Source organism: Rhinolophus hipposideros (genome assembly GCF_964194185.1).
Source record: "Rhinolophus hipposideros genome assembly, chromosome: 23".
NCBI lineage: Eukaryota > Metazoa > Chordata > Mammalia > Chiroptera > Rhinolophidae > Rhinolophus > Rhinolophus hipposideros.
Genome location: NC_138069.1, coordinates 6,225,993 through 6,296,131, shown reverse-complemented (window position 1 = coordinate 6,296,131; position 70,139 = coordinate 6,225,993). Strand labels below are relative to the sequence as shown.

General features: G+C 49.5%; 2 protein-coding genes across 7 annotated transcripts; both read left to right on the top strand.

The window, feature by feature from the left end:
• The first annotated feature begins 9,411 nt into the window (after positions 1–9,411).
• On the top strand, positions 9,412–37,884 carry ZNF346 (zinc finger protein 346). Of its 5 annotated transcripts, XM_081035874.1 has the most exons (8): positions 10,171–10,285; positions 18,632–18,659; positions 19,712–19,815; positions 20,375–20,467; positions 22,170–22,314; positions 26,108–26,341; positions 32,141–32,234; positions 34,699–37,884. In XM_081035874.1, exons 3-8 carry the CDS (start codon positions 19,720–19,722, stop codon positions 34,784–34,786), a joined length of 750 nt encoding a protein of 249 aa, XP_080892000.1. In that variant the 5' UTR covers positions 10,171–10,285; positions 18,632–18,659; positions 19,712–19,719; the 3' UTR covers positions 34,787–37,884. The 5 variants fall into 5 exon arrangements, with proteins under 5 accessions (XP_080891999.1, XP_080891996.1, XP_080891997.1 ...); XM_081035870.1 differs by lacking the exons at positions 10,171–10,285; positions 18,632–18,659 and adding an exon at positions 9,421–9,639; XM_081035871.1 differs by lacking the exons at positions 10,171–10,285; positions 18,632–18,659 and adding an exon at positions 9,439–9,639 and having other exon boundaries at positions 26,156–26,341; positions 34,699–36,055.
• Positions 37,885–49,584: 11,700 nt separating this feature from the next.
• Positions 49,585–59,844, top strand: FGFR4 (fibroblast growth factor receptor 4). 2 transcript variants are annotated; one of them, XM_081035242.1, is made up of 18 exons: positions 49,585–49,775; positions 52,126–52,268; positions 52,918–53,181; positions 53,274–53,354; positions 53,465–53,631; positions 54,134–54,257; positions 54,775–54,965; positions 55,096–55,234; positions 55,577–55,770; positions 55,852–55,997; positions 56,080–56,201; positions 57,401–57,511; positions 57,595–57,785; positions 58,149–58,271; positions 58,348–58,418; positions 58,652–58,789; positions 59,034–59,139; positions 59,239–59,844. In XM_081035242.1, the coding sequence occupies exons 2-18, from the start codon at positions 52,178–52,180 to the stop codon at positions 59,383–59,385; spliced, it is 2,406 nt and encodes an 801-aa protein (XP_080891368.1). In that variant the 5' UTR covers positions 49,585–49,775; positions 52,126–52,177; the 3' UTR covers positions 59,386–59,844. The 2 variants fall into 2 exon arrangements, with proteins under 2 accessions (XP_080891368.1, XP_080891367.1); XM_081035241.1 differs by lacking the exon at positions 49,585–49,775 and adding an exon at positions 49,911–50,172.
• Positions 59,845–70,139: the final 10,295 nt, after the last annotated feature.

Genomic DNA, 70,139 nt, shown 5'->3' with positions numbered 1-70,139 from the left:
CAGCTCTTGCTGGCTACTCACTCCAGCACATGGTAGCCCACAACAGCTCACGATAGCTGCCAGCCACTCACGCTGGCCACGGGTGGCTCATGGCAGCACACGGTAGCCCAGGGCAGCACACAGCAGCTCACGCCAACCTCCAGCTACTCACTGCAGCACAGCTAAGCACAGCACTCCAACCAGCTGAGACACCAGGCCAGCCCACACTGGATTTTTAAAATCTAATTATAGTATATGCTATTTACAAGAGACACACTTATATTTATAAGGTTATTGAGATGAAAGGAACACAAAAGGGAAAAATGGAAAAATACATACCATGAAAATACGAACAAAAGAGAGATGGCATAGCTAAATATCAGAGAAAATAGACTTTAGGATAGTATTACTAGGGATAGAAGGGACATTTCACACTAATAGAAGTGTCTGTCCCCGGGCCCAGTGGCTCAGGTGGTTGGAGCGCTGTGCTCCTAATGCTGAGGTCGCCAGTTCGATTCCCACACTGGCCCACATGGGCCAGTGAGCTGCTCCCTCTACAGTTAAGACTGTGAACAACAGCTCTCCCTGGAGCTGGGCTGCTGTGAGCAGGTGGAGGTGGACGTGAGCTGTGGGGGGGACTACCATGTGCTGCTGTGAGTGGCCCACTGCCAACTTAAGTGGCGCCAGCCGGTGAGAGCTGCCCTGAGGTGCCGTGAGCTGTTGTGAGCGGCTGACAAGGAAATCCAGAGGTTGACAAGCATCTGAGGAGATCCTGAAACTTAAGCATAATGCAAGAGATGCTCTCACTTTGCACTTATCAGACAGACGAATGTTAGAAAGCCAGAGCCTCACTGCCAGGAGTCGCAGGGTTTTGGGAGGCCTTTCTGGAAGGTGGCACAGCCATCTCAGAGCCATCTGGGAGCTTTCAGCTAATTATATAAACACAAGCCCTATGAACTAGTAATTTTGCCCTGAAATACATACCCTCCCCTCAAAAAAAAAATATGACAGGAGGTAAAGGGGTGGGGAGAGATTGGAGGCAATCGGAGTCCTTCACTGGGAGGAGGATGGGTAACGTGTGCCGGGGATGCAGAGCCACGTGGAGGGAGCTCTGACTCAGTGGAAAGGTAAGAAACACAATGAGCTCTAAAGGAAAAAGCCATTTGCACGGAAGAAATGATGACACAGAAAACACAGAGCGGGGCCGGCCCGGTGGCTCAGGCGGTTGGAGCACTGTGCTCCTAACACTGCGGAGGTTGCCAGTTCGATTCCCACATGGGCCAGTGAGCAGCGCCCTCTACAGCTAAGATTGTGAACAACAGCTCTCCCAGGAGCTGGGCTGCCGTGAGCAGCTGGAGGTTGGCCTGAGCTGCTGTGTGCTGCCTGGTGTGTGCTGGGCTGCTGTATGCTGCTGTGGGCTATTGTGTGCCACCATGAGTGGCCGGCAGCCGGCAAGAGCTGCCATGAGCCGCTGTGAGCGGCCCACCAATGACCGGCGACCGGCTGCCTCAGCCAGGGGGAGTGCAAGGCTCATAATACCAGCATGGGCCAGGGAGCTGTGTCCTACACAACTAGACTGAGAAACAAGGGCTTGAACTGGAGGGGGGGAGGTGAAAGAAAAAGGGGGGAAGTGTCTGTCTATCTGAAAATCTGACTTTCTTACTATATATTTAGAAATGAGATACATGAAGCAAAAAATAACAGAACCAAAAAGAGAAGTAGACAAATCCAAAACCATAGTTGGAGATTTGAACAATACACACACACACACACACACACACACACACACACACAGTAATTGATAGAACTAGACAAAAATCAGTAAGGATATAAAAGATCTGAATACACAATTAACCACATTGACATAATTGAATATTTATACAACACTATACCCAACAAACTGCAAAATACACATTCTTTTCAAGTATAAATGGAACACTCACCAAATAGACCAAGAGATTTCAAAAGACTGAAGTCTTATGGAGTTATGGTCTCAATCAGAATGAATTAAATTAGAAATTAACAACAATAAGAAATTTGGAAAAGCCCCACATATTTGGAAATTAAGCAACTCACTTATACAAAGTTCAAACAGATACAAACACAAAACTAATCTATAAAGATAGAGTTCAGGATAATGATTTCTTTTTGGTGAAAAGAGGCACAAGTGAGCATTCTGGGATTCCAGAAATGTTCTATATCTTAATATAGGTGGTGGTTATACAGGTGTTACTTATATATAAAAGTCATTCAAGATTTCTATTTATACACTTAATACCTCAATAAAAAAGTAAATTAGAAAAAAAAGCCATTATATTCCCTAGTACCCTAATATATGGTGATGGAAAGAGAACTGACTCTGGGTGGTGAACATACAATGTAAGATATAGATAATGTATTACAGAATTGTACACCCGAAATCTATGTAACTTTAATAAGAATTGTCACCCCAATAAACTTTAATTTTAAAAAAATTCCCTAGAACCTAACAAAATATCTAGTTCATGGAAGATGTTTAATAAATGTTTGATGAATTATAAAAAGTGAAAGATAAAGGATGGAACGAAAAGGTCTAACGTACTCATACATCTAATACCATTTATACCCTCTAGATTGGCAAAAAATTAAGTCTGACAGTACCAAGTGCAGGAGAGAATGAAAATCAATGGGAACTCTTATATTAATACTTTGCTGTTGAGTATATAAATTATACAATCAACCACTTTGGAAAACAATTTGGGATTAGCTTGTAAAGTATAACATCAATATACCCTACCCGACAATTCAATTCCTAGGTGTATACCCTAGAGAAACTCCTGCCCAAGTGTACCAGGAGATAAGTACAAGAATGTTAATAGTGCCCTGTTTTTATTTAATTTTTTTGGCTTATAAATAACAGAAATTTATTTCTCACAGTCTGGAGGCTAAAAGTTGAGATCAGGGTGCCAGCACGGTGGTGAGGGACCTCTTCCAAGTTGCAAACTTCTCGTCGTATCCTCACATGGCAGGAGCTTTAGTAGTAGCCCTGTTTTTAATAGAAAAAAACTGGAAATATTCCAAATGTCCATCAACAGTAGAACAAGTAACAAATTATGGTATAGTCACACAATAGAATATTATCCCACAATGGAAATGAATGAACTATAGTGACTTGCAACAACATAGATATTAGAAACATAATGTTGAGGGAAAAGGGATGTCACACAAAAAATACAAATAATATGATACCATGTTTATGAAGCTCAAATGCAAGCAAAATTAAACAGTATGTTATTTAAGTAAATATATATATTTTTGTTTGTTTGTTTGTTTGTTTGTTTAACTTGGAACAGTGTGTTTCTCCAGGGCCCGTTTTCAATCTTTTGTTGCCCACCACCATCCCGTGGGGGAATTGAACCGGCAACCTTGTGTTGAGAGCTCACACTCTAACCGAGTCATCAGGCCACCCCCCTGGAAGCTCAGCAGCAGCTCATTGTCTTCAATCTAGTTGTGGGGGGTGCAGTTCACTGGCCCATGTGGGAATCAAACCAGCAACCCCGTATTCAGAGCTCAAGCTCTAATCAACTGAGCCATCCAGCCGTCCCATATATAATTTTTAAAGCAGGGAAATTATAAGCACAAAATTCAGAATTATGGTTAAGAAGGGGTGGAGTGACAAGTAACGTTCTAGTTCAGATTGGATGATGAGTTCACGGGTGTTCATTAATTATTATTCTTAATAATTTATATGTAATGTTTTGTATGTATTAAATATGATCATTTAAAGTATTTTTTAAATAAGGAGAAAAGCAGTAGAAATAAGGAGAATTTCATCTACTAGGTGTGTCAGGCATCCCTAAGGCCACCCCCAGTTTTAGTGATTCACTAGAAAGAGTCACATGACTTGCATACAGTTGCATTCACAACTACGACAGATGACAGCCAAAGGATACAAAGCAAAATCACTCAAAGGAAAGGGTACATGGGACAAAGGCCAAAGGAAACCAGGCACAAGCTTTCAAGAGTCCCTTCCCAGAGGAGTCACACAGAACACTTAATTCCTCCAGCACAGAACTGTGACAACACTTATCAAGTGTTGTCGACCAGGGAAGCTTGCCTGAGCCTCGGAATCCAGGGTTTATGTCAGGGGCCAGACACACAGGCACTTGCCCAGCATGTACTAAAATTTCAACACGCAGAAGGAAACCATATTGTCTGTACCAACAGTTTTGGCTCAGTGAACCACTCTTATATATTAGGGAATTTAGGAACCCTCCTGAAACCCAAGTTCCCAGATGCCAGCCAAAGCCAACCTTGAAAACAGCCCTTTCAAAGCAGGCCTTTCAGAGAATAGCTGCTATGTTAACTGTCCTCTGCGTAGTAAGTAATACTATGGCTGAAACTTGGGGTGAAACTTGAAGAAGTATGCCAAATGGAAAAGACAAGACGGTGGAACGGCATCAAAGGCATTGGGGACTGTATGTGCCAAGACAAAGAGGGTTGAAAGGATGCCCCATCGGGGAACAAACCACAGTGCTGAAGTCCACTCAGTCTGGCTGGAGCACAGATGCTTGGGAGAGTATCAGAAGACCATGGAGAGGGAAGGAGTCAGACTATAAACAGCCACTTATACCACAGCAGGACATTTTAACTTTGTCCTGAAAGTAATGGGGAACCACTGTACTGTAGTACCTACAGGAGTACTGTAGGTTCCGGAGAGTACAGTACAGAACCTAGCTGCAATAGACTGAACGTTTATGTCCTCCCCAAATTTGTATATTGAAATCCTAATCCCCAGTACGATAGTATTAGGGGATCTATGGTATTTTGTTATAGCAGCCTGAACGGTCTGACACTGGCACATAATGTATAAGGCTTTAAATAAAGCCTACTTATTAGATGTGACTCAAACTACTATGCCAATTCAAGATCTATGCCAATCTTGGCCATCCTTCAGTAGAGATGACAGAGCTGTGTTGGATCATCTTAGGCCATTGTACATTTCCTTGGGTACATTAAACTAGACTAAATGCACAGACTATTAATTGAAACTGGTCCTAGAAAATATGGAGAAAAGTATGGTTTAGCTGATACAGCCTTCATCAAGATGAGACTGGAACCTAACATTAATGTGTTATATTTTCAGAAAAAATATAGCTTTCAGAATAAACTGGCATGTGCCAGGCAATGTGTTATGTAGTTTACAGGAATTATTTTCATTAATCATCACAATCACCATTTAAAGTGGGTACCATTTTCTCATTTTACAGATGAAGAAGCAAACTTACAAATGTTAAATAATTTACATAAAATCATAGATCATGAGTGCAGAACAGAGCAGCTGATGTCAAGGTGAGTGCCTCCCAGATTCAACTGATGGCCTGTTTGTGTTCAGAGATTATCAGAGTTACTCCCCATCCTGCTCTCCTCAGATATCATCAGGGTCCAATACATCATAGCCACCCATTGCACCTCACGTAGCTCTAAACATCCACCCCTCCAGCCCCAAGGGTGTCCCGACACAGCCTGGAGTCATAGTCCCTGCACCACCACTGGGGTGATGAGAAGCAGCAGCCTTATCTGTTTATTCTAATTTTCCACACAGATGTGCTTATTTCCTAAGTGGGCTGTGCCATCGAAAAAATTGAGAAGCTCTACATCAATCTTATCTAATCCTCCTCTTTCCCCTCCTTCTCAGAATCCTCTGGAAATCCCAATCTGTGCTCAACAAACTCCCCTATACCCTCAGTTGTCCTTGGAATTAAAACCTGGCGTCCCCTGAGGATGTTGTTTCCTGCAGGCCAGAAGGCTTTACAAAATAATCCAGCCCAGGAAAGACTGCAGCAAAGATGTATCCCCAGAGTGTGGCTTTTCCACAGTCTTCCTCAGGAGCACCCCAGCTATTTGAGGTCAGTCTCAGGTTCTAAACCGAACAATACTTATTCATATCCTGTTAGTAAAATCTAATCTGCTGAGAAGTAGAAAGCCTCATATGGGGTAACCCAGATACTATCATGATCCCCACAACTGTGGCTTTCTTGTCCCACTCCATCCATACTAACCTTGGTTGTTGTATTAACCATGTTTTATTTTCTGTATCTTACGATACTTTAATATATTGGGGCTTTGTGGACCAAGATAGAACTGCCACTCTCAGGGTTAGCCAATTCCTAACAAAAGCAAATAATCTGCCTTCAAGCACACCTTTTATTTGTAAACCAACCAATCCTAAGTCCACACCCCCAACAACCTCTTTAACTCTCACACACCAAGTCAGTATTCCCCCTGCGCTAAATCACCCCAGACAACTAGGGACCCACTCCTATAGCCCAGAGCCTGCTGAAATTACTCAAACTAGCCAATCCTAAACTGCTTACCTTGCCTCACCCATTCCTTCCTGCAGAAACCACAATAAAAGCTCTGGGCCTTGCTCTCCCTTTTCTCCTTCTGCCTCCAGAACAACCCTAGTACTTCCTCATATAGTCCTGCATGGTGTGGTGTGCCCCCCTTCTATTTTGAACCACAATAAAACTTTCAATGGCATTGAACTCCTGTGTCATCACTCAGTCACCTCTATAAATTAAATCCTGGGTGCAATCAAAACAGTTATCACTTTAATTATAGCTGTTAAAACATACTCTCTGGTATTAAGTATACAGTAGATACTTTCTTGTCTAGAGTTTAATCTTCCTGAGAGCAGGAACTATATTTTACTAAATTCTGTAGTGTGGGCTACATGCACATGTGCACGCATGCACACACAGTGAGTGTTTACCCAACTGAAATATCTGTTGAACTGTGGCCAATTCCTGTCTCTTGGCAAAGCCATTTTCTTGGGATTGTTCTTCTCCCATAGCAACAACACATAGAACATGTTGAGAAATGGTTCTTGTTTTCCACAAAGAAGAAATAAAAAAATAGCCCCATAAACATAAGGCGTCATCACCTGCACTGCTTGCTCGGTCCCCTCAAGGAGTCCAGACCTAGGCATTATTGGAAGGACTTACACAAATGCACAGCAGAAAACTGGTGATAGTGAGGGCTGTTCAGACACTCAGAGCTGTAGCTCGGGACTCTGCTCAGTGGCACAGGGGACATACTGTGACAGCATTCATTGGAAGATAAACAGAAATTATTTTTAGCATTTAATTGGATTGGGAATAGGGGGAGGGAGACTGTTTTACAATATACACAGCATCTTAAGTACTCCACTCCCAGGATGTGCTCCATTGTGTTCAAAAATATCCTTGTGAGTTCTGGGACTTTAACAAAAATGCCCTGAATCCTTTGTGATTTCTAGCTGAATAACTCATGCTATGCAAATATAAGTAGAAATCTTTTTTAAGATAAGTAAGTAATGTATAATCATTGACAGTTAGGCTGGTCATCCGGTATTGGCAAAAGGACATGGATTTACAGTCTGAAGACCAGTGTTCAAACATGAACTCTGTCACTAACCAGATATGTGATCCTGATAAAACTTTCACTTCTTTTTCTTTATTGTTAAATATGTAGGTATCTCTCCTTGGAGAACCACCTTGAGGATTTAATGTTATAATGTCTGTTAAAGGTGCTTCATAACATATAAAGCACTGCACAAACATTAGTCATCTACGGCACTGGAAGTCCCAGAGCTGGGCATGAGGTCTGACACAGAGTTTGTGCTCAATATTTGTAGTATAAATGAGTAAATCCCAGTAATGAGCTGTGTGATCTCAGGCAAGAAATAGTTCTGTCTCTATCTCTCTTTGGCCTCCTCTGATACCACTTTCCCCCTTGTTCACTGAGCTCCAGCCATACTATCCTTTTTCCTGTTCTTCCAACACAGTAAGTTCATTCCTGCCAAAGGGCTTTTGCACCTGCTGTTTCCTCTGCCTGGAATGCTCTTCCCAAGCTCTTTGGCCATCCCACATTCATCAATCAGGTCTTAAGTCAAATGTCATTTCTTCAGAGCTTTTCTCTGACTACCCTAATATTCCTTCCACATTATTCACCCAAGATGTTTTACTGTTTTAATTTCTCCTTATCATTTTTTACTATCTGTTGACTTATTACACTCTCCTCAATCAGAATAAAATATGTTCTATTAGAGCTTCCCTATCTGTCTAGCTCACCACTGTATTCCAGTGCCCAAAATAACATCTAGCTAATAGTACACCCTAAATAAACATTTGAATAAATGAGGTTGAAATAAGGTAATTATACCAAAAGTTTCATTCATTCAACAAATATTTTGTATGTACCCATGAGGGTCCAGACTCTGTTTCAAGGTGCTGGGGATTCAGCTGAGAACGAAGCAGAAAAAAATCCCTGCTTTTCTAGGGCTTGCCTTTTTTTTTTTAATTGGGAATTATTGGGGAACAGTGTGTTTTTCCAGGACTCATCAGCTCCATGTCAAGTCGTTGTTTTCAATCTAGTTGTGGAGGTCGCAGAACTGGCAACCTTGGTGTTATGAGCACTACACTGACCAACTGAGTCAACCAAGAACTTGCCTTTTCAGTGGGGAGACAAACAAACAAGACAAAAAGTAAAATATGAACTATGATCTGATAATGGTGTTAAGGAGGAATAAAAATAAAGCAGGAATGGACATGAAGTGTATGTGGAGGGGTAAAACTTAGGTAAGTTAGCCAGAGAAGGAAATCAGAGACAACCATGAAGACACACGGGGGAAATTATACCCTGCAGGCCGGGGTAACTGGGACGGGAATGAAGGGGCTGAAGGCTAACACAATGGGAACTGAGGGAAGTCAATTGTGGAGGGTCCTGTTAGCTAAACTAAGGACTTTGGCTTTTCTGAAAAGTGAAATAAGGTGTTGGAGAATTTGAGCACTGGAGGGTCATGACACGGCTTGTTCCAAAATGATCGCTGGGTCTGCTGTGCTGGGCACCCTTGAAGAGCAAGGGAAGGAACCCGTGAGGACTCCACTACGACAACCTTGGCAAGAGATGGTGGCTCCGAGAGACTGCGAGAGGGGCAGTGTGGGGGTGGAGGGCAGAGTTTCAGGCGTGGCAGCTCTGTTGGAGAGGGGTTTAGGGGGAGTTCTGGTCTGGGGGTTAACACTTGGAACTCGGTATCTATTATAATCATGGAGATGGAGTCCCGGCTCTACCACGTGCTAGTAACGAACTCTTGAGTAAACCATTTCTAGCTTTTGGGTCTCAGTTTCCTTGCCAGGGAAATGGGGACAATATTCCCACATAACAGGGCCTCCACGAGAACGACATGAGACGTGAGCACGGTGAGAACCCTGAGCCAAGGACTCATCGACACCGTCCCGAAGGGCGGGGGCTGCTGTGGAACCGGCGACCAACTTCCGACTCCAGCACAGACGCTTCGACGTCCCAACAGCAACGAGGTGAAAGAAGCCGGGCCGGCTCCGCATCGCGGTCCGCGGCGCCCAGCCTCGCGAGATTTGTTGGCCCGGCAGAGTCACCCTCCCAGCCACATCTCGCGAGACTACGGTTCGGGAGCAGCTCTCGGCCGGTTGGGGGTTGCGGGGAAGATGGAGTATCCCGCGTTGGGCACGGTGGAGGCCGCGGACAGCGGAGGGGCCCGGCCGTACAACATCTCGGAGGAGCGGGAGGGCCGGGAACCAGACCGGCTGCGCTTCGACCGCGAGAGGGCGCGCCGCCTGTGGGAAGCAGTGTCCGGGGCCCAACCAGTGGGGAGGGAGGAAGGTGAGTCCGAGGGTCTCAGAGGCAGGGAGCCCCTGGCCCGCCTGCCCGTGTCGCGGGGAGTGGCGGAAGCCCGGGGCGAGAACGCGGACCAGCCCCCGGGTCTACGGTCACACCCCCTACCTCCCGGCCCGCCCACTTGCGTGACGCGCCGGAGGACTCCATCGGGCCGGGCGCCGCGGGCCAGCTCCCCTGGAAATCGAGTCCGCGGCACCCGGGAACCAGGGCCCCGCGTGCAGATGGTCAGGGGCCTTCTCCAGTTCAGGCCTCCAGCGCCTCCTGCCCTGCACTCTTTACCCACCAGGGCGCAGTTCTTTACAAGCTCGTGGACCGGAATCCCCCTCCCCGCCTTCTGGGAGACCCACAGACTCGTAGCCCCTCTCCGTTTCTCCCTGACTCTCCAGGCTCCCTCACCCCTCCTGCCTCTTGCCTCCCCACTCTCACGCCCCACACTTCCAAGGGCTCTAAAAGCCTTCTTACCCCCGTGTTCCTCCTGGTCTCGGTGACTGAGCCCTGGTTTACCCCTGTTTTTAGGTGTCTGGTCTCTGCCAACTGGGTCCCTTTTCTGACTCGGGGGCCAGGAGCCTGAGAAACAGGGACACTTCTCCGCTGAAGGTTGCCAGCTGGCTCTGCATTTTACCTGGCAGTGGTAAGATGGAGAGGGAAAGAGCTGGCCTGCCCTGGTTGTGTGACTCTTCACACTCCTTAGCAGAGGTGGCTGCACGAGATCGGGGCTTCTGCGCTAAGCCTATCATGTCATCTTCAGGGCAGTCCGATTTCCGTAACGGTTTGTTTGCTTGCTGAGCAGACTCATCTCGTACAGTTTACTATGTTGCCTGTGGGCTGATTGCCCTGTGATAAAATGGAATGTTGGACCACATCCAAGGACTATATGTGTTTCCATTTGGGAGGGTGTACAGACCTATACCCTAGTATATTTCTCCAGTTTAAAAACTAGTCTAGTCTGACCCCTAAATTGTTATGTGCCCCCTGTCTCCCTCATACAGTCCAACTTGTGTGGTATAAAGTTGCACCCCCCCCCCCCACCTAGCAGTTTTCCTTTCATTAATTTGACAAACAGTCACTGATGCCTGCTCTGCTCCCAAGACTGGCTGAGCATCAGAACTACAGAGATGAGGAAAAGACTGCCCTTACCCTGGAGGGCCCTGTAGTCTAGTGCAGGAAGCAGACACCAAAACAGTTTCGGTCTAATGTATGGTAGGACCAGTGGAGAGGAATGCCTAAGGGGGGGGGGGGGTGCACAAAAACTGGAAGTGACCTTTGTCCTCAACCCAGCAGCTGGAAAGGGAACTGTCGGTGTGTATGCATGTACGGTGTCGCTTACAACCCACCTCATTGCCCTACTCTCCTCGCTTTTGCAATATTTATATGACGTTTAGGTAGATACCTGTAACCCCAAGTTCTACTCGCTTGGTGTGTTTTTTTTCTCTTAGCACGTTCATTGAGTTAGAATTTACATACCATAAAATTCACCTATTGTAACCGTACAATTCAATGATTTTCAGTAAAAGGATAGTTATGTAGCCTTAATCTAGTTTTAGAATATTTCCCTCACTCCAGGTCTTTTGTGCTTCTTTATTTTAAATCCCCACTCCTACCTCCTGCCCTAGGCAACCCCTGAACTGTTTTCTGTCTCTATAAACTTGCCTTTTCTGGACATTTCATATAAATGGAAACATACAAACGTAGTAGTTTCCATTTGGCTTCTCTCAGCATGTTTTTGAGGTTCAGCCAAATTGTAGTGTGTATTAATACTTCATTCCCTTTCATTGAAAGTAGAATTCCATTATATGGGTTTTGTTTTTCTTATCTTCTGACAATCTGTACCTTTTGGGTGAGCTGTTTAGACTATTCACATTTAATTTAATTATTGTTATGGCTAGATTTACATTTTCCATTTTGCTATTTATCTTTTTGTTTTGTTCTTTTCCTCTTTTACTGGCTTTTGTGTTAAGTATTTTGTAGTGTACCATTTTAGTTCCCCTATTGATTTTCCTTTTTTTAAGTTATTTTCCTAGTAGTGTTTTAGGGACTACAGGATGCATCTTGACTCATCACAGTCTACTTCAAATCAATGCTAACTTAATTCTGGTAAAATATAAAAGCATTCCTATAATGTAACTCCTTTCCTCCCCCCTCCTTTGTGCTATTGTGGTCATATATGTCTATATATGTTATAAACCTAATTAAACATTGTCATAATTATTGCTTTTACAATGTTTTTTAAAGAAGAAACTAAATTATAAAAAATATATAAAAGTATTTTATATTAACCTACATATTTACCTTTTTTTTTTTTAATTAAGATTTTATTGGGGAACAGTGTGTACTTCCAGGACTTTTTTCCAAATCAAGTTGTTGTCCTTTCAATCTTAGTTGTGGAGGGTGCCGTTCAGCTTCAAGTTGTCCTTTCAGTCTTAGTTGTGGAGGGCGCAGCTCAGCTCCAGGTCCAGTTGCCATTGCTAGTTGCAGGGGGCGCTGCCCACCATCCCTTGCGGGAGAGGAATCGAACTGGTAACCCTGTGGTTGAGAGGACAAGTGCTCCAACCAACTGAGCCATTCAGGAGGCAGCTCAGCTCAAGGTGCCGTGTTCAATCTTAGTTGCAGAGGGCACAGCCCACCGTCCCTTGTGGGACTTGAGGAATTGAACTGGCAACCGGTTGCGAGCCCACTGGCCCATGTGGGAATCGAACCGGCAGCCTTCGGAGTTAGGAGCGTGCAGCTCTAACTGCCTGAGCCACTGGGCCGGCCCCATATTTACCATTTTTGATGTTCTTTATTTTTTTCCTCTGAATTCAAGTTATGGTGTATGACTTTCAGCCTGAAGGGCTATTTTTAGTATGTCTTGCAAGGCAGACCTGCTAGCAATGAATTGTCGCAGTCTTTATCTGGGAATGTTTTTATTTTGTCTTCATTCATAAAGGATAGTTGTTATGTGTTTCTAATAAAAGCTTTATTGACACCTACTTCATATATCATAAAATTCATCCTTTTAAAATGTACATTTAGTATATTCACAGAGTTGTGCAGCCATCACCACTGTCTAATTTCAGAACATTTTCATCACCCCAGAAATATATCCTGTACCCATTAGCAGTCACCACTGGCAAGTACTTACCTTTATTCTGTTCATATGGATTTGCCTATTCTGGACACTTCATATAAATGGAATTATATAATATGTGTTCTTTTGCAACTGGCTTCTGTCACTTAGCATAAGATTTGAAGGATAGTTTTGCTGGACATAGAGTTCTTGGTTGATAGTTTTGTTCTTTTTCACTGTTTTCCCCATTTTTATTTTTTTATATAAGTTTCAGGTGTACTGCATAGTGATTAGTTCACTACTCTGAATATGTCTTCTGGCATTCATTGTTTCAAGACGAGAAGTCATTAATCAAATTATTCCACTGTAGATGATGAGTCACTTTTCTCTTGCTGCTTTCAAGATTTTCTGTCTATATTTCAATCGTTTGACTGTGATGTGTCTAGGGGTCAATCTCTTGGTATTTATTTTATTTTGAGTGTCTGAGATATTTGGATATATGGATTAATGTCTTTCTTTGGTCAAATGTGGGGAGTTTTCAAGCCTTATTTCTTCAAATATTTTTTTTCTGCTGCTTTCTCTTCTCTCCTTCTGAGATTCCCTTATACATATGCTGGTATGCTTGATGTGTCCCACAGGTCTCTGAGGCTCTGCTTGTTATTCTTCAGTTTTCTTTTTTTTTTCTTTTTAATTGGGGAATGTTGGGGAACGGTATGTTTTTCCAGGACCCACCAGCTCCAAGTCAAGTCGCTGTTTTCAGTCTAGTTGTGGAGGGTGCAGCTCACTGGCCCATGTGGGAATATAACCAGCAACCTTGGTGTTATGAGCACTACACTAACCAACTAAGCCAACCGGCCACCCTTCAGTTTTCTTTTTCTCTCCTTCATATCAAATATTTCTATTAATTTATCTTCACTAATTTTTTCTTTTGGCCAGTTTGAATTTCCTGTTGAGTTCCTCTAGTGAATTTTTCATTTCATTTATTGAGTATTTCATTTCAGCTCCACTCTGTTTATACATATTCTAAATAGAAAACTTTTTAGGGGTGGCTGGATGGCTCAGTTGGTTAGAGCGCGAGCTCTGAAAGACAGGGTTGCCAGTCCGATTCCCACATGGTCCAGTGAGCTGCGCCCTCCACAACTAGACTGAAGGCAACAGGCTACCGCTGAGCTGCCGGAGGGGCTGCCGGATGACTCTTTGGTTAGAGCTGGAGCTCTCAACAACAAGGTTGTCAATTCAATTCCCACATGGGATGGTGGGCTGCACCCCCTGCAACTAAGATTGAAATCGGCAACTGGACTTGGAGCTGAGCTGCGCCCTCCACAGCCAGATTGAAGGACAATGACTTGGAGCTGATGGGCCCTGGAGAAACACACTGTTCCCTAATATTTCCCAATAAAAAGTAAAAAAAATAAAACTTTTTAGCACCACATCATCAGTGCCTTTACATTTGCTTTCTTCTTGCCCTTTTGTATGATGAAAACTTGAGCTTCTTGAGACCATCAACAATATGGATTCACAAAGTAGATGGAAGTAGTACGGCTACGTGACCTTATGGAGCTAACTGTCCAGTTCATTCTCGTAGATCACCCTGTTAGACCATACTGCCTAACCAGTCAGACCCATGGGTAGATTATATCCAGCTTCCTTTTCCTAGGATCTTTTGTTGTTTGCTGTTTTCTAACTATAGCTGTACCTAGACACCCACTAATAACACCTTCTAATAAGACTCCTTCTAATAAGCTGCAAGAAACGGGCTAGTAAATAGGTTTCATCTCCCCCTAAGGACCTCTTCCAGGCAATTGATGAATTTCTGTAGAGCTGAGTTGAAGATTCTAAGGCCACATCTAGGCCCAAGGATTCGCAAGTCATTATAGATTAGCAATGTTCACCTAATAGTTGGAATATAGGAGTTTAGTCATGCAGTAACCAGCCATCCTGGCCCTAAGTCTTCGTAGGGCAACTGAAGACACCTTAATTCACCCAAAGACAATTGCAACTCAGATTAAAGTGTCTATCATTTTGTTTCCCAGATACTACTTCCCCTAAATTTCGTAAGTTTATGAATTACCTTGCTTTCCCTCACTGACTTTCTCTGTCCCTACTTCATTGACCCTGTAAAAATCAGCCCTGAACTTCATACTCTAGATTTCTCTCAGCCTCTGCCCCATACATCTTCTCATTGGCTACGATACAGATAGCAGTTAAATCCTGCCAATCAGATGGCTTCTCATAAGATTTGGAAGGCAGAAATGCAACGAAGACCATATTCCTATGGCCGTTGGCTATTATTGCTATGAAGAAATGTCATGGAACTGTGAGCTATTCTGCATTAGTGTTCCAGCATCCATTCTGCAGCTTCAGAAGCTGAGAAGCAGGTTCGATAACAGTGAAGTTTCCTATTTCCACCAAGACTGTAATGGAGGCCTCAGAGGCTGTAGCTTGCCTATTGGAACAATTATACGTGGTTCTTAGAGATGTTTCTGGAGGCCCAACCTAGTTCCTTCAGCCTTTGCAATGCTTTTCTAAGCACCTCATTTCCTAGATCAAACCTGTCCCACTCTGGAGCGGTAGTTGGTAGCTGGGTTAGAGTTATATTTGGCTCTCAGGGCAGCAGGGATTCACATTTAGTGCACCTTCGCAAAATTCTGATCATTCATGTATGTTCTTGTTCCCCTTGTAGACCTTGACTTCCTCCAACCTCATGAACCTCTCATGGCTTTTCTGAGTCAGGAATTCAGGAAAGACTTGGCCGGACAGTTCTGACTCGGAATTTTGTAGGCAGTTGCAGTGACATGGTCCCTAGAGCTGAAACAGCTATGGGCTGGTGCTTCCAGGAGCTGGCCAGGCAGCTCGCTCTTTCCATCCAGGCAGTCTGAGAGCCTCTCCATGTGGTTTCATGCGTGGAATAGTTTGGGCTTCCTCACAGTGTGGAAGAAAACTGCTTACATGGTGGCTGAAGACTTTAAGAGCGAATGTTTCCAATTTGGTTCTTTTTTATAATTTCTGTGTATCTATGTTGCTTACTGGTCAGCCAGTGATTCACCAGAGTTTGTTCTCAAACACCGGGGGCCTAAGACCTCAGTTCTCTGCTGTTGGAATCTGTGTGTGAGCAGGGAACACATTCAAAGTTCAGGCCATTTTCAAGTCTTTCCAGGCTTTTACTTTTGGGTCCTTTTGCGTCTCTTCTGCACATGTGCACAGCTCAGAGTTGGCCGGGAGTATGTGACTTACTTGGCCCTCTTGCATCTCCATGGCCACACACAGTCTCAGCCAGGCACTGAACCATGGCCTCACCTCAAGCTAATAGAGCCCTTGGCCCTCCCTGTTCACCTGCCTCCGAGATCGTCACTTCTACCACCAGTGTAAGGAGCTATGCATGTTGCACACCACTCCAAATTAAGTGATTGCCCCCTTCCGCAGAGAAGCTGTTGGTTCTCACATCCTGCCTCTTCTTGGCACCTCCTCTGTGCTGCTGAGTGTGGGAGGGGATGAGAGCAGCCCCAGTGCCCACCATTCTCACCTGAAGTTCAGCAGGTGCACACACATAAATGCTTCCCAGATTGTGACGTGCCCTTGGTCAACTTTCAGAGTGCTGCTGTGGTGGTTTTGTCAGTTTTGTCCAGTTTTGTAGTTGCTTTTGGAGGAGGGGAGGATCTCCTCAATATGCCACAGCTGGAAGTCCCCTCCCGTACCCACTTTTATATTCAACTTCTCTTCCTCTGTCTGATTTCTAAGTTTGGAGGGTCCCAAGACTCAGTCCCAGAACCTCTTTCCGTTTTCATCTACACTAGGATTCTCTTTCAGTCTGTAATTTTAAGTATGATCGATATGCTGATGATTCCCAGTTTATATCTCCAGCTTTGACCTCTCCCTCGAGCTCCAGACCTGAATCTTCAACTACTTGATATCTCTACCCATAAGCCTGATAGACCACTCATGTTTAACATAGCCCAAAGAAAAGACTTTAATTTCTTCACCAAGGCTGTCTTCTTCCAGATCTCATCTCATCTGTACATTTTCTCAAGTTCAAAACCTAGAAGTGATCCTTGAATCCTCTTTCCTTCGCCACCCCCCAAGCCAATCTAAGAAATTGAATGTCAGATCTACTTGCAGAACGTAATTCCAAATCCTTCCACTTTTCTCTGTCTCTATTGCCAACCTGCCTCATCCAAACTTCCATCATCTATGACGCAGAATACTGCAGCAGCCTCCTCTCTGTTCTCCCTGCTTCCGCTTCGATCCCTGTGCAGTCAGTGGACACAGTGATCAGAGTAATCTTTTCAAAATGTAAGCCAGATCTTGTTGCTTCTCATTGCACTTAGAATAAGATCCATAGTTCATATCATGATTTATGAGGCCTTCTGTTCTTCAGGATCTGGTAGGCCTCATGCTGTCTCTCCAACTTAATTTCCTACCACTTTTCTCTCATTCACCACTGGTTTTCTCTCCATTTCTTGAACATGCTGAGCTCATCCCTGCCTCAGAGACTTGGCGCTGTCTCACGCTGGAACACTCTCCCCCAGACCTTGTGGCTGATGCCTCCTACAGTGTTCTTCACTGACATCCCGCCCCCATCCTCTCTACCACTTTGTTTTCTAGCATTTCTCACGCTGTCACTCTCTTGCTTTTTTATTTCTTTGTATTCTGTTTTATTTGTTGATACCACCCCAGCATGAAGCCCAGTGCTGGCACCGAGAAGGCATTTTGAATACGTTTGTGGGCTGTGAGTGTACAGTCTGAGGCCAGAGAGGTGCATTTCAGTCATTCAGCAGGTATTCACCAAGCCCCTACCGTAGGTCACGTATTACGCTGGGGATACAAAGTCATAAATGACATGGTCCCTACCCTGTTTAGTCTTTGGGAGTCAGATTCTGAATGTCCTTGAAAAGGAACCGCATCTCCTTTAATAAAACAAGATTTAGCATCTCCAGGCTTGAGGAGATAACTGGACTCTGACTCCTGGATACCACCTTTAAAAAGGTCTGGCCCAGATGTGTTCACAGACCCACTTCCCTTGGTTCTTTGAAGCACAGCTGAGGCAGGCAAAGTCTTTCACAAAAATTTACCAAGCACTGTAGGAGAAAAATGGGGAAATAAACAAGAGACCTTCAGAGGCAGAAATACAGCCAGACAACAACCCTTCTGCCCAAAAGCGCTGGCATAGATAAGCTTTAGATCTTGTGAAGTAGAAAGAGGCACCTGAAAAGTTCTCCACCAAGACTCCTTCCAGGGCATCTTGACCACTTTTTGGTCCAGAGTGTAAGATAAAAAAAATGTGGGCTTGCCGTCCCCTCACAGTTTTCTGGACTCTGCCCTGCCTCAGTTTATCAGTGTCATGATAGAATTCATGCATTGAATGAGGTTTTACTCCCTTCCCAAAAAGATAAGGCTTTGTTCTCCAGGCCCAACAATTTCGAACAAGTTAACATCATGGTTTCCTACAGTGGGACTTGTGTAATACGTTAGGTGATTTTAGATGTTTCAAAGTCCAGTGAAGAACAGTGAGGAAAATTTTAACAGTTATCAAGTTTTAGATTAAGAACTATCATCATAGGTACAATATAGAAAATAATTAATTTTCTCAGAACCACAGGACCCAGAAAATAATCTGATAATAACATTGAGATTGAGCACGTACTACCAGGTACTGTGCTAAGTGGTCTCTATGGGAAACCACAAGGGGAGTCCCTTCTATGAGATACATGTCACCAGTACCTCCATTTTATACAAAGGAAAACTGTGGAGTGGAGATAAAGTAATTTCTGTAAAATCATGCAGCTAGTAATAGCAGCAGGATTTGAACCCAAGTCGGCATGCCGAGGGAGCCCAAGTTCCTACATAATTTGTACCACAAACATTTAGCTGGTATTAGGTAATAGTTTATGTTGACTATATAAGAATAGGATTAATTTACCTTTCCTCATGAAGATAAAAGATCAGCACCATCTTCTAACTGGTATGTATCTTCCAAAATTTCTTTTCAAATCTTCTGATTCATTCAAAAGAAAACCAATTTTTAATTTTAATGATTCCTCAGTAAATAGAAGTTCACATTCTTTCCATACAAAAAGAATGTTCTAGTCTTTTAATAGTTAAGCCCCAATACAATTTTCTTTTCTTTTTTTAAGGAGGGCGCAGCTCACAGTGGCCCATGCGGGGATCAAACCAGCAACGTTGGTGTTATAAGCATAACGCTGCAACCAGCTGAGCTAACCGTCCACCCCCCCCAATACAATTTTCTAACCAATTCTGTGTAGTTATACCAATGGAAATTTAAATAATTAAAAAATGCTATTGATCTTTTAGTGGAGCAAATTTGAAGATTGCTTTATTTTTAATTCCACACAAAAGGTCCCATAAATAATAAAAAGATGCAGAATTATTACAATGAAATTTTTAAAAGAACAGTCAGAAAACGATTCCCTTTTCAAGTCTTTCAGTCCTTCTGATTCTATCAGGAAATAAGTCTCAGTTGGGTGTGACCATGTCATAAATTCTATCATTTTTATTGGTGTCTGCTTAAGTTTATGGTCTAAAGATTCCTTTTTAAAAGAATTTACTTGTATAGTGTGGTGACTATAGTTAATAACTCTGTATTGTATATTTGAAGTTTGCTAAGAGAGTAGATCTGAAAAATTCCTATCGGAAGAAAAAAATTATAAGTCGTGTGGTAACAAATAGACTTATTGTGGTGATCCTTTCGCAATACAAATATCGAGTCATCTTATTGTACACCTGAAATCAATATGTTGTATCTCAATTTAAAAGTTTTCAGACTATTTAGTAAATAAAGTTGGCTTAAATAAAATTATAAAGTCAGGAGTAGTGTAGGTGGTGTGAGAATATAGCATGAATTGTGAAAGCAGTAGGGGAAGAGTGACTAAAGTTTGCTGAGCTATAATAGCGTGGCATTCCATTACTCAGGGTCTGAGTTTGAGGCAGGGTTCAAAGACAGTGCTCTGGAGGCAGGTTTGTAACACAGAGATTTTTTATTTTCCTCTCTGTTAGTGGAGCACATGATCCAGAAGAACCAGTGTCTCTTCACCAACACCCAGTGTAAGGTTTGCTGCGCCTTGCTCATTTCGGAGTCCCAGAAGCTGGCACACTACCAGGTATGCCGTTGTACCTTTAGGACTGCTTTACACTCCAGACCCAGCTCCAAGCCCCCACTCCTCCCTGGCGTGTACAGTGAAGTGCAGCTCCTCCTTAGCCATCTAGGCGTTGCCTCCATGCATGTTGACTGTAACTTGAAGAGTGACTTAATTTTTCCAAGCCTCATTTCTCCCATCCAAATCAGGATCATTATACTTACACCTTCCTTGGTAGCTTATGTAGTAGAAAGTACGTGTTTTGGCTTTAAATAGACCCGAGTTTGAATCACAGCTCTGCTACTCATCTTGGGCAAGAAACCTCACCATCTTCAGCCTCTGTTTCCTTTTCTACAAGATAGAGATGATGATAACTTTCTCATCGATTGTGAAGATTAGATTTGACAGCACGTAAAGTAACTTGAACAGAGTAAGAACTCAGTAAACTAGGTTTCTTCCCCGCCATCTCCGCTCAAAAGTTTTGTGAGGATGAATCAGGTGAAAATGTAGTTAAGTGTTTTTGAGTGCCTTAGATGTAAATTGGCATTTGGCTATCTTTGATCTTTTTCCTGGGTTCTTGCAGAGCAAAAAACATGCCAACAAAGTGAAGAGATACCTAGCAATCCATGGAATGGAGACATTAAAGGGGGAAACGAAGAAGCTAGACTCAGATCAGGTAATCCAGCTGCCATGTTGAGACCGCTCGCTTCCTGATGAAGCCAGCAGGCAGGTTGGTGCGGTGGAAAGAGCATGGGCTTTGAGTCAGACTGACTTGGCTTCAAACCCCAGCCCTGTCGTGTGACTTGAGCAAGTCTTATTACTTCTCTGAGCCTTGATTTCTTCCTCTATAAAAATGAGGATGCTAATATCAACTACGATTTAGGATTTTTCCAAACTAAAATGAGGGAAGGAGAAAGCACCCAACACAGAGCCTGGCACATAGTAGAGGCTCAGTAAATGGAGCCATTGTGATTTGTTGGAGTAGGACAAGAAGCTGCCCATTCCCTACTCAAGGAGACAAAGTGGAAGGAAGCCAGGCTGCGGCTTCCTTGAGATCGGGAAAAGAGCTGAGTTCAGCATTGGACTGTTTTGAATAAACAAATGGAAGGAACCCCTTTCCAGGTGGCTGCTCTGATACATTTGCTTTTGGCTTGGAAGTCCTGCAAGAATTATGCTGAAACAACCCCAGCCCCTTAGGGGCACCATAATTTTTGTTCCATGGGAGGCTGTGTAAGTGTCATAGGGTAAGAAATCAGCAGACTAGGTCCCAGTGCCAGCTCTGCAGCTTACTGGTTGACCTGGGGTAAATTACTTACCCAGGCTGTACGTCACCCATAAAATAGAGATACTAATTCCTACCTCGTAAGGGTCTCCTGAAGTAAAATTCCAATTCCTAGTGGATACTCCATGAGTTAGAGTTTGCAAGCTGTGCCTCCCACTGTGGTGACCACGGGTTTGGAAGGGCCGTGCTCATCCCTTCTCCAGGTCACTGGACTCATTCCTGATCTCCCCTCTCATGATTCAGGATTCAAAAAGATGGGATCAACTCTGACCCTGGGCACATCACTTCACCTCTTTGAATCTCAGTTCCTTCAACTCTTGGAATGGTCCAGGAGTTCAAATAAGATCACAGGCTCCTCTCTGCCCCCCAATAAAGAATTATGCAGCCCAAAACGTCCATAGTGCCGAGGTTAAAAAACACTGTCTTGGAATGAATATCTAGAGATCAGACTTTCTCGGAGAGAGACAGGGAGCCCTTACTATAGGCTTGAAATACATTGTTTTCTAGTAATCATAATCAGATAAAACCCCGGGATCTGCTTGTTCACCAAACCCTGAGCGCCTGCTGTGTGCCAGACTCCAGCAGGTGCTAAAGATAGGATACAAGGTGGGTCCAACGGTCCACGCCCGAACGCTACACTCTGGTTTCCCAGAGTCTCCCGAGCTATGACACTGTCAGTGTAGGACGACAAGCAGTATGATAGAGACTCTGGGAGTACAGAGGAGGAATGAGGTGAATTCTTCCTGGAATACTCACACAACGTGGCTCGATAATTGTTTATTGAATGATTTTCTTGAGTAAAAGTCTCTCAGAAGAGGTGATATTTAATCTGGGCCTTGAAGACTAAGCAGACATGTGCCAGGCAGGAAAGGAGGGAAGATCATTTTAGGCAGCAGGGAAGCAACAGAGAAAAAAGTGGGGAATGGTGAGTAGAGAGCCTGGGATGAGATAGCTGGAGGAGAATCCAGAAAGGTAGGTTGGGGTAGGATGAGAAGGGGGCCTGGAATGCCCATTCTCCTGTGGGCAGTGGGGAACCATGGAAGATTTTCTGGCCGGGCAGTGGTGTGATCAGACCTGTGTTCTTTCTCCCACCCAGAAGAGCAGCAGAAGCAAAGACAAGAACCAGTGCTGCCCCATCTGTAACATGACCTTTTCCTCCCCTGTCGTGGCCCAGTCGCACTACCTGGGGAAGACCCACGCAAAGAACTTAAAGCTGAAGCAGCAATCCACTAAGGTGGAAGGTACTGGTTTTCCTGAGTAGTGCTATTTTGGGACCCCTCCCGTCCTCAGGGCACCAATGCCAGGTGCTCCCAGAAATGCTCACTGGGGCCACAGGCTTGGAGAGGTTGAACTATTTTTTGAGAGCCCTTAAAAATATGAAAGCAGACCCTGCTTTGTTGAAATACAGCCTCAGAGTTGTGGTCACCTAACCTCCCTTTCTTTGGTTACATCAGTTTTTCTCTGTAGAAGTTTCTTAGCCCTGAGCTGTGGTCCTGACTAATATTATAACTAAGGACTGCCAAAGTGCCCCTGGCCATGCACACCGTGAGAGCATTCCACCTCCACCTCTCCCGCTTAGATCTTTCCCTCCCAGCAGCCACCTGGCCTTCTTACCACGTGTGCCACATTAAAAGCTAAATCCTCCTCTTTTTCACGTGCTCAGGTTATGCCCTGCTCACTTTAATCATCAAAGCTGCCCGTCCTCAAGACAGGGACTTGCCTTTCAAAGTTGAATACTTCAGTGCTGCCACTCCTGCCCAGCAAGCTGTGTCTGCAGTTGCCATGAACTCACTCCCAGCACAGTGACTTCTAAAGGAGCCCCCTCTATCTTGTCACCACTGGGGCCCTCGCTTTTATCTCATTAACTCTTGGCTTGCTGGGATTTTTAACCTCTGCTAACTGCAGTTATTCAAGAGTGAAAGTTCTTTGATCTTTATTTCATTTTTTCTTGGTGATTTTTGCTTCTCTCTTCACTTTGGACCAAGAAGTAGACTACACTATTCTCTAATACTTGTTATCCTTTTTTATGTTACTGTATTATGAAAACAAGACAACAATGTTTTGGAAGGCTTTGAAGATAGAGTTTTAAAAACTCACTCAATTATACCCTCTTATACGCAAATCTAGTTATTTATGCTATGAAACAACAGAATATGGACTTTGAAGTCACAGACGACCCTGGGCTGCTGTTTACCATCTATATGACTTGACTTCTTCGTGCCTGAGTGTCCTCACCTATAAAATGTTGATAAATCTATCTACTTCATAGGTTGTGAGGATGAAGTAATGTATGTAAGGAACCTGGGACATAGTAGGTGCTCAGTAAATGACAGCTGCTGTTAGTATTATCACCACTATCAGGAAGGCCAGTGAATAGAACCCCCCCGTGGATCTCAGTAGCTGACCAGACGTCCACCACCTGGAGCATTGCTCATTGGCCTTGCTTCTGGTTGGTTCATGAGTGAGCTATGCTATTACCAATTGCTTTTGTTTAAAGCCAGTGTTGGTACCATTCATGGTACCACAAAGATTAAACATTAGGCCAAGAGAAACCAGCTTAAGAACAGAACTTTATAAAGACCACTTCTCTTGATCTTTATGTGGACTTACCTTTCTATAAATGGGAAAATTCTCTGGAATATACCCAGTCCCAAAGACCGGACTTACCCAAAGACTCCATATTCATGAGTTTATTTTCCATATCCACTTTTGGCCTTTGCCACACGCACATATGTTTTTATGTTGTAATCATCATGCATGTGTCCTGCTTTTACTTCTCATTTAACTTTGTAGTTTAAGCACGTTTTCATGTTATTACATGAGTTTATAACTGTATTTCTCAAATTAAACATTTTTCTGATGCAAAGTAATACAAGCATGTTGTAGAAAATATGGAAAATATAGATAAATGGAAAGAAAAAGTACCCATGATTTTACCATTTAGAGATAATCACTGTTACCATTTTGTAGTAGTGTATCTCCTGTAATCTTCTGTTATGTGTACATGAGTATATCTGTGTGTATATCTGTTTTATGTATAGCTAGATTAAATCCATGTATGTGTGCATATAAACATAGAATACTTTAAATAACCTTACTGTTTTTATAAAAACTATGCATACTCATTATGAATAATTCTAATTCAAACAATGCATAAGGTACAAAGAGGAAAGGAAATTATCACCCAGATCTTACCGCCAACACTGTCAATATGTTGGTAACATTTCAAAATACCAGTACACACATATGAATGAACTGTGTATATATTTTCTAACCATGATATAATCATATTGTGTGTATGATTTTCTTTTATGCCCTTTTCATTTTAATGTAACATTTGTATTTCCTCATGTTAAAAACTTTTGTGTGAACATTTTTAATGACTATATAATATGCCATCATACCACATATAACCTTTCCTCTAAAGTTTTCCCCCCTCGCCTTTTTGGTATTTATAGATAATGTACAGCACACATCACTATAGAATACTCTTTCCATTTTTCAAGCTGTTTCCTGAGAGAAGATTCCCATAGCTCTCGTTTTTATTGGATGTCCTTTAAGTGGTTCCTCTAACTTGACTTAACCATTCACCTCTGATGCTTCTCTTCAGTATCTTTTAAAGAATGACCTTTATGTCTTAACAACCATTATTATCTCTTTTCTGATGTCAGAAATCTACATTCATTGTAGAAAAGTTGAAAATACTGAAAAGCACCCTTTTACTCTGTGCTTTTGGTCTTTTCTCCATGCATCACCAGTATGTTTTTTGTTGTTATTTTACAGAATCGAGGACATAAGAAACAGATTGCTGTATAACCTTTTTAACTCAACACTACATACTGAATATTCTTTCATATTATTAAATATTCTGCAACATATATATTACTTTTCGAGTGACTTGCTGAACAATAGCCAGGGAAATTGAAGTTCCCTGTACTGGAAAATCACTGTGGGGAAAGCCAGCAAGTTTCTTCTGGCTTGCTAAAAATCCTCAGAACATCCCCCACTGAAGTGGCACAGAGCTGAAAGAGCGTCAGAGCCATGAGTGCTGCTGAGCCCCATCCCACACCACTCGCGGGTTCTAGGCCACAGTTTTAAAGCCGTGGCTACTAGATTGACGCCATCCCAGCCATGTGGGCTCATTACTGAGTCATGGCATCTACCAGGCTGCAGCACGGCCTGCAGTCAGCATTAGAACGTCTGTCGATCCACAGGAGACTTACGTGTGTGCCCCTCCCAGGCTCTGTTGACTGGAATTCATTGGCCAAAGCCAGGGATTTTTCTGAAGGTGAAAGCATGAGCCGTACCCTTCAGGTCTCCCTGCTGCCCTGGCAGGCTGGCATAGCAAAGAGGGCATGGTCTTTAAGGGTCACACAGACCCGGCTTCACTCACTAGCTGGGTGGTCTCAGGCAAGTCCTCTCACCCGTGAGCCTGTTTTTCTCTATAATGCGGCAAAACGATACCTGCCTGATAGACTAGTTCTGGGACCAAAGGAGAAAAAGTACATTACAAAGCGTGTAACTAAGTGTCAGCGGCATCCTCTTCTTCCCGCTCAGCCCCAAAAGGCCTCCCTGTACGGCTGCCTTTTTTAAATGACCTCCAGGCCCTCAGATCCTCAGTTTGTACGTCTGTGCATTGGCTCCCTGCTCTGTACTGGGGTACTGTGAGGACGTCAATAAAAAAAACCCAAACTTCTTGTCCCACTTGCTGTGACATTCTGGGGAACTCCGAGGGATAAAGACGGCATGCATGTCCATGTCTAGTCTGTTGTAATTTAACTTGATAGCGGAAGCAGATGAGAACATCAGGATTCATGTGCCTAAAGTAGTTAAAGCTGGTGAACAAAGTAGCTCCCCCAAGTCTTTCCAGTTTCCCCAATTAGAGAAGGCTTTCGTCGTGTGATTCAAGCCTGCAGTGCCACATCTGCAAGTGTGATTAGCTAGTGACCAGCCTCCCTTTGCATTCAGCATACTCGAAAGTCTGGCATCTTCTGGGTTTTTTTCATTGTTTCTGTTTAAACTCTCTCGCCGCAGCTCTGTCGAAACGCCTTACAAATCCTTTCCTTGTGGCCTCCACCTTAGCCTTGCACCAGAATAGAGAGATGATAGACCCAGACAAGTTCTGCAGCCTCTGCCACGCGACTTTCAACGACCCTGTCATGGCTCAGCAACATTATGTGGGCAAGAAACACAGGAAACAGGAGACCAAGCTCAAACTCATGGCACACTACGGGCGGCTGGCAGACCCTGCTGTCACTGACTCATCAGGTAAGGGGGCCCGGCTCACACCCAGAGCTGGCTTAGGGCGTGACCGCTGGGGCTCCCCGGGCCACAGGGCTATGCTTTTCCTCCTTAGTTCTCCGAAGGCAGGCATGGCAAACTCAAATGCCTGCAGAAGCCAGACGGGAAATTTAACTAAGGGAAAGAGCCAGGAGGGGAAATGGTCAGCGAAAGAGTGGCGTGTCTCTCCTAGCCAGCTCTAGCCAGCTACTGCTGTATCTTTCAGTTTTTCAAAAGAATCTAGAAGCCGATTTCAATAAGAATTCTCCTGGCTTTTAAATATGCAACTAAACTTTTTAAATGTTAAACCCTTTGTGAGTCAAATCTGTATGTAAGCCAGATTCGGGCCAAAAGCCACCAGTTTGCAACCTCTGATTCAAACTCCATGTCATCCACATTCCTTGTATGACGGTCTCAGCAGCCAGGTTGTAGCAGGGCCCCTCCTGTCCCAGCCTCTGAGGCCCGTGTCCCTGGAGAGTAAGGCCAAAGAGACCGTTCTGACTCCGAATATTAGCGACTCCCCTGAGCTCACGAGGCCCGTCAGCATCACGGGAGTGAGGAGCTCTTCCCATCACAAAGGAAGGGACGGGGAGAGAGGAGAGATGGTTATGTTCTCTTTCGTTCAGCCAGTCAATATTTATTGAGCACCTACTGTGTTCCCTCATTGGGGTACAGTACTGACCAAGACTGAGACAGCTCCTCTCTCGTGGAGCCTATGTACACGTCAGTGTAGGACCCCAGGCCGTACAGATGCAGCACCCGACACTCAACACTTGAAGCCCCCGTGGCCTCCAGGTGGAGCGGCTTGGCCTCAGGGAAGCGGCTGCTCAGTCATGTGTGCTCTTCCCACAGTCCTGGAGAGGTGAACGCCCAGGCAGATGCTGTAGACGTGCCAGACCACACATGGGCAGGGGAGGGCTCGTGTGTCTCCAGCAGTCCTCCAAACCCCAAAGCAGCCGCACAGCACGGCCGTCCTGGACCAGTCCTGACACCGCTGACATTGTGCGCAGCGGGGCTCGAGCAGGCTGCCAGGCATTGCTCCTCCGATGCCATTGAAATACGCTGCTGCCTTACAAACCTCTTCAAAATTAGAGAGGGGCGCCTGCAGGCAGTGCCTTTCCCAGTAACCTGGTCAGTCCCAAATGCCGCGGACTCTGGAAACCTCACACTGAAGCTCCTCAGAACCCCGCTTCACGACACCCTCCTATGTGGGCCTGTGACTGCGAGGCACAGCATGGGACCCAGCTGGCTCCACCCAGGGCACTGTGGTAGCTGTGGCTCCTTGACTCAGCCCTGCCCTGGTCATTCCTCATCATCTCTTGTCCACTGGCAGGACTCGGGCACTGCAATGTTTGGGGCTGCTTATCTTAACTTGTATCCATTCTGTTCTTTTATCTCAAGCCAAAGCCTTTCTGTGTGCACCCACCTCCATTTGTGTAAGGCTAAATTACATTTGCAGTCCTAAGACTGGAGCCTTGCTCGTGTTCTCTTGCTGAAGGCATCTGACGGCTTTAAAGATCAGCCAAAATCTGTAACGAAAACCCAGGCAGAGAGGCAGGAAGGAGTATCACATGCCCCTTTGATATTAATATATACATTATAATTTAATCCCCACAGCAGTCCCATAAATAGGCATGATTTCCCACTTCACAAATACAGAAGAGACTCAGAGTGACTCACTCCAGGACGTACAGCTGCAATGACCTGATGTTGATAAGTGACAACATCACTGTGGGTCTCTAGCTCTGTCTGGCACCAAAATTTACACTCCTGCCTCCTGCCTGCAGCTCGAAGTGTACCTGACAGGAGGCTTTTTGGGTGCAGGACATCAGCAGAGGCATTGCGCCCACTCTGACCCCTTCTTACAGAGGTGGGGTGATGACCTATGGTATGCAGGCAGCGACGTCAGCTGACAGGGATTCTGCCTTAGCGGAGGATTGAGGTTTGTCAGCAACCTGACTCTTCCCTACGTCAGTAGAGGCTTGTTCGTTCTTTCTTCTGTTCCATCGGTCATGCTACACTTGCCGATGGCTGCTGCCGTCCAGGCCTTAGGCTAGACGTGCTCGCATGTAATTACCTGATTTAATCCTCACAGCTACTCTGTGGTGCAAGTGTGATTACCCCCATTTTACAAATGAGGACGTTAGGATCAGAAGGACGACGTGGTTTGTCCCGGGTCCCACTAGGAAGCAGCAGGGCCAGCACTGAAACCAGGTCAAGTTCTGTGTCGGGTCCCGAGAACAGTTTCCATGGGCTCCTGGCAGGTGTCTCATGACAAGTACAGGTCTAATGTGAGATGGCCCAGACTGTCCAGCTCCCTCCCCCAGGGGTAGATGTGGCATTTACCAAGCTGATCAAACAACACTTGGAGTGTGCCTTACACGCCTGGCTTACCCAAGAACATCAAACTAAAACCTGCATCTCATCCTAAGAGCGCTGGGAAGCCACTGACAGTTTCAGATCCTTGCATCCTCCAGAGCACTCCGCGTCGCCTCCGGGTTACTGGGGTCCTCTGCTTCCCCCCGTCACTTTCCCGACTTTGGGCTTTGCCTCCTACACAGAGCCAGTCGCTTACTCTGCCCCACGCTGATCCCCCCAGCTTCTTCAACCCCTACACGTAGGACAGGTTCTCAGGTCTTAGAAAATTCATATATAGTCAAGAAATACTTGTTGGTCTCTTTCCTAACGTGCCAGGCATCGTATATGTGGTGGTAAACCTGACGGGTATAGTCCAAGTTCTCACGGAGCTTAGAGTCTACGGAGAAGACAGGCATTGAGCAAATAACAAGGATTACAGACTTTAGAACAGGAAACAAATGGAATACTATGGAGATAGCTCATTATGGGGAAGCAGGGATCAGAAAGGCTCCCTAGAGAAAGGGGTATAGTTAGTGTGGGGCAAGATGATGTTGGGGAGATGAGCGAGTGTCCATTCATGGGGTTGTGAGTCATGGTAAGGATTTGGGCCTTTATCCTAAGAGCACTGGGAAGCCATTGGCAGTTTCAGCATTAGCTCATTCTGGTTACAGGGTGGAGAATGGCTTGAGATGGGAAGTAAGGGTAATGGGGACAGAACCGCAATGGGGCTATGGTAGTCATTCATACTGCAGAAGGTAGGAGCTCGGACTCAGATGGCAGTGAAGGAGGTAGAAGCAAGTGAATGCAAGATGCATGTTGGAAGTAGAATTGTCAGGATTTGGCTATCAAATGTGGGAGATGAAAGAAAGGGAATAGTCAGGATGGTGTACTTAGTGTATTTAGTCTTAAGCAATGAGGTGGATAATCCGGTTTTGTCAACTTCAGTTTAGGATGCTCATGAGACATCCAAGTAGAGATGTTAAAGAGGCAGTTGGATATACAGGTCGAGACCTCGAACAAGGGGTCTGAGTTAGAAATACTGCCATTTTAGTAGGTCAGAAACTGTTAGATATTGGCAGTTTCATATGTTTTAACCTAATAGGTGGTAATTAAAGTCAAGGGAATGAATAAGATCCCTTAAGGAGTTTAGAGAGAGAAGAGCTGAGGGTCTAAGATTGAGCTCTCTGGAAATTTGGAATGCCAGTATTAATAGTGGAGGTTAAACAGGAGTTAGCAGGAGACTGAGAGTGTGCATGCTGAAAGCCAAGGAAGAGAGACATTGAAGAAGGGAGGAGTCACCAGTTCTGTCAGGGGCTGTTGAGAGGTCAAATGTGAGGCCTCATAAGCATCCATTTTGTCCGTTAAATTTAGATACAAGGAAGCCACCATCGGCCCTGGAAAGGGCGTTTGCGAATGGGTGGGGATGGAAGGATAGGTTACAAACTAATTGAAAGGCAGGGAAATGGAGAAGCAAGTGTAGACAGGTCTTTCAGAAGCCTTGGCAGTAAAGAAAGCTGATACAGGTGCTTTTCCAAATAAGCCAGATGTTTAAAAATCAGCTCTAGTGATGTAAGATTCATAAAATCACGCAGTAAACCAGAATATCAAACATGTAAGACATAAAGCAGATGAAAATTTATGTGTGGGTACTTGTTTTTCAGAAGCAACAGTGAATTCTGCTTCTGCCCCAAATAACGATTTGAATCTAGCTTACAGATCAGCAAACAGTGTACTGACGTCTTGTACTTCGCTGGGGGCACAGGAGAGTCCAGAAAGGTGTGCTACAAAGGGAAAAACGGGGGCTTCAAGGGCCAGAGGGCAAATCCCAGCTCAGACTGCAGATCAACCACTTAACCTCTCTGGGTCTATTTCCTGCTCTGGAAAATGGAGCTAAACACCTATCTTGCAGGGTTGTTGTAAGAATCCAAAGGTATAAATATGCTGGCATGGTGCCTGGTGCTCAGTAGAGAATAAAATGGGCTGTTACTGGGCATCAGTAACTCTTCACCATTGGTGGTTGTCACTCCCACACCAGCCCCAGGTCCCACTCCTGACCTTGGGGAGAGAGTGGTTCTGCTGGTCTGTTATGTATCTCTTCCTTGTTGGTGTTGAACCATGAATTCTGGCCTTAACTGTCTAAAAAGGACCTGAATTCTGATTGCAGTAATTTTCCCCTTGACTGCGTTAAAGGGATGCATCTTCCAGGAAATAGCTGAGGACACAAGGGAAATAAACATAGTGGGGACTTTGTCTAGTTTATTGGGGTAGAGGAGATTGTTGGTGTTCTCAGCAGCTGCAGCTGCCATGGAAGGCTGGTTAAAAGATACTCTCTTCTTTGCCAGCATGACTCATGGAACCCATCAAAGTGAAATAATAACAGTGATTAAAAAAATTCACATTTGTTAAAAACACTTACTTTGTGCCAAATGCTTTTCTTTGAATCATTACAATAACCTTATGAGATTGATGCTGATATTAACCTCATTTTATCGGTAGGGAACCTGAGTCTCAGGGAAGCCTCACTTTTACAAATGAGGAAACCAAATCTCAGAGAGGTTAAGGAACTGATCTGTGGTCCTACAGGTAAGAAACGATAGAGCTGGGATTGGAGCCTAGGTGAGCTCACTGCAGAGCTATGAGAATCAGGGTGGCGGATGATTTGAAAGGTTTAAGAGCCAGAAGAGCTCTTGAAGTCATGTTGTAGTGCATGGCATGTATCAGGCATTTGGTAAATAATAACTGCTTTTTATTGTAGGTATTATGGTTATGAGTTGTGGTATAATTGGATTATAATTGAGAAAAGCTGAGGATCAGAAAGGAGAGGGTTTAGCCAAAGTCAAATGAAGGCAGAGCCAGGAGTCCAGCCCCACCATATCCTGGTTCCTGACCATCTCTGTGTTAGACCACGTGGAGAAAGGCCACTTCGTCACTAGAGCAGGACTGAGAGCGAGACAGAGCGTCTGTGAGCCCCAAAGGAGAAAGACAGATTGATTTTTCATAGTGGGCATTCCCATTAATTACTGATATTACAAGCCGAGGAGAGTGGCACCTTCCCAGAGATCTCAGTGAAGGACATCCTTAATGAGGCCACTTATCAGTCAAGGTGGAAAAGACAGTTACACCAAATATCACCACTTTGTTCCTTCAATCTTTTATTTACTCTATAGACAGTGACTCTGGACCAGGCTTAAGGCTGGGACTGGGGGCACAGAGGGGAACGAGCAGGTTGCCAACTGCAGGGAGCACATCGGCACACAGCACACGCCCCCCTGAGCACCGAGGCCGCTGGGATTCTCATCAGGGCCAACCACCTGACCTTACCCACCCCTCTGTCCTCAGAAGGGCATTTGCATGCACTGTCAAAAGCAGCAGTCCCCAGGTTCCTTCTTACTGCATAACTAAGCATCTTGACTTTTATGTGTGTTTCAGCCGGGAAGGGCTACCCGTGCAAGACGTGTAAGATAGTGCTGAACTCCATAGAACAGTACCAAGCTCACGTCAGCGGCTTCAAACACAAGAACCAGTAAGTAATCATCCTTTGAAGTCAAGCGTCTGCAGCAGGAGCTCAGGTCTTCTGAATCAGAATAAAGCCCGGTACTCCTGGCTAATAGGGAATCGTGGCAGCCTTTTCTCAGTCAACAGAAGATCCGTCAGTTAGCAGAAAGAAGTGTCTCCTCTGTAAGCTTTTCTCCCATCGACTTCTCCCCAGCTGTGGGCCCTCCTGGGCCGAAAGTTTTGGTAGATGCATAAGCGATTTCCTTGGGGGTCTCCTAAGAGTACTTGGATTTCCTGGCCTTTGGCAGTCTAACTAGGGAAGCCTGTTTTCCCTGGTCTGAAGACCGTAGTCTTCACTGCCATCAATTGTGTGACAAGAGCTCCCTCTAAAGGCCATTACCAAATATGGCCAAGGTTCTTTCCTTCATTGATCACATTATTTATTGAACTCCGTCTGAGTGGTGGGCAAGACAGACCCAGTCCCTCCTCTCAAGACCTTACATTCTGATAGAATACAAAAAAACTATACTTATTTTTGGTCTTGGTTCCTCCTGTAGCCACAGTGCCCAAATCAGGGCCTGGTGCTCAGTAACCATTTGTTGAGTGAATAAAAGCTCACCTCTAATAGCTCCCCTTATTGGTACTAGCACTTCAACTATATTATCTCTAACCCTCACATCATCCAATAAGGTGAGGATAATGAGCTTTTGGTCTACAACTAGTAATTACAAATTGTGATAAGTGCTTTGAAGGGTAGAGGTGAACAGAAAGAGTTCTCTGTTCTTGATAATCCTGAAAATAACCAACATTCTTTGAGCCGAAGCAAATTCTCTCAGGCAATCCTCAAACAACCCTGGAAAGATGGGATCATTATTCTCATTTTACAGATATAGGCAACCACCATTAAAAGTGAACCTAGGAGGCTGAGCTGTAATTCACACTGAGGCTTGTCTGGCTCACCGCAAGCTCCTCCAGGGCGTCATGCTGACAAGGAGGCTAGAGCCTGGCCAGGGAGGGCCCACGTGGTTCCGTCCCTTCCTCTCAGAAGGGAACTATGGTGTGGACAGTGTGCCACAACATAAACTTCTGAAATGGGAATTATCCCCATTTTATAGATGAGGAAAGTGAGTTTCATGTAGGCAAGTCTGCTGAAATGATTGCTTTGGCTTTGGTAGCTGGTTCTGCATTGCTCACAGCCAAATGAATTAAAGGTGGTAGTAACGGAGTGTCGGAGCAAAAATGCCCTTAGTCCTCTGTACTCTGCCTGGAGTCCCGTCTCCCACACTGCAGCTGGTCGTCGTCTTTATGTGTAGACACGCCTTTCACTGGGAGGGCTCTCAAGGTTTCTCTTAGATATGGACTTGAGACAAGCCCCAGCAACCCAGTGTGGGGCACACTTCCCATGTAGCATACCTTCGGCCTGTGGCAATGTCACAGACTGTCTGGAGCCAGCCAGAGCCCCATCCCAGGGCAACCCAGACTGGAAAATGCTAGTGTTGTTTACTGTTTTCTTCCTGCATTTTCCAGCTATGTCACCTTGGGTGAGTCAGTACACCTCTGAGCCTCTAGTTCCTCTTCTGTAGGATTACAGTTTGTTAAACACGTATCGTATGTAATTCACAACAGCAGCTTTGAATTAGGACACCCCCCGCCGCCCCGTTACAACCCAAGGAATCGTAATGTCAGGTAGGTTGAGTGACTTGCTCAGGATCACATAGTTACTTGGAGTAAGACCCGGGACTCAAACCTCTGACTCCAAAGCCTGTTCTTTTCACTCTGCCACTTCCAGATGAAGCTCATTATCGTCGCCTTATGGGATGCTGTGAGGCTTAGAGGTAATATACTTAAAGTGCTAGTACCAGTAAGGGGAGCTATTAGAGGTGAGCTTTTATTCACTCAACAGATGGTTACTGAGCACTTGTTATGTGCCAGGCCCTGATTTGGGTAGTGGGGCTACAGTAGGAACCAAGACCAATGCTGTTCCCCGATCCTTTGGGGCCCCCTCTGCCAGTAGGAGCAGATCCTAAAGAAATCCATAATAAGACGATATCAGGTGGTGCTAGGTACCCAGAGAGTGGGCTAGAGGGTGACAGGAGAGCCACTGTAGATTCATTGTGAGGGGGACGGTGGTCATTCTGTACCACTCGGGACGGGGCCCTGTAGGCAGAATGAATGGTTTGGTACCATGCAAAGACGTGGGCTGCAGTCCTGAGTGTACCACACTTAAAAGCTTACTGTGGGCCGGTCACTTATACTTTCTGAACTTCAGTTTCCTCATGTGTACAATGGGGGTGCTATTCCCCCCCTTGTAGAATTGCCATGAGGGTGAAATAGGATGCTAGAAGCAAAGCACCCAGTAAAGGAGAGAGCTGTCCTGCTCGTCACTCCCAGGCCCTGGGAGAGCTGTACTACCATTAGAACAAGCCACCTGCAGCACCATTGCAACCACCACAAACTAACCATGTACCTCTTTGTTCCCTCTCCAATTCCAGGTCACCAAAAACAATGGTATCACCCCTGGGCCAGATTCCAATGCAAGGACAACCTATTCAGAAAGACTCAACTACCTTGGAAGGCTAGAGGTGTTTGTGTCCGGCACCGCAGTTTGAACCAGCTATGAGCCAGCCTCCCGTGACTGTGACCGTGATATGGTCAGCCCTTGGCCCCCTCTTCCTCCTTTCTTACACAGGCCCGAGGCAGGAGTGGGCCACAGGCGGCCTCTGATCCGTCCCGGCAGATCCATTCCTGCTTCTCCCCTTTGGAATGGGCCCTGCCCTATAGGTCAGGACAAGGGAAGCAGGGACCTTGAGAGGACTTGGGGTCTCACAGGGTGAGAGTTAGAGGATGGCCTTTCCCCTTGCCTGGCCCTTGTGGGCCACATGTCATGAGGCTCCAGGCCTGTCTCCTCGTCAGGTCAGCTTTGGACCAGCCCCTGCGGCTGAAGAACTGAGTTCTTCCTGGGCTCGAGGCACCTCCAGTGAAATTAGCGCTTTCACGCCAGACCGTGGCCTAGGCTGGAAAGGGCAAATGGAAGTAGCTGCCGTATGGAAGCTTGGAGCTGTGACATTCCCCTCCCTCCACAAGTGCAGGCTTTCCTGAGCTTGGCACCACATGCTGGCCAGTCTTACAGGTTTCTGCCTACTATGAAGTCCCCTGGGGCGATGCCACAGTCCTGGCAGGCACTGCTGTCCCTCCTGCCCCTTCTCCGCAGTTCCTGACTGGTGCTCAGGACCTGCAGCAGCGGGGCCACACTAGAGCTGCAGGAAGCCTCAGTGCCCTGGGGGGCTGGGGGGGAGCCTTTCCCCTTCTTTGTCAGACGTTCTCTGGCCCAGGTCCTGTGGGAAGGTCCCCATGTGCAAGTTACCTTGATGGTTCTGGGCCCTTAAAGGGAAATTGCCTCTTGCCGGCCAACTCAGAGGCTCATTGCTACCCTTTGGCCCCAGCTAGCCTGCTCCTGCCCCTTGGGCAGCAGACCACCTGCCCAGGTTGCTGTGGTGCTAGCCCTCCCCCGTCACCCACCGGGAGATTCCTGGGTACCAGGGAGTGGGATGGGGCCCCCAGGGAAAGAAAGAGCTGGTGCAAGTCTACGCAGTGAGCAATCAGACGTTCCGCAGACCCCAAACCTAGACTTCTCCAACTCTGCCTGGGACTTCACTGGGAGTGATTTTTCCTTGTAGCTTTCAAGCAGGAGCTGTAGGGAGGGGCACCATCCGAGGCCTGCCCCCAGCTGCTCTCATGGCCGCCTCGCCTGTGAAATGCCTTTAGTATCGTAAGTGGGTGTGCAGCTGTGTGCTTATGCTCTGTCTTTGGTCACTGAAGCATCTAAATAAAGAATTTCTCCCATGAGCCAGACTACAACTTAACAGACCTGGGATTTGGGACCATATTGCCGTTGGATCCCCCTCACCGCACTCAGACTCCCGGGGTCCTAAGTACTGTGCTTAGGAGTTGGCACACAGAGCGACATCTAAATTGCTTGGCAACCCTGTGGAAGTCTAAACTCTACAGCCTCGTCCGCTCATCCAGCTCCCCGTGAGGGAGGGCCTTGTGGACGTTTAAATGGTAATCTGCTTTGTTTGAGAGGATTATTCTGGCTGCTATGGAGAGAAGGAAGTTCGGGGAGCAGGAAAGGAGATAGACCCGGAGGCTGTCTAATACTGCTCTCTGCAGGCTAACCCCTTCTGGGCAGAGACCTCACCTCATTCATCTCCACTTCCCTAATTACAGAGTGTGGTTCATGAACTGTTTGTTGAATGAATGGATGAACGAACGAATGTAGACGCATGAGGAGAGATGGCCTTTCCCGCCTCGCTCTTACACAGCAATGTCTGCTCATGGGACTCATCATAAGCCTGGTCATTCTGGGAAGAAACTTTTCCATGACCCAGAAATGAGCTGGGAAAGGAGTGAGTTTAATGGCTTCGCAAGTCTTTTGTCCAGCCTCTTTCAGCCAGCCAGATCTGAGGAAGGTGCCCAGGCGGCCGCAGCTCCTGTTCTTCACCCAGTAAGCTCTTCTCAGGCACCTGCCAGCCAGAAGAGACCCTCCACGGCCCCCAGGGCGGGTTCTTGGCTCTCAGCTTCCAAAGCGCAGACTGCCTCAGCAGTTTCCCCAGAGTCCTACCCCAGCCAGGACGTCAGAATTAGCCCTACCTACCAGGCGAGGAAGTGAGGGGCAGACAGGCGGGTGGGCAGTCGTACCATGCCATACCCTTGGCCTGCAGGACCTCTTAGTCTGGATTCAGGAGTGCTGGTCATCTGTGTGCCCAGCGCTGTTGGCACGGGGACACAGGGATGAACATGATTTCTTGGGGAGCTCACACACTGGTAAAGACCATGACGACGCTGGCCACATGGCATGGTGGGAATGCCCAGGATGGTATGGTATTGTGGGAATGCCCAGGAGGGTATGGTATTGTGGGAATGCCCAGGGTGGTATGGTATTGCGGGAATGCCCAGGATGGTATGGTATTGCGGGAATGCCCAGGATGGTATGGTATTGCGGGAATGCCCAGGATGGTATGGTATTGCGGGAATGCCCAGGATGGTATGGCATGGTGGGAATGCCCAGGATGGTATGGTATTGCGGGAATGCCCAGGATGGTATGGTATTGCGGGAATGCCCAGGATGGTATGGTATTGCGGGAATGCCCAGGATGGTATGGCATGGTGGGAATGCCCAGGATGGTATGGTATTGCGGGAATGCCCAGGATGGTATGGTATTGCGGGAATGCCCAGGATGGTATGGTATTGCGGGAATGCCCAGGATGGTATGGCATGGTGGGAATGCCCAGGATGGTATGGCATGGTGGGAATGCCCAGGATGGTATGGCATGGTGGGAATGCCCAGGATGGTATGGCATGGTGGGAATGCCCAGGATGGTATGGCATGGTGGGAATGCCCAGGATGGTATGGCATGGTGGGAATGCCCAGGATGGTATGGCATGGTGGGAATGCCCAGGATGGTATGGCATGGTGGGAATGCCCAGGATGGTATGGCATGGTGGGAATGCCCAGGATGGTATGGCATGGTGGGAATGCCCAGGATGGTATGGCATGGTGGGAATGCCCAGGATGCAGTGCTGACTCAGCAAGGGTATGAAGAACTGGCACCCGTGGGAAGCCAGCAGTTGATCTGCATAACAACCTTTTGAACTAGGGGATGATACTCCGTTTTACAGAAAAAGAACAAAGCTCGAAGAGATGTAGGGATTTGTTCAAGGTCTTGCCACTAGTAAGAAGCAGCAAAATGGGGAGTGGAATCCAGTTCTCTAGATTCCTAGTCCAGAACCCTTTCCACACAAGGACCAAAGTCCTTCCCACGTACCCCTGGGCCTGCCTCACCCGTCAGGCAGGACCCTGGTCTCAGAGTGAGCAGCACACGCAGGGAGAGCAGCAGCGCCCACTTGGTCCAGAGCTGGAGGCAGAGCGAGCGTTGGGATGTAATAAGGTCTCAGTGCAGAAAGAGCTGTGCACGGACCCATAGAGCAGCCATGAAGTGGGTATGGGACACTGGTCTGGGATTCACGATCCTTGGACGTTGGTCTAAGCCCTGCCACCAGCTTCATGTGACCTGAGGCCTTGATATTGCCTGTGAAATAGAAGTTGGAAGAAATCGGTTTCCAGCCAGAGTCCTGAAGAGGCAGTGATGATGGGCAGTTAGGGGTACTTCCCACAGAAGGTCAAGAAGAAAGCCCTTCCCTTCCTTCATGGCAGCTCCTTCCAGATGCGCTGCTCTCACCGCTGCCCAGACTTGGTGCTGGGCAGTCACTAGCATCAAATACAACTTCTCCCTCTGACCATCTGTCCACCTAACAGCCTCACCTACTCTGCCAGGCCCGCAGTACGGAGAGGCAGACACGTCCGTGTTCTGGTACTACCAGGTTCGCTGTCCCCCACGAGTGCTGCTTCATCTGTCCAGGATGAATGCAGAAGAAACCTTCCAGGCCCGGAAATGGATCAGGGCTATAGCGCAATGACCCAGGTGGCCACTAGGTGGAGAACGCTCCCTTTTTTGCTGACCAACCTCAGGACCTTGCTGTTTGATTTAATGCGGAAGAGAATAATGACTTTTCCTGAGTCCCAAAGGCCACCTGGCCCTTCCCTCAGGACATTTTCCTTCTGGAGGACACTTCTGTTGGAGGGCTTTAATTTAGCCACCTGCGTGGGAGCACACCTGATATCCGGCCTACTTAGCCTTTCTTTAGCTCTTTGTGTAGTAATACCTCAGCTCCATTCTTAGTCTCTGTGGTTCTGACAGACAGACCCCGCTCCCTGGTTCCCAGGGAACCTGTGACACAGGACTGGGAAATTAGAATCATAAGTCTGGAGCTCTCTTTGCCAACACATAAGGACAGTCTGCCTGAGAATTAAGCCAACACACAGGAAAAGAGAGCTGAGAGATGAGAAGAGACTAATTTCTGATAAGCACTTGGAACCAACCATGCCTGAAGGTAATGCTCTCAGAACTTTTCAGCTATGAGTCAATCAATTCCCGTTTTCCTTAAATCAGTTTAAGTTGGGTTCCTATCGCTTACAACCAGGAGTTCTGCCTAATACTTGCTCAGCTTCTCTTATCAACCTAGAGACTTCCATTCATCATGACCCCAAGGCTGGGTTGGCTGCCTTTCCATGCTCCCCAATGTCCTGTGCCCACTCTGGCATTGCCCATGATATACGGTGTTATGATCTGTGTCATTCCCTGTCTCCTCTTTTAGACTAGAAACTCTGAGGGCAGGGACTGGCTCTTATTCACGTCTAGGACTGTGATGGTTTCAATAACTGCTTGATGATGGAGTCAATTCATGGATAAATGAATAAAAGTGGGTATGGGCTGGTAGGGACCATTACTGGGACTTCTTGAAGGAGCTGAGTCTCTAGTGGTTATCAAGGTCAAAGGAACCAGGTTGCTGGGGTGGGAACAGTTAGTGCGGGGACCTAGAAGAGATGGACTTGTGGGGTATAGTCATCATTTCAATAATGGTCTCTCATGAATCTTGGCCTCCCTTCTGTGCCCTTTTGCAATGTGCCGGTGTTGTGCAAGCCCTCAGGATGGGGAATCCATTTCCCCACACCTTGAATCTGGGCTGGCCTCAAGACGTGCCTTAATCAGTGAGTGCAGTGGTGTGACATTGTGCAACTTCCAAGGCTACGACTTGGGATTCGCAGCTTCCACTCCTGCCTCTGTGAAAGGAAATCCAGGCTAACCATGTGGACATAAGAGCGTTCATGAAGACAAAGGCCAGCAGCCAGCTCTGTACTTGTGAAGACGGCCATCTTAGACCCTCGGCACAGTGCAGCCACCAGCATAAGTGACCTCAGGAGAGACCAGAACTGCCAAGCTGAGCCCAGCTGATCCACAGAATCATGAGGAATAATAAAGTGTTTGCTGACATAAGAGACATCTAAACCTGTAGAAAATATTTATAAGAGTTTGAGTCAAACTGATGACAATTGCTGGAGGAACAAAATATCAAATTCTCCAGAGAATGACAGTTTTACACTTTCTTTTATGCATTTAAGATAAGGAGGGAACTTAAGGAAGAATTACATGAAGGTGGGAGAAAGCAAGGTGGGGACTGGGTTATAGGACAGTTAACAAGATCATGTGCTCTCCTGAGGGTGGTTACACCTTCAAGGGGTATTACTTCTGGCATTTCAAAGTGCTGTTAACCTAGATGCACAAGGACGATGGACAGGGCTGGCTTAAAAACCTTTCACTAAAGAAGTTATAGTCCTGGGGTGGGACTACCCACCATGACCTATCCAGTTAGGAATTTATGATTTATTACAATACCCCTTTTTCATTCTCCACATGTGTTGGAGGATGAAAGTTTTGGGATGGTTTATTATGCAGTAAAGTCTCCTAGAATAAGCATACCCTGTTTTTGGCCTCCTGGTATCAATACCTTCCTTCCTATAATAGGATTTTCCTTGAGGAGCCCCACCCTCAGCTCATGTGATCTGAGTGTGGATGACCTCCACTCTCCTGGCTTCTGCTAGAATGACTGGGAAGGAATTGCTGAAGGGAGAGGTCTTGAATGCAGAGCTGTTGGGTAGCCTTCTCTGTCACCTCTTGGGGAGCTGGAGAATGCAGCAGAAGAGAGAATGAGTCTTGATCCAGCTGTTCCTGAAGCCTGATCCATCCCTGACCTTTAAAATTACATAAGCCAAAAAATTCACTCTTTTGCTTAAGCCTATTTGAGTTGGAATACCTGTTACACGCAACTGAATGAAAATGTTCCTTGAGGGTCAGGAAGCTTGACAGGAGCTGAGCAGTTTCCCAGAAGAGGGTTATCAGAGTAGCACAAAGGTCTCTAGAGAGTGTGGGAAAGGGAATTTCTTTTTCCTCGGCCCTTACTGTACCTCAGGGCCCTAGAATGAGACACCATCTTTGTCCTAGAGGACCTCCTGGGTACAAATGACTCACTGCAATTATGATAAAATGCTGCAAAGGAAAATGCCAGTGGCCAGAGCCCATAATAGGAGTGAGCCTAAGGGGGAAGGGGGGGCAGTGAAGGAAGCTGAGGAAGCACATGCAAACTGAGACTTGAAGGCTGAATAGCCTAGGAAACAGAGTGGGAGGGCAGGTATGGTCCAGGCAGAGGGAACAGCATGTGCCAAGGCCCTGAGCCAAAAAGTTGCTTTTCACCTTGAAGGAGGGACAGTAGGTCACTAGGTAAAGAGAAGGACTGGCAGGAACCAGATCTCTCAGGACATACCAAGATTTTCAGCAGAAAACAACAGAAACAAAATCCAGACAGTTTTTAAGTTCATGGAACTACCAAGAGCACTAAAAAAAAAAAAACTGGCTGGGGCCACAAACCCAGCATCACAGAATGAGTGCAAAAAGGACACCATTGTCTCCAACACTAAGCCCTGAGCACTGCTGCTTGTGCCACTCAACCAGCCAGCCTAGACCCTGGACAAGATCTCACTGCCCCACTCCCAGGGACTCAGCCTTGTTACACAGCCCCCACCAGGGAACAGTTCTCCTGGGCCCTCCAAGTCCCCGTGCAAGCGTCACTGGTTCCCTGGAATAGATGCCGTGAACTGGCAGAAACTAGGCCTCAGCTGGAAGAGAAACTGGGGGAGTAGGTAACACTTTCAGCTTCTATCATGAGAGGTGAACTCTGCCACATAAAGTGGGGGTATTGCCCAAACGTAGCAAAGCGTTCCAATGACAAACACCAGGGTAAGAGCTGGTTTTGCGTGGTTCTAAAAAATGTCCACTAATTTCTTTATATTTCTCTCTTCAAGGGAAAGTCAAGTTTAATCTCTTCCTGCCACCCCACTCCCCACCCCCATGTGGGCTATAATTAGTGTGGACAAAAAAGGGATTCTACAGGAAAGTAAGCTCACAGGGTGATTGATCATAAATTCCTAACTGGGCGGGTCTTGGTGGGTAGTCCCACCCCAGGCCTGTAACTTCTTTCCTAAAAAACCTGTCTTTGCCTTAAGCAGCCCTGCCCATTGTTTCTGTGCATGTAGGTTAACACATCTTTGAAATGCTTCCATTCAGACCCTTCCTTCTAATTCATGACCACCCTCAAGAGAGCACATAATCTTAACTACGTGTAATCCAGCCCCCACCTTGCTTTCTCCCAACTTCATGTAATTTTTCCCTTAAATTTCCTTCTCCATCTCTAATGCACAAAAGAAACTGCAAAACTATTATTCTCCAAAGTATTTTTCTCAGTCTCAGTTGAGATCTCAGTTGAGATCTTGCTTCCAGGAGTATCTATTTAGCTCAAATAAATTTTTATAAAAATTATAAGTTTTTATGTTCTTACATCAACATTAGTGACTCACTCTGACAATTAGAGTAAAGTGGAAATGATGGAGTGTGACTTTAGAGAGTAAAGAGAGTAAGCATAAAAGATATTGCAGTGTGAGTCTTTCTTGGGTTGTCTGCTGGGAGGGAAACCAGCTGACATGTCATGAGGCCCCTCAAGCAGCCTTATGGAGAGAAATGGAGGTCTCCTGCCAGCAACTAGCCAAATATTTGTTATTTTAAGTTTGGGGAATTTGTTTATTCGGTAGTAGATATCTAAATGCAATTCTTTATCCTAGAAGCAATGGGAAGCCATGAAAGGTTTTCAACAAATAGGGGCAATGACAGGATGAATTTGCTGACGTAAACAAATGAGTATTATGGCCTAGGAGCCAACAGGATAGTGGAGACACAAAAGAGGATTAACTTCTACTGCGGGGTGAGGGGTGTCATTTATTAGACTTTTATTTATGAAGAGTAAAAAAAGGGCCGGCCCGGTGGCTCAGGTGGTTAGAGCTCCATGCTCCTAACTCCGAAGGCTGCCCGTTTGATTCCCACATGGACCAGTGGGCTCTCAACCACAAGGCTGCCAGTTCGATTCCTCCACTCCTGCAAGGGATGGTGGGCAGCGCCCCCTGCAACTAGCAACGGCAACTGGACCTGGAGCTGAGCTGCGCCCTCCACAACTAAAATTGAAAGGACAACAACTTGACTTGGAGAAAAGTCTTGGAAGTACACACTGTTCCCCAATAAAGTCCTGTTCCCCTTCCCCAATAAAATCTTTTTTAAAAAAAGAGTAAAAAAAAGTTAAATTAGCTTTTAGAAAAACACTATTTGGCTCACATAAATGAAATGTTCAAAGAGGTAATTGGCTTCAGGCATGGCTAAATCCAGGCACCACCCCTTGGTCCTCCTGGTTCCTGCATTGCCTTCATTCATCGGCAGGCTTTCTCAAGCAGCTCCAGGCTTCCATATTCATATCTCAGCAGCGTCTGAGATGGGTAGTTTCCTATTAGTTCCAATAACCTCATTGGTCCTGCTTGGGTCATATGCTCATCCCTGACCCAATCACAATGGCCTGGGGGCGGGAGGTGGAATATTTTTATTAGTCCGGTCCAGGGACACAAACCCTCGGAGCCAGGGAAAGTGTTGGCTCCACCCAAACCGCTGTTTATGAAAAAAGGGGTGCTGTAATAAATCAAGTCCTAATTGGGAAGGTTGGTGGGTAGTCACACCCCAAGCCTATAGTGAAGTAACAAGACTGAGCTCCTGGCCAGGGGCAGCGAGATCTTTAGTGAGAGGTTTTTAAGTCCTGTCCATCGCCCTGGTACATCTAGGTTAACACATCTTAGAAATGCCGGAAGTAATACCCCTAGAAGGTGTAACCACCCTTAAGAAAGCACATTCTTGTTAACTATCCTGTAATCCAATCCCTGCCTTGCTTTCTCCCACCTCCATGTAACCCTCCGTACTTTCCCTCCTTAATTTCAAATGCATGAAAGAAGCTGCAAAACTTATTCTCGGGAGCATCTGAGATCTTGCTCCCCAGCATATGTTGCCGGTTTTGGCTCAAATAAACTCTTATAAAAAATCTTTTGCCTTAAGCAAGGCAAAGTTTTGGTCTTTCTACAGTTGGACTTTTCTTATATCAACAGTCCCCTCCATGGACTAGGAATAGGAGAAAACCATGACATCAAAGAAAATTCAGGAGCTGTTTTCAGAGAGAGAGAGAGAGAAAAGGTTTAGTTGTCCAGTCTGGGGTGGTCCGGAACGGTCTCAGAGAAGAAGGAATACCTGAGAGGAGTCCAGAAAGCTGAATGGCAGGCGTCTGGTGGGATGGGCAGAGGGAGAGGAGGAGGGGCAGGCAGAACCAAGGAAGGACAGTCTGTCCAAAGAGATAGTCAGAAGTTGCTGGGTGTAGCAACTCTTCGTGGCTTCTGCCTTCCTCCTGCCTGAGTACAAATGTGACGGCTGGAGCTAAAGCCACCATATTGCAACCACGAGGGGAAAATTTAGAGAACTGAAGAGCCACAACCCAGACTTCTGACCTACCTTCACCCACCTCCAGACTTGGGGCAAAGCGAGGGATGAATAAATCCCTGTTATGTGTAAGTCTTTGACGTTTAGGTTTTCTGTTATTTGTGCCAAAACAAAATCTTACGTGGTCCAGATGGGCATCAGACAAGATAAAGAAGGGTGAGGACCACTCTGGGGCTTGTTTCCTGATTCCCTTTAGACAACTAACCCTCTATCCCTCCAGCCCAGCCTCTGCCACTTCCCAGTTGTCTAGGTTCCCTCTCCCCTCCAAACAAATGTGTAGCCAAGACCCAGTTGGGTATGAGGCTTGTAGGCCCAAGTCTAGAGATAGCTGACTCTGGCAAACCATGAGAGCCCCCAGACACCCCTCTCCTATCTAGCAGGATCTATGTCCCAGCATCTGGTACCAGGGGACAAAGGAACTGGGGTGCTGATGAGACTTGGAGAAACAATAGGACTGGGCCAGAGAAAGCCTCAGATCTCTCCTAGCCCATTCCCTTCCATCTGGCTTGGCCCGAGGGGCCTCCCACAAGCTCCCCCAGGCTCCCTGCCTTCAGCACAATGCCCCGGGCAGCCTGCGGTTCATGGCTTTGTCGTCTTCAGATAGAAACTGGACATAGATGTGCCCGATGGATGGGGAATGAGGAGATGTGAAGTCTGGAGAAGGGGTGACCCTTACAGTCCCTCCCTCTTGGTCACAAGAGTATGTTTCCCATACCTTGGGACTCATAGTTGTTAACATTAATATTGGCCACTCTTTAGTGAACATGGGCTGTATGCACTAGGTTTTATATCAACACACTGAGTTCTCACAGAAGAGCTGTTATTCCCATTTTACAGAAAACGAAACTGAGGCTTAACATTAAGTGACTTATCCACAGGCACTAAGTTTCAGGATTCAAATCCACATCTGCCTGGCTTTAACAGCCAATCTTTCACCACTGCTCGGTTACTGTCCACGTCACCTTCGTTTCAATGAGTCAAGCCAGACTTCCCTGGAGCCTGTGGGAGAAGCCAGGGTAGAAAAGGCCTGGAAAAATGGTAAAGTAAGAACAATGGTGAGTTCTGAGTAGCAACTGTATGCTATTACCCTGTGTACTTTTCTGTATTTTAAAACTTTCTCAAAATAAAAATTGTTTTAGAAGAAAGAAAGAAGACAAGAAATCCCAGGGCTGGGTCAGAGGATGGGCCAGGCCTGGTCTGGAGCGAAGCCTGGGCAGGGGTTCTCAGCGGCCCTTCGGCACAAGAGCCCCAGTGTTCCCTGGGCCCGGCTGCCATCCAAGAGCAACATGGTTGGCACCACGCTCCCAGGCAGGTGGGGGTGGGGCCTGGCCCAACCTGGCACTCCAGGAGCCCAGAATCTCCAACCCCTGACAAAGGCCTTCATAGCTGCCCCATCAGTACTGGCCAAATGGGCAGTGAGAAAAACGCCTGGACCCAGCCCACCCTCCACACTCACTCTCAGGTGGGTCTCCACCCTCCCGGCCACGTTTAAGGATGGGAGCAGAAAGTGTGTTCGTGTGTTAGCAAGACAATCTCAGCTCCGTGGGGTCACCCTGTACTCTCCCTCATGGTCCCGAATGATTAGGGTTCAAGGCTCAGTTCTGTTGTTCGCTTGCTATGTGACTTCAGAGAAGTCATTCCATCTGCTTGAGCTTCCGTTTCCTCACCTGCAAAATGGAACTAAGGAACCCTACCCCCATTTGACATGGGGGAAAGGTCAAAAGATATAATGTATGCATGATACCTAGCCTGGCATGTTCCTGGCAGCTACCGAGAGCTCAGCCAAGGCCAGGACGTCTCTACTTCCTGTTTGGGAGAAATCCATTTCCATCTCTTAACTTGTGCATTTCCTCCAACACCTTTGAGGAAAAGGAAGCAGGAGTATGCCCATTTTCTGGATGGCGAAACTGAGGCAGAGGTGAGCTAAAGGCAGGATCTTAGGATGGCAGGCTCCTGAACCCTGGCTAGGGTGTGTGTGTTTGAACGTCTTTGGGAGAGACTACAAATGTGAACTGGTGATAGATGGTTAACAAGAAGGAGACTCTGAGGGAGAGACAGGCTTGGATGTGGACCCTCAGTAGGTCTCCTTCTGTGCTCAGTTTACTTATGTATCTCTCCCCACTACAATGTCAGCAGCTCCTAAAAGGGTAGAGGCTGGGTCTGATGACTGCTTTTCCCCGGGGACACTTGGCGAATGAATGAGTGAATGAATGAACGACCTTGTGAGAAGAGTGTCAGACACTGCAAAGGGTCAGTGTGAGAGGTTGTGAGTGTGGGAGGGGGGCCGGGAAAGCGATGTGTGGGTGTACTGGGTAAGGTTGCCCATCTAAGGGATTTGACCATCTCAGGAGGCAGGCAGCTTTTGCCTTTGCCTCAGGTAAACTGGAAAGTTCCTGGAAGTTGAATGAAAGCTGTGTGGGGTCCAGCGCCTGCTGGCAGCCACCGGGCCCCCAACAACCACATTCACTACGAGAGCCAGAAGAGGACCAGAGGTGGGGGCTGCGTCTCTCCAAGTTTCCGGGAGTCTGGTGAGACCCCTTCTGGGAAGGAGGCTACCATTTGCTGGCACACCAGTGCCAGGTGTCTCAAGCTTCCTGGGTGCTCCAGCAAGGAGGGACCCAGGAGGCGGGGAACAAGGACAAGCTGTTTTTGAAAGATAGCAGCTGATTCTTTTCTGATTTATCTTTGGTAAGAGACCACTCTTTTGTTTGAGGAGGAAAAGAAAGATAAAAGAAACAAATTACTTTAACGAGCCTTTTAGTTATGCAAAGGAAAAGCTTCCGTAGGGGTGGAGAGACTAGACTCCTTGGCATAACAATAGGAAAGGACACTGCTTCCCCTTGGCCAAGGGCTCCACCGGTCATGGGCTAACTGGGAGGTGAGCTGAGACCCCGACTGAGGGGTTCCCTTTCTCCTCCAGGAGCCTAGAGGAGCCAAGGTTAGGGTTGGACAGAAGTCAAAGATCAGCTGACCTCCTATTTGGCCACTGTCAAGACGCTCAGGAGAGAAGTGCTTGCAGGTAAGGCAGACCTGAGCCTGGAAGGGCAGAACTATTTGGGGGACACTTACTGTGTGTCAGTCACTTGAGTTGTAATGGTGAAGTCTGGAGGCAGTTTCTGCCTTCCATTTACAAAATTAACCATTTAGTTGCAATTCTGGAACATGCAATTAAGAAATCACAGGTTCTACTAATACTTAAACATCCCTATGTTCATTGCAACATTATTTACAGTCACCAAGATATGGAAGCAACCTAAGTCTCCATAGATAGATGAATGGATAAAGTGGTCTATATGTACAATGGAATATTACTCAGTCATTAAAAAAAAGGATCAAATCTTGCCATTTGTGACAACATGAATGGACCTACAGGGTATTATGCTAAGTGAAATAAGTAAGAAAAAGCAAAATACCATATGATTTTACTTATCGTGGAATCTAGAAAACAAAACAGTCAAAACAGAAACAAACTCATAGATACAGAGAAAAAAATTGATGGTTGCCAGATGGGAGGGAGGTTGGAGGAAGGGTGAAAAAGGAAAAGGGATAAAGAAGTAAAAATTGCCAGTTATAAAAATAGTCACGGGGATGTAAAGTACAGCATAGAGAATATGGTCAATAATATTGTAATAACTATGTAGGGTGTCAGAGAGGTACTAGACTTTGGGAGGAATCCCTTCATAAGTGATATACTGTCTAATCACTATGTTGTACACCTGGAACTAATATAATATTGTATGTCAATTGTAATTGAAAAATTTTTTAAATTTTGGGGCCGGCCCGGTGGCTCAGGCAGATAGAGCTCCGTGCTCCTAACTCCGAAGGCTGCCGGTTCGATTCCCACATGGGCCAGTGGGTTCTCAACCTCAAGGTTGCCAGGTCAATTCCTCGAGTCCTGCAAGGAATGGTGGGCTGTGCCCCCTGCAACTAACAATGGCAACTGGACCTGGAACTGAACTGCGCCCTCCACAACTAAGACTGAAAGGACAACAACTTGACTTGGAGAAAAGTCCTGGAAGTACACATTTGTTCCCCAATAAAGTCCTGTTCCCCTTCCCCAATAAAATCTTTAAAAAAAGAAAATTTTAAGGAAAAAAAGAAATAACAGGTCCTAAATAATCATGGCCTATGTTACAAAGCAAGTGCTTTATGTCAGGCAGTGTTCCAAAGGCTTACACATACTAACATGTCTACTTTTTGCAACCGATTTTTGAGGATGATGCACTATCATTATACCCGTTTAACCGAGGAGAAAATGAAGGCACAAATGGAGTAACTTGCCAAGGCCATGTGTTGATGAGCTGAGTCCTGCAATCTGGGCTCTTAATCACTTCACCAGCCCACCCAACCCTCCGCTTCTTTCTCCGGTTTCACAGGAGAGAAGATGTAAGAAGAGGAACCTGGCCAAGTCCAGAGGGCTTCTCTGAGGAAGTGAACCGAGGTCTAAGAATGAGGTGGAACTGACCAGACCTAGCCAGGAAAGATTTTTCTAGGAGGCAGAACCCCCAAGTGCAAAGGCCCAGAGGTAGAGTGTGTGCAAGGAAGAAGTGAATGAAGGATTCATCTGGATACGTGGGCAGGGGGCAAATAATGCCAAGGAAAGTTTGAAAGGGGTGATTGTGGTTGGTACAGTCAGATTTGTATTTTAAATACCACCCTGAAGGTTGTGCAGAGATTGGATGGGGATGGGGTCAGAGGGGGTTTGCTAGCCACTATATCTATGGCGATTGCTCAGAAGACAGAGGAGCCAGGTTGGGCAAAGGTTAGCGGAGGCGCGGGAGGGGGGGCGCTCAGGACTGCTGGGTCTTGTTCCCCAGGGGTGACAAGCTGGAGGTAGAGCATAGACCAGAACTTCGAAGCCTGGCCTGGGTGGGGCGAAAGAGGCGGAGTCTGAGGGGGTGTGCAGCGGCCTGGGGCGGGGCCCCGGGATTGGGCTGGCCCCGTCGGTCGCTCCACGCTGTTGGGTTCGGGGACTGGTTTCCAGGTGGGTGGGACTGTGTGCCACCCGCAGCCACACCGCTGTCAGGATAGAGCTGGTCCAGGAGGGGCGGGGCCTAGGTGGGCGGGGCGCCGGGCCGCCCGCGGCCACGCCGCTTTCGTGGGTGCATTCCTGGCTCTCCAGCCCCGGGCGGAGGAGCGCCCGGGCTGAGTCTGCGGTCCCCGCCGGGTTCGGGGGCTGGAGGGAGCTAGGAGCGGGGCCGCGGAGGACCCAGGTGAGCAGGGACCCTCTGCCGGAGCGGGCCCGCGGAGGCTCGAGGTGAGCGCGGACCTGGTGCGGGCCCAGCCTGCGCTCACAGCCGCCAGGGGGCGAGCGGCGGCGGCGGGGCTGCGGGAGCTGCCCCCTCCCAGTACTGGGGACCTGGGCGTCCGCTCGGCGGGGAGGGGTGGAGGGGACGGTAAATCAGTAACCCGCAACGTACACAGGGCCTTTTGTCCCACTCCGTCCAAAGAGCACCCTGCCCGCGGAGCTGGTTACTCATTGCCCACCCGGGCGGGGGCGGGCTGGCTGTCTCTGCAGCTCCCCCTGAGGACCCGCCGACTCGCACCTCCCCCCAGGGTGGCCGGGTAGGGGTGGAGGAGGAAGAGCGCGCCGGTCCCTCAGCTGCCGGGCCGTCTGCGAACCCCGAGAGATGAGAACGGTGAAGCTCCCAGAGGTGCAGTCATTTGTCCAGGGTCCCCCAGTGCTCGTGCGCTAGAGGCGAACGGGCGGCTGGAGGCGAACCCAAGACTGCCCGGTGCTAGAGTCAGGCCCTTCGGCCCCATGTCCGCGTGACCCAACTAAGGGCGCCGAGTTGCTGAGGTCAGGGTAGCCTGGGGGTGGAATAAAATCCCCAGACCTCCCCACCCCACTTCCAACCGGAGCTGTGGCCCCAGAAAGCTGCCCTCCCTGCAGAGGGGGGGTGGGAGGATTTTTACAGAGGAGGGGCCGTGGAAACTGGAGGTGGGTGCTAAGACAGTGGCATCTGAGCCAGGTGTAGAACAGAAATGGCACAGAGGTATGAGCAGCAGAAAAGACGTGCCCAGTTTTGAAAGCCTGTATCTGAAGGGGCTGACTGTCCGACCAAAGATCGCCCGCCAAGGAGACCTAGGATGCTGGACAAACAGTGGGCACTGAATCCTGCTGGACACAGACAGTCATTAAGGGTCTGGAAGCTGGCAGGAAGGCGCTGACAGTTCCGGCTTGTAATTTTTAAAGCCCTGCTGCTGAGTCGAGGCTGGAGAGCACAGGGAGTGTTCGCAAAGGCCCAAGTTACAGATGACCATGGCCTACTCTGGGTCCAGGCAGAGGATGTGGGTTGTCCTGGAGAGGGATTGAGGAAGCAGAATGGACTAGAAGTTGGGAAGGGCAGGGAAAGGGATGATGCTCCAGCTACAGGTGCAACCCAGGAAAGAAGCAGTTTGAAGGGGGAGATAATGGCTTTGGCCAGGATGAGCTAAGTACCACCTACCTCAGAGCCAGAGCTGGACTGGGTGGGGGGGGCAGCAGCTGAGGCGAGAGGGTGCGGTGGCCTTCCTGGGCAAGGTAAATCCAGAAACACCAGTGCCACCTAACTGTTACCCAGCCCCAGGTAATAATAGCCAGTAGGGCCCTCGGACTATGCTGGTCACCCTCTTCCCCTGCCCCAGCTGATGCTTGGGTTTGAGTGTTCCTTTTAGGGGATGGAGACATACTTGGTGGCGTCTGGAAGAGGGTAACCAGATGGGGTGGGTGTGTACCTCACACCTAACAGGAACAGTGCCAGAATTGGAGGTGACTGGCCGAGGGCAGACCCAGAGTAACCATCATGGGGAGGGGAAGGGGCAGTAGAACATTCCAATATTCTATGTACCCAGCTCTTGCATAGATTCTCTTTCATCCTCAAAGTAGTCCTGTGAGGACAGCGGCCCAGACAGGGCCAGGGACTTGCACGTTGATAAGTCAGCATTTGAACCTGGTTTTGTCAGACAGCAGAGTCTATACTCTTTACAAGAGCCACTGTTGCCTCAGATGAAGTTGTGGGGGAAAGGAAGAGGTATTCCCAGGATGCTATTCTGGTGCCAAATGAGGAAGCACTTCTGTTGGCATGGGATGGGCTGCTGTGTTAGTAGTGAGCACCCTGCCACTGGACATATCCAAAACTGGTTGTGGAAATGTCAGCAATGCTAATAAGGAGTGGGGGTCAGATCAGATAACATCCAGATGCTGAAGTTTGGCCTTGTATTATATTTCAGATTCTCCCCACCACTCTTCAGCAATAAATTCATTTATTCAGCAAAAAAATAAATTATGTGTGCTGAGAGCGAGCAGAAGATATGTCTTCATTCTCTGCTTGCCTCCAAGGAAAGAATCCCCAAACTGCCCTTTCTGTGAACTTGTGCCAGGGGCTCAGCAGGACCCTCGGAGAGCAGGAAGCCCCACCTCGCCTCCCTGCACAATCTCCTGTGGGGCGGCCTTGGGCTCTGCAAGAGCAGACCTGCTTCCAGTCTGCCCTGCCGCTTGCCGGGGGAGGGGGTGCTCAGACAAATGGCCTGCCATTTCCTGTCTCAGTTTTCTCATCCACAAAATAGGGGAACAGTGCCAGGCAAGGTGCACATGAAGTAGGGGCTCCTCTCCCTCCCTGTTTCAGGAAGGACGTTGGTGGGAAGCCCAGCCTGGGCCCCGTGAGCAGCAGGAAGGAGATGCAGCTACTGTTGGCCCTGTTAGGAGTCCTGCTGAGGGCGCACTGGGCTCCAGCTTTGTCCTTTGAGGCCTCTGAGGAAATGGAGCTGGGTATGACCTCTAAGGTGGGAGAGGGGGGCAGGGGTGGGAAGAGTGGGCACCAGGAGGGGACTGCTGGCTGAGCAAAGCTGGAGAGGATCCTGGCCCAAGCCCTGAGAAGGTGGCAGCAGGGTAGGGCCCAACCATTGAGACTCAGTGTCTGGCTCCCAGCAAGCATCCACCTATCTCTGTGTCCACGTGAGAGGACTGGCCTTGCAGGGCCCAGGGCCCTGATCTGGGCTGCAGAGCTGGTGGTGAGCCCCTTGGCTGTGTGTGCGCGTGTGTGTGTTCTGTGTACTGTGTGTGTAGCTTGGAAGGCCCAGGCGGCATGTGTGTTGTATACACTGTGAGAGTGATGTGCCCCCGAGGGTGGCGTGTACCCTGTATGTGGCACCTATAGCATGTGCCGTGTGTGTGTGTGGACAGTGGCATGTCTAGTCCAGCATGTGTGCTATGCACCGTGTGTGTTGTGCACCAGAGGCGTGGCCTTTGCCCTGTGCGTAGCATCTGTTGCATGTGGTTGTGTGTATGTCGAGGGGCAGTAAGTGTGCAGCACGTGTCTGAGATGCTCATGCCCTGCGTGTGCAGCATGTTCTGTGTATGTGGGGGGCTGCCTCAGCCACGGCGATGGGGTTCGCTCATCTTTGCCCTTGGCCCACAGAGCCCTGCCTGGCCCCCAGCCCGGAGCAGCAAGAGCAGGAGCTCACTGTGGCCCTTGGGCAGCCTGTACAGTTATGCTGTGGGCGGGCTGAGCGTAATGGCCACTGGTACAAGGAGGGCAGTCGCCTGGCAGCTGCCGGCCGGGTACGAGGCTGGAGGGGCCGCCTGGAGATTGCCAGCTTCATACCTGAGGACGCCGGCCGTTACCTCTGCCTAGCACGAGGCTCCATGCTTATCCTGCACAATGTCACCCTAGTTGTGGATGGTAAGGGGCTTTGGCAGGGCTAAGGGGGGCCTGGGGAGAGAACCCCCGGCCTAGATCCTAGATCTCGACACCTTCTTCTGTCCTTGACATAGACTCCTCGACCTTCAGCAATGGTGACGGGGACTCCAAGGCCCACAGTGGCCCTTCAAATAGGCATGTTTACCCACAGCACGGTCAGTAGAAGTCTTCAAGGACTCATTTCCCTATCTCCCCGCTGGTCCCTGAGAAAAAACCTGTGTGGACACCCTGGGGGCACTAAGTTGTCCCTTCCCCTCCCCTCCAGCACCCTACTGGACACACCCCCAGCGCATGGAGAAGAAACTGCATGCAGTGCCTGCTGGGAACACCGTCAAGTTCCGCTGTCCAGCTGCAGGCAACCCCACTCCCACCATCCGCTGGCTCAAGGATGGACAGGACTTCCACGGAGAGCATCGCATTGGAGGTGTCCGGGTGAGTTTCCAGGTCCCAAGGCCATTTGCTCCTCCACTTTCAGTCCCATTGGCCCCCTCATACCTATAAGTCGACCCCCCGGTTCATTCTCTAATGAAGAAGGCCGCTGTGTGGCCCCAGAAGGAGCACTAGACTGTTTACTTGGACAGCTCTGGTTCAAATCCCACTCTGCCACTCTCGGGCAAGTGACAGCCTCGCAGCCTAAGTGACTCCATTTGTAAAGGGGGAAGGATCACTGACCAGCATCAGGAAGTTCTGGCAGCTCATTCTCAATGATGAGATCCTGCAGGGTCAGCTCCAGGCTGTGCTGAGGAAACCGAGACTCAGAGGGCAAAGACTGGCTCAAGGTGGCAGGAAGAGGCCGGACTAGAACTCAGGGCTCAGACACTTCTGGGAGCCTTCTCCTCTGTCCCAAAGCTCCTGGCCTTGGCCTCACCGTCCCCCACCCCGCCCCCGTGGGCAGGGGTCTGTGGCCCCTTATGGACACTTCCCCTTCTCCCAGCTGCGCCATCAGCACTGGAGCCTGGTGATGGAAAGTGTGGTGCCCTCGGACCGTGGCACATACACCTGCCTTGTGGAGAACTCAGTGGGCAGCCTCCGCTACAGCTATCTGCTGGATGTGCTGGGTGAGCGGACAGGCAGGCGAGGCGGGGTGGGGGTGGGAGCCCAGACCCTGCCCTCAGGGAGGGCCCGGTCTGCCAGGCAACATGCACTCCGTCGTAGATGACTTACTCAAGCTGCTCAAAGTGTCCCGGTGGGTCTGAGGGAAGCACTGGGTAACGTGGGTCTGGAGGCGCAGGGCTCGGCCGGGAGGAAAAGTGGGAAAGACATGGAGGCAGAGGGTACAGGCTGCGCATACCTACAGCCTTAGGTATAAAGAATACAATGAATTTGTGGAGGGGTGTATGCCTGGGGTGTGGCATGTAAGTGGGGGCCAGGCCATGAAGGGTTTTGAATGCTAGGCTGAGAAGTTGACCCCAAAGGCAGTGGGGAGCCATGGAAGATTTAAGCAGGGGACAGACAAATTCTGAGCTGCTTCTCGGGAAGGTCCCTCCCTTGAGCTAGGGGGGAGGCTGGAGGCGGGTGACCAGGGTGCGTCTGTGGGTGCCGCTGGTCAGGGTTGACGGCCGGCCTGGCCCCCAGAGCGGTCCCCGCACCGGCCCATCCTGCAGGCGGGGCTCCCGGCCAACACCACAGCAGTGGCGGGCAGCGACGTGGAGCTGCTGTGCAAGGTGTACAGCGATGCCCAGCCCCACATCCAGTGGCTGAAGCACATTGTCATCAACGGCAGCAGCTTCGGTGCAGACGGCTTCCCCTATGTGCAAGTCCTGAAGGTCCAGCCCCGGTGGCTCCTGAGCCCTACCCTTCTCCCACGGGGATTACAGGGTAGTCCCCAGCTCCCTGGCTAGCCACAGTGTGGCCCCAGGCCCTGCTGTGACCCCTAAGTGTCTCTCTCATCCCCAGACTACAGACATCAATAGCTCAGAGGTAGAGGTCCTCTACCTTCGGAACGTGTCGGCTGAGGATGCGGGCGAGTACACGTGCCTGGCAGGCAACTCCATCGGCCTCTCGTACCAGTCGGCCTGGCTCACGGTGCTGCCAGGTGGGCACCTGGTGGGGCCAGGAGGGGCTGCAGGATCCTGATTTGATCCAGAAGTGGGCTGTGACCTGCTGGGTAGACATTCTTCCTTGGCCTATGGGATCTGAGCTTGGGACATGATGTGCGGCTTAGTGCGTTTGGTTCTTCATGTAGCAGTCCCTTTGTGTGTCCACATGTGACTGTCAGTGTGACCCAGGGGTATGCGGGGTCGGGTATCATTGCAGCTTTCTTGGGGTGTGCTCCCCCGTGTGTGTTGGGAGCTGCGAGGGCCTGAGTTCGAGGGCATACAGCTGGGCATGAGCAATGATTGGTCAGTTATGTATCTGTGTGCCTGTCTTTGGACAGAGGAGGACGTCACGTGGACAGCAGCGGCGCCTGAGGCCAAGTACACAGACATCATCCTGTACTCGTCGGGCTCTCTGGCTTTGGTGGTGCTCCTGCTGTTGGCGGGCCTGTATCGTGGGCAGCTGCTCCATGGCCGGCAGCCCCGGCAGCCCGCCGCGGTGCAGAAGCTGTCCCGCTTCCCTCTGGCCCGACAGGTACCATGCCATCCCTGTCCCCGTGTCCTATAGTGAGGCTCGCAGCCTGCCTTCCCACCAACCTAGTCTCCCATTCTGCAGTTCTCCCTGGAGTCGGGCTCCTCGGCCAAGTCAAGCTCGTCCCTGGTGCGGGGCGTCCGGCTCTCCTCGAGCGGCCCCCCCTTGCTCGCTGGCCTCGTGAGTCTAGACCTCCCTCTGGACCCGCTGTGGGAGTTCCCCCGGGACAGGTACACTGTACGGAGGGAGGATGTGGGTGGCAGGCAGAGATGATTCCCAGATGGCTGAGGCCTCAGGTTTCTCCATTTTCAGGCTGGTGCTTGGGAAGCCCCTGGGTGAGGGCTGCTTTGGGCAGGTCGTGTGTGCGGAGGCCTTGGGCATGAACCCGGCCCAGCCTGACCAAGCCAGCACTGTGGCCGTCAAGATGCTCAAGGGTGAGTGTGGGGGCCGGGAGGGAGGGGGGAGGTACTGTGGCCTTGGCACTAACAGAAGGGGCTCATGCTGCTACCAGGTGAGCACTGGGGGCCAGGAAAGGCTGCGGGTTCCCACCCTCGGGCCTGGGGCCCAACTCTGCTACTGACCTTGGCAAGTTACTTCTGAGCCTCAGTTTCCTCACATGTCCTGAGGTACATGGAAAATGCCTGGTGCATTAAATCGTACCATGGAGATAATGGAGACTACAAGGATTTGGGGTGACTGGGGTTTGATATCCCTCTGTCAGTTTTGGCCCCACGTCAGCCTTGGCCTCAAGTAACCTTGTCAGCCTTGCAGGCTTCCACCTCATTACCCACGATTCCCCCTAATCACACTCTCAGCCTCCCCTGGGCCCTTCCCAGGTCTGTCCTGTTACATCTACCACTCTAGGAGAACAGCCCGTCTGCTTAAACTCAGTCCCAACCCCCAAACAGGAGCTCCAAGGAGCTCGGGACACACCTGGGACCTACCATTGGGGCCTTTCACTGCTGTCCCCCAACCTCCTCTGTAAGAACAGTCCAAACCCAAACCCATATTCTGCTCCCACCGCCCCCACCCTCCTCCCTGCACAGCTGGGGCCACCTGGCACTTTCAAGGAGGAAGGGATTGAGAAATGTGCATTGTGAGGTCTGGCGGCAAGGGTATGTCATTGGCCCAGGGCCACAGGTCAGCGCTGGGGGCCCAGCCCCTCCTCCACAGCCTTCCTCCAGGCCTCCCCTAGCTGCGCCCCACTGGCAGCTCCCTGAATTCCCAGGCCAGATGGACGCCAGATCCTGGTCAGACAGACCTCAGGGCGCCAGCCTGCTTTCCACCCCCAGGAGCTCTCACCCCGTTCAGGGACTAACGCCAAGCCCCGCAGACGAAGCTTCCTTCCTATTCCCCCTCTCCTGTTTCCTGCCCCCCCCACTGGCAAGCCGACCTCTTTTAGATCCTTGATCTTTTTGCATCCTCGCAACTGCTGTTGAGAGGTAGAGCGTGATCCATTGTCCCGGTTCATACAAGAGGGTCCTGGTTCAGAGAGGTTAGGTGACTTTTTCAAGGCCACACAGCCTTGCAGGAACTCAGGCCCCGAACTTCGTGACTCCTGGTCCAGCACTCCGTGTCCTGTCCCCTACCCATGGTCTCCCTTGTGTGGTCATCCTGGCTGTCCCCCTTGCAGACAACGCCTCCGACAAGGACTTGGCAGACCTGGTCTCTGAGATGGAGGTGATGAAGCTTATTGGCCGGCACAAGAACATTATCAATCTGCTGGGTGTCTGCACCCAGGAAGGTGGGGCAGGGTGGGCCGGGGCGGGGGCGGCGGGGGCGTAGAGCACAGCCTCAGCAGCCCCCTTGCCCCCCTCGCCTCCACAGGGCCCCTGTATGTGATTGTGGAGTGTGCCGCCAAGGGAAACCTGCGCGAGTTCCTGCGGGCCCGACGCCCCCCAGGCCCTGACCTCAGCCCCGACGGGCTGCGGAGCAGTGAGGGGCCACTCTCCTTCCCTGCCCTGGTCTCTTGCGCCTATCAGGTGGCCCGAGGCATGCATTATCTGGAGTCTCGGAAGGTTCGGGCAATGGGCAGCACTCTGGGCCACTCCAAGTGCTCCATTTTTACACCTTTATGCCTCTGGCATCAAATGTCCCCAACTTCTCCCTCCCCTTTTCTTTACCCTAAGTCCTTACTACCCCGCATCTGTACGTAGTTGACTGCACGTCCCCATTCCATCCTCATATGCTCCCTAACCAAGAGGCAGGGCAGGGAAAGAGGCAACACAAGAGAGAATGGCGGGCCTGGAAGTTGGACTGCTCAGGTGTCCCCTCTCTGAATCCTGACTTCCTCATCTGTGAAATGGGTGATGATCCCGACCCACCAGATTCCTGGGAAGTGCTGTGTGTCCTCATACGCCTGTCTCCTGCCCTGTCCCCAGTGCATCCACCGGGACCTGGCTGCCCGAAATGTGCTGGTGACAGAGGACAACGTGATGAAGATCGCTGACTTTGGGCTGGCCCGTGGCGTGCATCATATTGACTACTACAAGAAAACCAGCAATGTGAGGGGGGGCAGGCAGAGCTGCGGGCGGGGGCACCTGTGGGACTGGCACCGATGCCCCCTCCTGTCCCTTCCAGGGCCGCCTGCCTGTCAAGTGGATGGCACCTGAGGCCTTGTTTGACCGAGTCTACACACACCAGAGTGACGTGTGAGTCCTGGAAGGCGGAGGTCCAGAGTTCTGCCAGGATCGTTGTCCTATTCCAGAGACAGGGCAAAGCACTCGCCCAGGGTCATACAGCCCTGGAAGCTGAGTGGAACCAGACTTCAAAAGAAGCCCCAATCCCCACACCCCGTGGCAGATCGTGCGTGCAGGGTCTCCCGTCCCAGCCCCAGGAGTAGGGAGTGAAGCTATGCCCTGCTGAGCCCTGCTCCTGCCTCCAGGTGGTCATTTGGGATCCTGCTGTGGGAGATCTTCACCCTCGGCGGTTCCCCGTACCCTGGCATTCCCGTGGAGGAGCTGTTCTCACTGCTGCGGGAGGGCCATCGGATGGACCGGCCCCCCCACTGCCCTCCGGAGCTGTGAGCCCTCGCCCCACTCGCCCCGACTTTCCAGTCCTCATCCTCTGCCTGACCTTGGTCTCAGGGTCTGGCCGCGGGGAGTGGTCAGCACCAACTTTCCCTGTGGCATCTGATTGCCTCCTTGGCCGCGTGGGGGGGCGGCGCTGGTGTGGTTTCTGTGCCCATTCACTGAATGACCCCACCCAGGGCCATGAGGTTCTCCTCTCACCCGGGCGTGAGGCGCCTGACTCCCCGTCTCTCCCAGGTATGGGCTGATGCGCGAGTGCTGGCACGCGGCGCCCTCTCAGAGGCCCACTTTCAAGCAGCTGGTGGAGGCACTGGACAAGGTCCTGCTGGCCGTCTCTGAGGAGGTACTGCCCCCTCCTGCCCTGTCACCTCCCTCTGCCCACTTCCCTCTGGGCCCTCATCCGAGCTGACTGTCAGGGCTGACCAGCACTGTTCCCTCGCAGTACCTTGACCTCCGCCTGACCTTTGGACCCTACTCCCTGGCCGGTGGGGATGCCAGCAGCACCTGCTCCTCCAGCGACTCTGTCTTCAGCCACGATCCCCTGCCACTGGGGTCTAGTTCTTTCCCCTTCTCTGGGGTGCAGACTTGAGCGGGGGCACGAGGTCGTGTGAGCAGGACAGCCAGCGGCCTTGGGCCTGCTGGCTCAGCTGCGACCCATTGGTGCTTGACCGTGGCAGCTGCAGGCCCCAGCTTCAGGGTGCTGTCCCAGATCTCCAGTTCTGCTTTGGGGAGGTCTGTCCTGGGTCCTGGGGTCCCTAGTTGAGGCTTCTGGCTCTGGCCTCGGGTTCAACTCCAGTCTCAGGCTCTGCCCTTGCCCTGGGAGTCATGGCCCCATATTCTAAGGGCCTCAGCATTCGAATGGCCTAAGTGTTAGGGCTCTGCCTGGCTTCTGGGCCTTGGCACTCGGTCCTAGTTCCAGGGGTTTGGCTGGACCTGGGTGCAGGGCTGTCCCAAATTCCCTGCCTCCCCCAGCCTCCCCTCTGATTCTTATCCCAGTGTCTTGGTGGTAAGAGCTTCAGCCCCTGGCCTTTTATAAATTATTTTTTTGAAATAAACCTCTGTGTGCCTGGTGTCTTCCTTGCAGCGGATGGAGCGCGAACAGGGTGGAGGGACCCCAAGCTGGGAGTTCTGCCTGGGTGACAGATGGAGGGCTCAGTGCCCAGCCTAAGATTCAAAATCCCCCTGCAGCTGCCTCACTGCAGCCCCAGTAGCCGCGTGCATCTCTGTTTTGGTCTCTTGCTGGCACCATCTTGTGTATGTGATGGTGTGAACAAATACTGATGGGCAGAGGAGCCTACCAGGCAGGACTCCTGTACCCTCTGCACATGTGCGTGCGTGCGTGCGTGCTCTGTCACCAAGGGAGCTGGCAGCGCCCCTCCCCCATCTGTTCAGCATTAACCAAGCTGACCGTAAACACAGCGTGAAAGCCCAAAACCCAGCCTCAAGGCTGTCAGCGGCTCCCATGGTGGCTCCCACGCTCTGCGGCTCAGGCTGAGGGTTTGTGGGGGCTGTGCCCGCCCCACTTCACCCTGGCCAGTCTCCCAGGCAGCAGCTGGTTGCCGCCTGTCCGGCTGGGCTGCAGCTGTCCCTGCCTGCCTGGTCCTTCCCTGGGGAGCCCTCATGGCCCTGTTCTCAGATGCCCTCTGGGTGGGTGGGGAGGATCAGCTTCCCAGGGCTCTGAGTCTGGACCTTGCCCCAGCTCCATCCCAGCAGTTACTGCTGCTCTCTAGCCCCTGAACTGTGGGGTGGGGGCGTGTGATCCAGTGCCTGGCTCTCCTGCCCTGTCTTCCAGGCATAGGACAGCCCAACCAGGGCAGACCCTTTGTGGAGACCCCCTGAGTTGCCCCATGACCTCCCAGGGGGTGGCGGCTGAAAATACCTACAGGGTCGGTCAGAGGGATTGGACATAAGAATCTGGGGTTGGGGCCACCCTGGAAGACTGAGCAGTAGTTCATGGCCATGCTTCTTTCCTACTCTGGGTCTCCCCACGCCCCCACCATGCCTCTCTGACTCACTATGTCCCAACCTGAATTACTCATACCCCCCCCCCGCCAAACTGTGCCTCCTCCAGGGCCCTCTGTCTCAGAGAAGGCACAGGCCAGAAACCAGGGAATCATCCCAACCACCTCCTTTCCCTCAGTTTCCCTCAGGAACCCTAGTCCCCAAAAGGGTGGAAAGAACAGCGGACTGGAAGCCAAGAGGTTCAAAGCCTGTCACTTTCAGTGTCCCAAATCCAGTGCTGTCACTTCTCTGATGGTAACTTCCTTCAGCTGAATGTGTGAAGGGCTCCCGCTCTCCCTGCCTGTCTGGGCATTGGTTTAAGATGAGACAAGACTTGGATGAGCACCGGCTTGGGGAAGGACGCCGTGCAGAGTTCACATGGTTTTGCTGAGTGTCTCACTGAAAACTAGTGCTTGAGCTTTGCAGCAGCCTGAGTGTCCCCATCCACCCGAGGTCTCTGATCCATTCCCTCACATTCCCCTACAGGCAGCTCCACAGAAAGCTCCGAAAAGCAGCTCTTAGCTTATGTACCTCCTGCACTGAAGGACCCCCACTGGCTCCCTGGAGCCCCCAAACTTTCTGAGCCCCAACTCCAAGCTCAATTCTCCCCAGGTCATCACTGGCCAGTGACTGTCCTTTGCCAGCACAGCCAATCACAGGAGAGGCAGGTCCCTCAGAGCCCACCTGGGGAAGAAAGGGGTTGATCAGAATAGTATGTAAGGACAAGGGGTAAGGGATGAGAGCCCCCTATCCCACCATTTTCCACTTCCCCAGCATGAGCTCACTGCTGTCAGGCTCAGCCTCCCACCGCTCTCCCTCAACACAGCCTCACCAGATAACGATCATTCTTCCCATTTAAATGTGGAGAAACTGAGGGATGTGACAGGCCCAGGGTCACAAGGATGGGCTTGAAGAAGGTGCTGAGTTGACCCCCTGCCCCAGGTTCCCAGTGGGTCCTTCGCACACGGGAGACCAGAGCCAGGTCACTCAGAGTGAAAGGGGCAGCTGCTGCCTGGTAGATCCCAGGGGCCAGGAGGGGCTCAGCTGCCCACCCTGTGCCCCTCCCTGCCCACATCCCTGGCAGGCACACGCTTGCTGGGGCCCTTCCACATTCCTGACGTTGCATGTCACTGTGAGACACATGCTGCTAATTCCCGTGCAAGCTCGGCTGCCCCCCCTCCGCTCCCCCTGCCTGCTCTGGGCAGCATGGCAGCAGCTGGAGCCTGAGCCCCTTGGTCAGCCTGGGTTCTGAGAGGCTACTTAGCCTGTGACAGCCGTCTCAGGAGCATGTAGGAAAAGCATTGGTCACCTCTGGATTCTGCCACTTGCTGGCTCGTGTATCAGTCAGGGCTCTGGTGGGAGCAACAGCTAGATAGCCACTTGGATCTGGGAGGGGAGCCCAGGGACTGCTAGGCTGCTAGGAGGGAGGGTCAGGGGGGCCACAGTGAGGGAGGGGGGCTGCGATGACTGCAGTTACCCTCCGAGCCTGAAACACAGGAATGCGGACACTCCTCGGAGAGTGACTTTAAGTGCTCAGTCAACAACTGGGATTAGGAGGAAATGGCCCCAGGGGCAAGTTGCCAGGATCCCATTCTCGCCTCCCGGCAGCCCTTTCAGGAAGACATTCTTATCCCTGCTGTCCAGATAAGAACAACTGAGGCTCAGAAGGAGGAAGTGACTGGGCCAAGGTCATACGGGAGTAAGTCACAGAGTCGGTGTTTGTGACCAGGTCCCACTGCAGAGCTCCTTCCCACAGCCCCAGGGGCCCGGCCTTTCTGAGAACCAGGGGAGGCTCTGGGTTTGCAGAAGCAGGGACATCTGTCAATGGACAGTCCACGCACACGGGTGAATGGACATTCAGGAGGCCCGAGCACAGGTGTGCGAGGCCCAGTGCTTTGGGCTCCGAGCCCCTGGCCTCTGGTCTCTGCCACTTCAAGGCCCCCACACAGGCCGTTCCTCCCTGGGGAACACTCCTCCCCCATCACCTGGCCAAGCCCTCCTGGCCCTTTGCATCTCACTCAAACCTCATTTTTCAGTGCCTCCTCCCCGGCCCCCCTCCCATGTTGGGCCCACCTCAGGCTGGGCCCCCATTCAGAGGTGCTCATGCCTGTACAGATGGATGCTCTCTCAGTTTCCTTCCTGCAAACTGAGTACCAGGAAGCCAGCACTGATTGGAAACGTTTGGAGTCAGTCATTCTGGAACCTCAGCATATTTCAGCATCACCTGGAGGCCTTGGACTACAGGGCCCCACCCCAAAATCGCGTACTGGGCAGGTGTGAGGTGGAGCCTGGAAAGTAGCATTTCTACCACATTACCAGTGGTGCAGCTGCTGGGCTGGGGGCCACAGTCTGGGAACCAGGATGTTACAGAGTTATTACCTGTTCCAGAGCTCAACAACTCCAACAACACAAAAGATTTTCAACGAAAAGCAACCCCAAGCACCCACTCTCTCTGTCCCCCAAGGGAAACTGCCCCCATTTTCTGTGTCTTCTTGCACGCTTTATAGCCCTGGATTCAGTTTGGTGGTTATTGCCCATGCCCCCCCTAACCCCCACCCAGGGCCACACTGTGCAGAACTGAGGGGCAGTAAAGTGTTGACTGAAGAGACCCAGGAGACCCATTCCCAGGTACACACACACTCAGGTATGCACACTCAGCCCCTTCCCACACTCCGCTCCTAACTGGGGGTCCCCCTCCCGCCCCTCCACCTGCTGTAGGATTTAGCCTAATCCCAGAGGGAGGCAGCTGCAGCTCTCTCTGGGGGAGAGGGCTCCCCTCCAGAGGAAATCTCCTTTTATTCTCTTGCTGCGGAAATCTGACCTTCATTGGCACCTGGGCCCCTTGGCTGGGGCCTGTCCCCAAGAAGTGGCAGAGGAGGAGGCGTGAAATCACCAACAGCTGAACTCACCCAGACTTCCCCACATCCCCTCCAAGCCAGTGGCTGCTCACATTCCACAGCCAGCTCCTTCCGGCCCCCCAGTGCCAGGCTCCAGGGCTTGTGCTGGTTCTTGGGGCCCAGCCTGACCTGGCCCTGCTGAGCTCACTGTCTGGTCCTGAGGGGTATGGCCGCGGGCTCCAAGCAGCTCCCCAACCTCCAGGCCGGCCCAGGACCCTTCAGGACTCAGTTCAGTTATCACCCCATCCAGGAAGGCCAGGCTGACCTCACAGCACAGCCTAGGCATTCTGCCTCTACGCAGGACTGGAAGGACCCTCTCCCTCCCACACAGGGCAGGCGCCTCTTGGCTCCATCTCTCAGAACACAGGCCCAGTGCAAAGCAGGCCTCCCGAAGGCTTGTCAAATGACTGAATGATTTGGTAAGGGTGATGAAACTCCCGGCCAGGGACACCCATTCCTTCCACAGGAAATCAGGTCCCAAGAGAGGAGGGTTGACTGGCAGAGCTGAAACATCGAGACCCATATTGGACAGCACAGCTCTCGAACCTTCGGGGAGAGGTAGCTCTCAGCACCTCAGTGCTCCACCTCAGGCCTGCCCAGGATGAGGGCTGCACAAACACAGCAGGACTTCTGCCTCCTTCCAAACATCCCCTGAAAACAGACAGAATAGAGATAAGTGATGGATGCCATGGAATTCTCTAGAGCAGCACTGTGCTACAGAACTTTCTCCAGTGATGGAAATGTTCCATATCTGTGCTGTCCAATATGGCAGCCACTAGCCACGTGTGACGACTGAGCACTTAAAATGTGGCTCGTGCCACTGAGGAGACGATTGTTTTAACTAATTGAAATATTAATTTAAAGAGATGTGTGTTGACAGGACAGCTCTAGAGCCTTGGTAAAGGTGCTGCTCAGTGCACTGGAGGGGACTTCTCTCCAACGTACACCACCGAGGGGAAACTCGAGGTCTGAGCCCTGTGCATAGTGTGCTCCCACCTATGTCAAATGTGTGCCGAGGATGCAGGGATGCAGTCGCTGGGGGACAGTGGTCACAATGGCTGCTTCTGGGGAGGGGAACCAGATGCCTGGGGTCAGAGAGGGTGAGGACATTTGCTTCTTTTGATTTTTGTGCCTGGTATATACATTACTTATTTACAAAAATTGAAAAAAACTTTCCCGGGCGGGCCCGGTGGCCCAGGCGGTTGGAGCTCCATGCTCCTAACTCCAAAGGCTGCCGGTTCCATTCCCACATGGGCCAGTGGGCTCTCAACCACAAGGTTGCCGGTTCAATTCCTCGACTCCCGCAAGGGATGTTGGGCTCTGCCCCCTGCAACTAAGATTGAACACGGCACCTTGAGCTGAGCTGCCGCTGGGCTCCCAGATGGCTCAGGTGGTTGGAGTGCGTCCTCTCGGCCACAAGACTCCCGGTTCCGCTCCTGCAAGGGATGGTGGGCTGTGCCCCCTGCAACTAGCACTGGGAACTGGAGCTGAGCTGCGCCATCCACAGCTAAGATTGAAAGGACAACTTGACTTGGAAAAAAGTCCTGGAGGTACACACTGTTCCCCAATAAAGTCCTGTTTCCCTTCCCCAATAAAATCTTTAAAAATAAATAAACAAATAAATAAATAAAATTAAAAAAAAAAAAAACTTTCCCCAAAAATACCAAAGAAGAAAAGTCTCACCTTGAGTACACACCAGCTTCCAAAGATTCTTGGCCTCAAAACCGCAGGCTGGGCCAGCCCAGTGGCTCAGGTGGTTGGAGTGCCATATGCCTAACGCCAAGGTCGCCAGTTCGATTCCCACCACTGGCAATCAACTGCCTTAGCCACAGGGAGCGCAAGGCTCATAACACCAGCATGGGCCAGGGAGCTGTGTCCTACACAACTAGACTGAGAAACAAGGGCTTGAACCGGAGTGGGGGTGAGGAGAGGTGGAAGAAGGGGGGGAAAAATTAAGAAAAAAACAAACCGCAGGCCGCCCCACAGCCAGCTTTGGAGTCTCCAAGGCCCAGCATTCTCCTACACAGCCATACTGTCTCCTGCCCACTTCACAAACCAACGCAGCCTAGAACCCAGGCCCACCGGATGCGGCCTCCACTGACGCCTGCACACTCCCCAAACTCCCTGCACACCCCTCTCCCATCTAGTCTCCAGCCCCAGTGACCTTCCTGTTTCCTCACCTCCCCGAGCTCACACGAACCTCAGGGCCTTGGCACTTGCAGGTCCCTGCCTGCCTGGAATGCTAGTCCCCTGGTTCTTTCGGCTGGCTGTCAACACAGCGTCCAGTATTTTCACCGTAGGCATATTTGCTGTGAACATCTTTGCCACAAGTGCTTTCACCACAAGTGTTTTCACCCCACGGCAACTAATTGGTGGAACAAACTGGTTAACAGTTTGGTTTCCATTCGGCAGGCAACGTACTAAAGCTAGTTGTTAGTTTGGTTTCATTTTCCATTGACGAAGTTCTTGCTGTCATGCCCATTTTGGTGTTATAGAAATCTTAGCACTCATAATGGTCTCTACCATGATGAGTACTCCTGGGGGTGATACCTGGATGATAGCTACTAAGAATAAAGCCAGACTGCAAAGCTCTGAGACAAGCTGGAGTGCATACTCTGCTACCAAATGATAACGTATCAGTTTGCAAATCCTTCCGTAAGCAGAGTCATTCCTCCCACTAAACCCAGCTATGGCAAATATAAACGTCCGCTACTAATTCACAGCAGCCTTCAGAGTGCTAATTATCGATACTTTAGTTGGAAACTGACACCTCTCTTAACAAAGAAGTCACAGAGAGAAAGAAAAAGTGCCATCCCAGATGAGGAGATGAATCAACAAAGGAAAGACTTCAAAGACAACGTATTTTTATTTCTCGCAATAAAGACTTTTCAAATTTGTGATTAACTTGTCATGTTTCATTCTGTCCTTTTTAATGTCCCTCTTTTATTTTTTTCATCATTTTATCTTTTACAGCAAGATTGCCTAATGGCCAATTAGTTGTGTGGCAAATATGTTTACAGCAAAGGTGCTTACGGCAAAAATACCTAGAACCTGTCAGAACAAAGGTCACCTCCTCAGAGAGACCTCTCCTGACCACCCCGGCTAAAGTCCTCCCTTGGTTAGTCCATATATTAGCCCCTTGTTTGTTTTCTTCTGTAATTATCTTATTTGTTCACTCTTTACCAGCTGCCACCTTACTAGAAGGTGAGCTCGGAGAGGTCGAGGGGTTGTCCTGTCCACAGCTGTACCTCAAATGAGCCCCACAGATGTTCATGGAATGAATATATGTTGAATGAATTTCCCAAATTCAAAATTCAAATCCCTAGCTGGCAAGCTGATCTCAAAGGGGCTCCCCAAACCGTTTAAGAGCTAGGATAGTGCCCCCCAAATACACTACAATGTACTGATGAACCCCACAGTGTTCACAGAGGGACAGTCAACCCCATCTCGTCCTCTGACCCAGGGCCAAGCCCTGATGTGGGGCTGGGAACCCGGGGAGGGCTCAGGACTGTCATCGCCATTAAAGTCCCTCTAGGTTCAGGGTGTGCTTGTAAACCAGCACTCCCCCATACTGTCTCAAGGGCACAGGGAGCCGATATCTAAGGAAGGCCTGCAAATCCACAAGAAAAAGACAGACAGGCAAACAATTCCGAGAGGGTATGATGCGGCGATTGACTGACAAGGAAATCCAGAGGTTGACAAGCATCTGAGGAGATCCTGAAACTTAAGCATAATGCAAGAGATGCTCTCACTTTGCACTTATCAGACAGGCGAATGTTAGAAAGCCAGAGCCTCACTGCCAGGAGTCGCAGGGTTTGGGGAGGCCTTTCTGGAAGGTGGCACAGCCATCTCAGAGCCATCTGGGAGCTTTCAGCTAATTATATAAACAAAAGCCCTATGAACTAGCAATTTTGCCCTGAAATACATACCCTCCCCTCAAAAAAAAAAAATATGACAGGAGGTAAAGGGGTGGGGAGAGATTGGAGGCAATCGGAGTCTTTCACTGGGAGGAGGATGGGTAACGTGTGCCGGGGATGCAGAGCCACGTGGAGGGAGCTCTGACTCAGTGGAATGGTAAGAAACACAATGAGCTCTAAAGGAAAAAGCCGTTTGCACGGAAGAAATGATGACACAGAAAACACAGAGCGGGGCCGGCCCGGTGGCTCAGGGGTTGGAGCGCCATGCTCCTAACAGTGCCGAGGTTGCCAGTTCGATTCCCACATGGGCCAGTGAGCTGCGCCCTCTACAGCTAAGATTGTGAACAACAGCTCTCCCAGGAGCTGGGCTGCCGTGAGCAGCTGGAGGTTGACCTGAGCTGCTGTGTGCTGCCTGCTGTGTGCTGGGCTGCTGTATGCTGCTGTGGGCTATTGTGTGCCACCATGAGTGGCCGGCAGCCGGCAAGAGCTGCCATGAGTCGCTGTGAGCGGCCGACCAATGACCGGCGACCGACTGCCTCAGCCAGGGGGAGTGCAAGGCTCATAATACCAGCATGGGCCAGGGAGCTGTGTCCTACACAACTAGACTGAGAAACAAGGGCTTGAACTGGAGGGGGGGAGATGGAATAAAGGGGGAGGGAAGAAAACAGAGCGTACAAAAACAGGCACAAGACCATCAGCACAACTGCCTGGGGAGCAGGGTGATAAGAGTGGGCAATGAGGACCAAAGGGTTAAAACACAAAGGAATGAGGTCCAAGAGCAGCAGATACCCAGGGAAGGGGTCAGCGATGTTCCTGGAGAAGATGACCTGGGTGCCCGTTTTGAAGAAGAATGAAGAGCTAACCAGGTAGAATAAGGTGTGGGGTATGTGTGTGGGGGGGGGGGATTAGGGAGGTCCAAGGTTTATTGAGCACATATTCTAGGTCAGGTATCATTCTAGTCACTGGTTTACCCTGTGATGAAGACAGGTCTGCCCTGAAGAGTTTAAAACCTGGAGGTGGAGACAGACACTAAACAAATGCCCAGGAAAGTGCTGACTAGAATTAAACACAAGCTCTGAAGGTCAATTGGCTGCAGCTGTGAGTGTCTACAATGGGGACTGATCCTGACGTGGCTCAGGGAAGGGCTCCACGAGGAAGTGATACTAGGTCTGAAGGAGGGGAGCGCGTGGACTTGTGGTGGATGGGAGGAAACGCATTCCAGGCGGAGGGCGCTGACTGCAAAGGTCTCGAGGCAGGCAGGAGTAGGGAGAATTTAAGGCACGCCAATCTGACACGTGGACAGAGCACATACAGCGTATGGAAGACCATAGTGCCAGATGCAGACTTCATCCCCAGGGGAGTGAAGAAACCAGAGAGCAGGGGCTGCTAGTGCAGATGTGAGGAGATGGGCGAAGGACCTGTTGCAGTGTCCAGTTAGAGATGGAGACGGAACTGGGACAGCACTCCCAAAATACACCCGTGGTCTCCCAGGGGACAGAAACAATGAGCCCCAATGTCCATACCTCTACTGTCCACTTCCCCTCCCATCCTCTGGCCTGGGACCAGCACCATGGTGCAGCCATATTGCTGTCTCCCAGGCTTGAACCAGGGAGTGGCCTGGGGATTGAAGCTGATCTAAGATGTAGAGTAAGAGGGTTTGCTAATGGTGGTGCTAACGGTGGTGGGCGGAAGTGGAAGGTGGTCAGGGACTTGCAGGTGGGAAACAGCCAAGACTTGGGTAACCAGGCAGAGTCCATGTAAGTGTTTCAGGGACCTGAGGAGGGGTGCATGGAGGTTGGAGGGGCAGATTATGGTGAAAATTTAAGTCAGACAGACTCGTGCTTGACCCTGAAAAAAACAACAGGGAGCTAGCACCTCCCTAACTCCCCCGTCCTTGTACCTTGCATCCAAACCACCCCCAGCCCATCCCTTGGCCTCCTCTCTTTCCCTCACCCATCTCTTCTTTCCTCTTTGGTCTCTGCCCTAGGCATAACTGCGCTCTGGGAAGGGTCTCCAGCTCAGGGAGCAGACTGGAGGGGACACATTGGGGTGATGGTGCCACCTCGTGGCAGGCACGAGAAATGCAGCATCCCACTGCAGCCTCGTGTGAGGTGGGAGCCGGGGGCCTTGGGCTGCACCCACAGAGGTTTCAGGTAGAGATCCTGTGAAGAGATGTCCTTCCCTGCTGGTGGTGATCAGGTTATCTGGAGGACCGGTCAGTTCTGAATGCTGTATTTTTCAGAGTGATGCTTATAAGCAAGCCCCTCTCCACTTCACCTACAGAACAGATGATGGGTGAAACTACTATAATTAGCCCTGCTCAAAAGCCTCCCACAGTCTCCAGGATTGGGCCGAAGGTCCTAACACAGCATTAAGGAGTTGGCCCCGGCCTTAGGCACACCTCATTCTCATTCGTTTCAATCCTTCCTTCCTCCTTCCCACCTCCCCCAACGTGTACACCCCCATTCCTTTGTAGGGGTTGTTCTCTCTTCCTGGAGCACTCTTCCACTCCCTACTGGTTTTCAAAA

What these genes read in the sequence shown, in the direction of transcription:
- FGFR4 (XM_081035242.1), top strand. Translation starts at nt 52,178, where the DNA reads ATGCAGCTACTGTTGGCCCTGTTAGGAGTCCTGCTGAGGGCGCACTGG. An exon ending in CCTATGTGCAAGTCCTGAAG is followed by an intron (nt 54,966 to 55,095) that starts GTCCAGCCCCGG and finishes TCTCATCCCCAG; the next exon opens with ACTACAGACATCAATAGCTC. An exon ending in ATTATCTGGAGTCTCGGAAG is followed by an intron (nt 57,786 to 58,148) that starts GTTCGGGCAATG and finishes CCCTGTCCCCAG; the next exon opens with TGCATCCACCGGGACCTGGC.
- ZNF346 (XM_081035870.1), top strand. Translation starts at nt 9,465, where the DNA reads ATGGAGTATCCCGCGTTGGGCACGGTGGAGGCCGCGGACAGCGGAGGG. An exon ending in AGAAGCTGGCACACTACCAG is followed by an intron (nt 19,816 to 20,374) that starts GTATGCCGTTGT and finishes GGGTTCTTGCAG; the next exon opens with AGCAAAAAACATGCCAACAA. An exon ending in GGCTTCAAACACAAGAACCA is followed by an intron (nt 32,235 to 34,698) that starts GTAAGTAATCAT and finishes CTCCAATTCCAG; the next exon opens with GTCACCAAAAACAATGGTAT.